General features: G+C 47.2%; 1 protein-coding gene and 2 long non-coding RNA genes across 3 annotated transcripts; 2 read left to right on the top strand and 1 right to left on the bottom strand.

The window, feature by feature from the left end:
- Positions 1–19,625: 19,625 nt before the first annotated feature.
- Positions 19,626–28,878, bottom strand: LOC140420639 (uncharacterized). The gene is made up of 3 exons (XR_011946487.1): positions 28,777–28,878; positions 28,010–28,294; positions 19,626–19,993 (listed from the first exon to the last, which is right to left on the bottom strand). It is a non-coding gene; the product is annotated as an uncharacterized lncRNA (long non-coding RNA).
- Positions 20,977–26,160, top strand: LOC140420628 (uncharacterized). The gene is made up of 2 exons (XM_072504623.1): positions 20,977–21,041; positions 23,514–26,160. The coding sequence occupies exon 2, from the start codon at positions 23,829–23,831 to the stop codon at positions 25,311–25,313; it is 1,485 nt and encodes a 494-aa protein (XP_072360724.1). The 5' UTR covers positions 20,977–21,041; positions 23,514–23,828; the 3' UTR covers positions 25,314–26,160.
- Positions 28,879–29,289: 411 nt separating the features above from the next.
- LOC140420644 (uncharacterized) lies at positions 29,290–52,067 on the top strand. The gene is made up of 3 exons (XR_011946492.1): positions 29,290–29,485; positions 29,568–29,751; positions 51,839–52,067. It is a non-coding gene; the product is annotated as an uncharacterized lncRNA (long non-coding RNA).
- The last annotated feature ends 11,802 nt before the right edge of the window (positions 52,068–63,869 follow it).

Here is a 63,869-nt window from a genome sequence, read left to right as displayed (position 1 = left end):
TGCACGTGAAACTAGACCTGGGCCCTCGGGAGGCCATATTCGGGGTGTCGGACCGGCCGGTGTTGGAAACGGGTGCGGAGGCAGATGTTGTATCCTTCGCCTCATTGATCGCCCGAAGGCGGATCCTGTTGGGCTGGAGAGCAACCTCTCCACCCTGTGCCCTGGTGTGGCAGGGGGACCTGTTGGAATTCTTGACTCTTGAGAAGGTTAAGTTTGAACTGAGGGGAAGGATAGAGTGGTTTTACAATTCATGGGCGTTATTCATTATGCACTTTCAAGAATTGTATAACATCGAACATTAGTTGGGGGGGGGAGGGTTGGGGGGAGGGGGACTGTGTGTGTTAATGGTGACCATGGGTGATTCCTGATTTCCTTTGTTATTTGCTTATGTTAACATGCGGGCAGTTTGGACCCAGATTTAAGGACTGGGTAAAGCTATTATATAAGGAGCCGAGGGCCAGTGTCCGCACAAATAACATCAGCTGAGAATACTTTCCTCTTGACCGTGGGACTTGGCAGGGATGTCCTATGTCACTCATGCTGTTTGCACTCGCGATTGAGCCATTGGCCATCGCATTAAGAAGTTTGGGAGTATGGAAAGAGATAGTGCGGGGGGGGATAGAGCATAGGGTGTCTTTATATGGCTATGACTTGCTGTTATATGTGTCGGAACCAAGTGTGTCAATAGGGGGAATACTGGAGCTGCTTCGGGTGTTTAGGTCTTTCTCGGGTTACAAATCAAATCTAGACAAGAGTGAATATTTTGTGGTGTCTCGTCCGGGGGTGGCGGCAGGGCTGTTATTCAGTAGGGTAGGGACTCACTTTAGATACCTGGGGGTGGAGGTTGCTCGGGATTGTGGGGGGGGAGGGGGGGGCTCCGTAGGTACAACATTTCTAATTTGGTGGGGAGAGTAAAAGCTGATCTGGAAGGTGGGATGGTCTCCCTCTGTCGCTGGCAGGTCGGGTACAGGCAGCTAAAATGAATGTGCTGCCGCGATTCCTGTTTATTTTTCAATGCCTGCCGATTTTCCTGATGACCTCATTCATATGGGGAGGGAAGGTGGCCAGAATTAAAAAGGTGCTACCACAGAGAGGAAGGCAGGCAGGGGGTTTGAGTCTTCTGAACCTGATGTATTATTACTGGGTGCTGAATGTGGAGAAGGTACGGAGCTGGGTCAGAGGGATTGACTCCCAATGGGTCAGAATGGAGGAGAGTTTGGGTAGGGGGTCGGAATTGAAGGCGCTAGCGACAGCGCCACTCCCGACGGCCCTGGAGAGATACACAGGGAGTCCGGTAGTAATAGCTTTGTTGAGAATTTGGAGACAGTTTCGACAGTACTTCAGGTTGGGGGCAAGGTCAATGGAAATGCCGATTCGGGGGAACCATCGATTTGAGCCAGGGAAGTGGGATGGAAATTTTCGGAGATGGGAGGAGAAAGGAATTAGGATACTAAAAGATTTATTTCTTGGGGGTCGTTTTACGGGATCGAAGGAGCTGGGAGTGAAGTATGGGATGGAGCAGGGGGAAATATTTAGATACATGCAGGTTCGAGACTTTGCCAGCAAGGAGATTCAGAACTTCCCAGCAGAGCTGGCTTCCACATTGCTGGAGGAGGTGCTGACGACAGGGGGACTGGAGAAGGGGATAGTATTGTCGGTTTACGGGGCTATTTTGGAGGAGGAGAAGGCGCCGCTAGAAGGGATCAAGGCAAAGTGGGAGGAAGAGTTGGGTGAGGGTATGGAGGAGGGGCTCTGGTGTGAGGTGTTCCGGAGGGTGAACGCCTCCACCTTGTGTGCGAGGTTGGGGTTGATACAGCTGAAGGTGGTGTATAGAGCGCACCTTAAAGGGTGAGGATGAGCCAGCTTTTTGAGGGGGTAGATGTGTGTGAACGTTGCGGGGTGGCCCCGCAAACCACGTTCATATGGTTTGGTCCTATCCAAAGCTGGAGGATTACTGGAAGGTGTTTAGGCTAATCTCTAAACTGTTGCAAGTGAAACTGGACCGGGGCCCTCGGGAGGCCATATTCGGGTGTCGGACCAGCCGGGGTTGGAAACGGGTGCGGAGGCAGATGTTGTAGCCTTCGCCTCATTGATCGCCCGAAGGTGGATTCTGTTAGGGTGGAGATCAACCTCTCCACCCTGTACCCAGGCGTGGCAAGGGGGGGGGGGGGGGGGGACCTGCTGGAATTCTTGACGCTTGCAAAGGTCAAATTTGAACTGAGGGGAAGGATGGAGGGGGTCTACAATTCATGGGCATCATTCATTGTGCACTTTCGAGAATTGGATCACATCGAACATCAGTGGGGTTGGGGGCTGGGAGGGTTGGGGGAGGGGGGCTGTGTGTGTTATTGGTGACTATGGGTGATTCCTGATTCCTTTTTGTCATTTGTTATGTGTTAACATGCGGGCTAATGTCTGGGGTTTGGTGGGAGGATGGGATCGTTGTTATTGATATGGGGATTGATATTTCATTCGTTACTGATTATTGTTTATTGTTGGGTGTAAATTTGGGAGAAAATGTGAAAAAGGAGAATAAAAAATATTTTAAAAAAGAAATCTACAAGTTGTGAATCTTTGGAATTCTCTACCCCAGAGGGCTGTGAGAGCTCAGTCATTGAGTGTGTTTAAAGCAGAGACTGACAGATTTCTAAATACCAATAACACAAAGGGATATGGGGATAGTGTGGGGAAAAAGGCATTGAAGTGGATGATCAGCCATGATCGTATTGAATGGTGGAGCAGGCTCGATGGGCTGAATGGCCAACTCCTGCTCCTATGTTCCAATGATACAAAGATAGGTAGGAAAGTAAATTGTGAAGAGGACATAAGGAGGTTAAAAAGGTACATGTTAAATGAGTGGGACAAAATCTGGCAAATTGAGAATAATGTGGGAAAATGTGTAATTGTCCACTTTGTCAGGAAGAACAAAAAGGCTTATTACCTAAATGGTGAGAGATTGCAGAGCTCTGAGATTCAGAGGGATCTGGGTGTCTAAGAGCATGAATCACAAAAGGCGAGTATACAGGTACAGCAAGTAATTAGGATAGCTAATAGAATGTTATCGTTTATTGTGAGGGGAATTGAATACAAAAGTAGGGAGGTTATGCTTCAGTTATACAGGACATTGGTGAGACCACATCTGGAGCACTGTGTACAGTATTGCTCTCATTTAAGGAATGGTGTCAATGTGTTGGAAGCAGTTCAGAGAAGGTTTACTGGACTCATAACTGGAATTGGAGGCTGGTCTTATGAGGAATGATTGGACAGGCTGGGCTTGTGTCCGATGGAGTTTAGGTGACGTGATTGAACAGTAGAAGATGCTGAGGAGCCTTGACAGGGTGGATGTGGAAAGGATGTTTTCTCTTGTGGGAGAATCTAGAAATTGGAGTCACTTCAAAAGCAATAACTTGTCCATTTAAGGCAGAGGAGAACTTCTTTCTCAGGGGGTTGGGAGTCTTTGGAACTCTCTTCCTCGAAGGGCAGTGGAAGCAGAGTCTGTGAATGTTTTTAAGGCAGAGCTGGATAGATTCTTGAAAATCAAGGGGGTGAAAGTTTATCAGGGGTAGGTGGGAATAAGACCAGAGGAAATAGGAACAGGAGTAGGCCATTCGGCCTTTCCAGCCTGCAACACCTTACAATTGGATCATGGCTGAAACCAACATTTCTCACGTTCACTTTCCTGCCCTTTCCCTGTAATCCTAGGTTCCCTCACTGATCAAAAATCTATCTCAGCCTGAAATATACACAAGGACTCTGTCCCCACAACTCTCTCAGGTCCAAAGACTCTCCAAAGAATTTCATAGAACATGGAACATTACAGCGCAGTACAGGCCCTTCGGTCCTCGATGTTGCGCCGACCTGTGAAACCACTCTAAAGCCCATCTACACTATTCCCTTATCGTCCATATGTCTATCCAATGACCATTTGAATGTCCTTAGTGTTGGCGAGTCCACTACTGTTGCAGGCAGGGCATTCCATGCCCTTACTACTGAGTAAAGAACCCTCTGACATCTGTCCTATATCTACCTCCCCTCAATTTAAAGCTATGTCCCCTCGTGCTAGACATCACCATCCGAGGAAAAAGGCTCTCACTGTCCACCCTATCCAATCCTCTGATCATCTTGTATGCCTCAATTAAGTCACCTCTTAACCTTCTTCTCTCTAACGAAAACAGCCTCAAGTCCCTCAGCCTTTCCTCATAAGATCTTCCCTCCATACCAGGCAACATTCTGGTAAATCTCCTCTGCACCCTTTCCAATGCTTCCACATCCTTCCTATAATGCGGCGACCAGAATTGCACGCAATACACCAAATGCGGCCGCACCAGAGTTTTGTACAGCTGCAACATGACCTCATGGCTCCGAAACTCAATACCTCTACCAATAAAAGCTAACACACCATACGCCTTCTTAACAACCCTCTCAACCTGGGTGGCAACTTTCAGGGATCTATGTACATGGACACCAAGATCTCTCTGCTCATCCACACTGCCAAGAATCTTACCAATAGCCCAGTGCTCTGTCTTCCTGTTATTCCTTCCAAAATGAATCACCTCACACTTTTCTGCATTAAACTCCATTTGCACCTCTCAGCCCAGCACTGCAGCTTATCTATGTCCCTCTGTAACTTGTAACATCCTTCTGCACTGTCCACAACTCCACCGACTTTAGTGTCATCTGCAAATTTACTCACCCATCCTTCTACGCCCTCCTCCAGGTCATTTATAAAAATGACAAACAGCAGTGGCCCCAAAACAGATCCTTGTGGTTCACCACTAGTAACTAGACTCCAGCCTGAACATTTCCCATCAACCACCACCCTTTGTCTTCTTCCAGCGAGCCAATTTCGGATCCAAACTGCTAAATCATCCTGAATCCCATGCCTCCGTATTTTCTGCAGTAGCCTACCGTGGGAAACCTTATCAAACACTTTACTGAAATCCAGATACACCACATCAACTGCTTTACCCTCAGCCACCTGTTTGGTCACCTTCTCAAAGAACTCAATAAGGTTTGTGAGGCACGACCCACCCTTCACAAAACCGTGTTGACTATCTCTAATCAAATTATTCCTTTCCAGATGAATATACATCCTATCTCTTATAAATCTTTCTAAGATTTTGCCCACAACAGAAGTAAGGCTCACTGATCTATAGTTACCAGGGTTGTCCCTCCTCCCCTTCTTGAACAAGGGGACAAAATTTGCTATCCTCCAGTCTTCTGGCACTATTCCTGTAGACAAAGATGACTTAAAGATCAAAGCCAAAGGCTCAGCAATCTCCTCCCTAGCTCCCCAGAGAATCCTAGGACAAATCCCATCCGGCCCAGGGGACTTATCTATTTTCGCACTTTCCAGAATTGCTAACACCTCCTCCTTATGAACCTCAAGCCCTTCTAGTCTAGTAGCCTGAATCTCAGATTTCTCCTCGACAACATTGTCTTTTTCCTGTGTGAATACTGACGAAAAATATTCATTTAGCACCTCTGCTATCTCCTCGGACTCCACGCACAACTTCCCACTACTGTCCTTGACTGGCCCTACTCTTACCCTAGTCATTCTTTTATTCCTGACATATCTATAGAAAGCTTTAGGGTTATCCTTGATCCTACCTGCCAAAGACTTCTCATGTTCCCTCCTGGCTCTTCTTAGCTCTCTCTTTAGGTCCTTCCGAGCAAATTTGTAACTCTCGAGCGCCCAAACTGAACCTTCACGTCTCATCTTTACATCAGCCTCCTTCTTCCTCTTGGCAAGTGTTTCGACTGCTTTAGTAAACCACGGTTCCCTTGCGCGACCACTTCCTCCCTGCCTGACAGGTACATACTTATCAAGGACACGCAGTAGCTGTTCCTTGAACAAGCTCCACATTTCCATTGTCCATCCCCTGCAGTTTTCCTCTCCATCCTAAGTCTTGCCTCATAGCATCATAATTGCCTTACACCAGATATAACTCTTGCCCTGCGGTATATACCTATCCCTTTTGATCACTAAAGTAAACGTAATCGAATTGTGGTCACTATCACCAAAGTGCTCACTTACCTCCAAATCTAACACCTGTCCTGGTTCATTACCCAGTACCAAATCCAATATGGCCTCTCTTCTCGTTGGCCTATCTACTGTTGCTCATTTTAGCCTTAGTTTACTTATTCTTATTCTGTCACCTTTGCTCATGAGTCGCCAGGTATCTTTCTGATACCGCCACGTGGTTCAAGTCCGAGTAATGATTAATAATCCAACACACCGCTTAGTAAGAGTTAAATCAACGCTCATTTATTATATACAGCAATTAATACTTATACATTAAATCTACGGCTAAACTACTTCCTACAACTAACAGGCCAATACGTAACTTTGGAAATGGCCCACCAGGTCAGGGAAACGAATGGTCTTTTGAATGGGTTCTGAGCCTGCGGGAATCAAAAGCTGGTACAGGTCGATAGTCAGGAGTGTCTATCTGGTAGCGATCGCTGGAGTAAAACTTACGTTATCTTGCAGAAGGGTTTCGAAGGGTCGAGTTGAACTTGGCCCCTATTCTTATAGTCCCCAGGGGCTTCCCGCCTCTTGGGGCAGATCTTGTACCTGGTTCCAAGTGATTGGACTTGGTCCCAATCACTTGGTTCGACGTTCTCCAATACTGGAGCGATTCCTTGATCGAGGGGTGGATGTTTACCTTCCTTTGTGTCAGCTCCTGCTGGCGCCGAAAGGTCTGGGTCGGCTTTGTGTTGCTAATTTGTAGCAATTGTTCCTGGGGATGGCTGATTAATATGCAGATGGCTGGGTTGTTGTGATGTTGATGGTTGCAGGTATCGATTCGGTCTGGCTTCCCCAGAGGCGAATACACTGTTTTACCTGCAGCTGTCTGTTTGAGTCCTGTTGGCTGATTTTCCCATCAGCCTCTTCCGTTCGCCATTTTAAATCGGGGTTTGGCCATTCTAATCGGGAGTTAGCCATTTTAAGTGGCTACATTCTCTCCTTGTGATCCTAACGCGAAGCGTGAAGGATCACATCATTTTTTTCTTTCCATTCCCTGACCGGGGGGTGGGGGGACACCTCCTACATCGCCTCTGCTCTGACCATAGCTATGCACAAAAAATTTTAACTAACAATTCTAAGGGCGCTATGTCAGACAGGGGCATGCATTACAAAATAACAAACTTGGAACCTCTAACTTATCCTTAGTACACTACACTCGCTAAACATTTCATTATCCTACCTTCCTCAGGCATACAACAAAATCACATCATTCCATATAATCTTTCCTGGCTTGGCAGTCAAGCTCAGGATCATACAATTGTTTTGCTTATGAAAAAGTTTGTACATTTCTTTATTTATTACAACAATAAACGCAAGTGAATGCACTTTATTATTGCATTCGCGGGGGTCGGGGGTCTGGTCGTAACCGAACATAGGGGATCTGATCCTATATACCGGGGTTCGAGCGCGGTAGGCTCTCCTTCTCCATTTACGTAGGCGCATAGTCTGCACTACACAGCAGAGTATCGCCAACGCCAACAGTTCTTCGATCACATAGGACAGGGAGTACCAGGTTATGAACCTGGCACACCAGGATGATGCAGTGTCGCTGGTGACTGGGCTCTGGGTACTGCGTGGCAGTGAAACATTAACGGCTGGGAGGTTTGAAGTCATGGGGTTCGCGGTCACGCGCAACCAAATGTCGAAAAGTAGTGTGTTGATCACGATGAAGGAAGTCCTCATGGCTGTTCTCTTTTCCTTTTCTTTCTTCTCTTTTTATTTTCTCCGATCCTGGAGCTTCTGGAGTTCTGTAGGAACAAGCATAGTACCTGTAACTATCTTTGTTTAATATATGGGATGCTAGTGTGTCTGTCCTTTGGTGTCAATTATTCCCTTATAATTGGTCACTATGTGTGACTCCCTTATTTTTTTTTCAAAACAAGTTTTAGGACACGGCACACTTCCCAATCATGAACCAGTGCTGAGTTACCATCCAAATGTTCCAGGATGTAAATAGCATATGGCGGCAACCTAAAGGTTATCTAAAACAAATAAAAAACTTTTTGAAATGAAAGATGTCAAATGAGGTGCGTATGGGCCGCGACGGGTAAGAGATGGATGGAGTCCCCGGGTAGGACGGCTACCAATGCCGTATCTCTCCTACCCGAGCGTAGTTGACCAGCGGGGGGGGGTCCCCAGGCAGGGCGGGTCTCACGCCGTTTCTCCACTGCCTGAGCAACCGACAAGAACGGGCAAAAATGTAGTCATCGTGGTGGGGCTGCCATAGTGGTTCTATCGTTCGAACCAGAAGGGCAGTTACAATCGGGCGTCTGATACCCGAACAAATATCAGCTGAAAAGCTAGTTCCTCTGAACGAGCGTGTGGTCTCTTGACCAGTATCTGCAGATAAGCTAGTTCCGCTGAACAAGCGTGTGGAAAAAAAATTCTCCTGTCGGACAAACAACATTGAACAAACTTACTAACAACATAAAACATTCTGCAGGTTCCATCAGAAAGAACAACACTTTTCCCAAGCGGTTCCTTTAAAACGTCATCTGGACACCTCAGTTCTCGGTTGCGAACAGGGTCGCAAAGGGGTTGGCGGTTTGGGAGTCAGACCCGAGGTCGTCACCTTCTCCCGGGTGCCAAACTCTGGAGTGGATTAGGGCTGAAAGGGCTGCCTGGTGTGAGTTGGGGTCGCTCTCGTCATTGCGGACGAGGCGGTATGTGTTGTCACGGTTCCAGTAATTGGTGTCTAGTTGGGTGGGGACAAAATCGGGGTTGTCAGTGTGGTTCGGTGGTCGGTGGTGGGGTTTGTTCAGAAAAGTGATCAGGATGGGATCGCTTGGATCGTAGTCGGAGTCACTGGGCGTGGGTCCGTTTGCATGGGGATAGTAGGGAGGAGTGCTGTGGCTCTCGCCCGAGTCCCAGTCGCTGTCTCTGCTGCTGCAGTCTGTGGGCGTTCCGGGGCGGAGTGTATATTTCGGGGGTCGAGTCTGTGGCTGGGCTGGATGTCGTGGGGGTTGGTCGGGTTATGTTGGCTGTGGGCGGGGTGTGGTCTGCTGCGTCAAGCATGACGTGGTGTGCGTGGTTCGACTGTGCTCCATAAGCCTTTAACTGGTTGATATGAAACCACGCAGTCTTACAATTGGGGTACTTTATTTTGTAAACGGATGGGCTTACTTTGTCCGCAATGGAATATGGACCCGAGTATTTTGGTGCCAGGAATGTGCTGGGGTTATACACAGACAGCATCACTTGCTGTCCGATATCGTACTCCGTTGCATGCACTGTCTTGTCGAAACAAGCCTTGCTCTGTTTCTTCTTGGTGCCCAATTTTACCGCGGCTGCTAGCTGAGCCGTTTTAACATTAGCAACTAATTGCTCCACGGCTTTCTCGTATGTGAGGGCCGTTACTTCGGGGCTGGTCAGGTCTAAACCTAACAAGTATTCTGTCCCTTTCATGGGGCGTCCGGTCATGGGTGTGTGTGGGGACACCATTTTAAAAAGTGTAAATCTGGAGATGATAGTTGACTGTGCCAACATTTTTGTGAATGTAAGAAAAACTTGTTAAAAGAAAAATTGTTAAGATAAAGAATTAATTAAGTTGTAAATGTTATACAAGTTTGTGTTAAGCAAATCGTAAATTTAGTTCTGAGTTGAGATCAGAGCTAAGCTTGCAAGTTGCAGTAATTCAATTTGAATTTTCAAACATTTTTAAGTTTAAAAAAAAAACACTGTTAGAACCTTTTCAATCGCTTTGCCAAAAAACCCCCAAAAAAACGCGCAAGTAGAGACAGGAAAGACGCGGGTCAAACAAGAGATGAGCTACGTAGTTCAATGGCTGGCCTTGAATTGACAGAAAATAATTAATTCAATAATTTAGAAAATGTTCACTAAAAGTTCCGACTGCACCTGTAACATTGTCTGCACTAATTCCAGAACCAACAGAGTATAATAATTGATATCCAGTCACTGCTCCCAGATTCCAATTATGCCAGTAACTCAAGCCCTTTTGGGTGATAGTATGGGTCCTGATTTACCATCTTCACGATCAGTAGAGAAAGAGGAGCTCTGTTTCGCAAGCCCAGTTAGCTCTAGAACCAGATCTCGGACAGCGAGAGAAGGGCTTGATCTTCACCAGAAACAATTAAGTATACCACCTAAGTCCCTCCAAACTAAGGTGAAACCGCAAGGTTTGTAGAACAAAGGAAGCTGCAACAGATGATTTTGAAGAGAAAGAACTCCCTCTAGTGACAGGGAGAGATGTCGAAGAACCAGAGGAAATAGCTAGAGTGCCCCCTGGTGAGATTCGGAGACAGTTGCCGATTAGGAAGATACCAAACCCACCCAAAGGGACCCTCAGCTCCTTTTTATGGCCCACCGTATGCATCAACAGCTTTACAACCGCCGCCCCCTCTGAGGGGCCATTGGTCTACTGGGAGACGAGGACGGGGCAGATATAGAGGGAGCAATGCATGTTATAATTGCGGCCGTGCAGATCACTGGCAACAGGAATGCCCCTTTAAAAGACAGGCAGGAGAAGGAGATTACCCGACCCAAAGGAGGGGGTACCCACCAAGGGGAGGACAGGTGAGATACACTGACTTCTTCCAGGAAAACCCTTTCCCAACACAGGATTGACTAGCTAATTTAGTCATAAGGACTCTCCAATCGGACAGGGAACCTATTATCTCTCTGCAGATAGGAGATCAACATCACTCATTTGTAATCGACACTGGAGCAGCCATGTCTTCTGTGCAATCAGAACTTCGACTACCACTATCCGACCACACGCAGCAATTGTCGGGGTTCCAAGGACAGGTGTGTCCTATTTCTGAACCTGTGACAGTCACTTACGAGAATAAGTCTGCAGATCATCAGTTTGTAGTGACTACTGGATTGGACTGTAACTTGTTGGCCCGAGATTTACTGTGTATCTTCCAGCTACAGCTAGAGTGCGGAGACGAGGGGGTAACGGTTAAATCATGGAGGATGAGACAACAGTGCTATATTTCTATCACCCCCAGTGGTGGACGTTAGACATTGAACATTCACTGCATCACGTTACCCTGGCCTATGACAGAACTGGACAAAACAGGGAGTTGGAGGACAAATACCGGCCATTAATTGGGACCGAATGGCCACTCAAGGTTACAGCCACAGTCACGGGAAAAGAAGGTACAGCCGATTTTGTTACAATACCACCACATTTATGGCCACAGTCAGCTTCGGTAAGCCCTCATATTACACGTCAGGTCCACGACCAGTACCATGCCAGGGATCTGGGGCAAATGGTAAGGAGGGCAGTGGATCATTTGGATCCAACAGAAGTACGCACTTCAAGTCATGCCGGACGGCACTACCATAAAATATTTTGAGGTCCCTGAAACAACGAACACTCGACTGCAGCATCACTGGGGACATGATGTGTTGGAATATGTCAATCCACAGGTCTGGGCGGAATACCCATCACAAGTGGGAAAGACAAATGTTACACCTATAAAGGTAATGATTAAGGATCATGTAAAGCTACCTTCCATTCGGCAATACCCCCTGAAATCCCAAGCTGCTCTGTCAATAGACAAATTAATTCAAGAGCTGTTGCAACAGGGTATTGTGGTCCCTTGCCAATCAGAATGTAACACCCCCATACTTGCTATGCCTAAACCAGCCAAACCAGACCAGTACCGATTAGTACAGGATTTACGTTCAATCAATGCCATCGCATAGCCGTTACATGCTCTCACCCTCCAACAGGATATTACGGTGTATAGCTCCCACTCGGTCATCGCACTATTGGGGCAACTGCAGACTCAGCATCTTACCGCAGCTCGTCAGAATAGGTATGAGGTATACCTTTTGAACAATCCACGTCTGACATTTAACCACTGTACCACTATCAATCCAGCCTGTTTTCTTCGTGGTCCCCCTGTCCATGAAGACGCACCTGGCCACGACTGTTTAGCCTTGATTCAGGAAACTACCACAATAAGGGGCGATTTGAGTGACATTTCGTCAGAACAACCTGACATGATTATGTGTGATCAAATATCCCACCGGGGTTTAGTTAATGACTTACTGCAGGCCCTCCTTATGCCCGCGCAGATTTCCGTTATTAAATGCGCTGCCCACACAAATGGTACAACCCCAGTTGACGTTGGTAATGAACGAGCAGATTGTGCAGCGCGGACAGCCACGCAAATTCAGCAAGTGATGGTGCCTAAAATGTTAAGTCAGACTAAACGATCTACTATTAATATGTCTGCTTCTGACAAGTCAATGCCAACCATCCAAGACGTCATAAGGTTACAGGAGGACGCTCCTGAGAGTGATAAACAAATATGGAAACGGTTAGGTTGTACATATGATTCTGTTTCCTCTTTATGGACCACGCCTGCACATCAGACTTGTATGTCTGATGTACTGGCTTTATGGGTCATTGAATGTGTACACTTTGCAACTCATTGTGGGGCTCGAGGGACTAGTGATTTTTTGCTGGACACTTGGTGCAGGGGTTGGCCCAGAGCATCAGTAATCGGTGTTTGATTTGTCAGCAATATAACACCGGAAAAGGTATCCCTTGTGGGATGGGGCAAACCCCGTTGCCCAGTGGTCCCTTTGAGACGCTCCAAATGGATTACATTGAGTTGGAAAGGTGTCAATGTTATAAATATGTTTTGGTCATTGTGGATGTGTTCAGCAGATGGGTCGAGGCGTATCCGACTATCGATAATAAAGCTGCTACTGTGGTTAAAGTCTTGATGCGGGAAATCATTCCCCGGTACAGTAGACCAGCTCAGTTGAGTTCTGATAACGGGCCTCATTTTCTTGGACAGATTAACCTGCCTCCCTTCTCCAGTGCTATTTTACAGGTGTGGAGCATGATGGGGTGGCTACGCACCGTCTGTGTGATATTTGGCCTCACCTCGCTTGGAGTGTTACTGGCGATGGACATGGAAAAGGGGAATATTATCTATGTTTGTAACCCCAACCAATCTACAAGGATACATCACCTATGCAAAGGTGATGTTCTTCGCTGCCCCCCTATACGAGGACATGGTATCGACTCATGGAAGGTCGTCAAAGTTAAGGAGAATGCAGGACTCATGAAGCAATTGCACCGGTCCCGGTGATGGGAAGGGAATATTATATGGACATTGCCTTGTTTTTGGAATACATGTAAATTTGATTTTGGATGTGTTAAGATTGGTGCAATAAAGCGTAGGAAGAGGCTATGAGAAAGAGAGAGGGACTAGAGAGAGGACGGGGCGTGTGAGAAGGGAAGTACAGCTAGAACGTAGGTTACCGGGAGATACACTTAAGTTAGTTAAAGGCCAAACTGAGGAAAACCCGGGTAGTATGAATCTCTTTTACCAGATTTACCACCGCTTGTATGGCCAGGGACGGGTTGTCTGCTACCCGAACCCCGCAGCGGTGTCTAGGTTATTTTCTGTTTCACCGCTTTGGGGCACTCCCCAAACGGTGGTTCATTGTCAGCATTCCGAGCCACTGTCTGAGCAAGTCACTCTTCCTTACGATCCGGGTTCAGCACCACCGGCTATTTGCCTTCCCCTTCCTCGGGATAATTCCCATTCACAGTATGATAGGCTGCAACGGTGGAGGGCGTACATACCTAGCCACTTCACTCCCAATAGGGATTCCCGGTCGTACGAGAATTGTTTCCGCAGTGAAGGATACGGCTGTTTGCTGGTAGAGGTGGAAACGAATATAACATGTCTGTTCCCCACCTGTACGGACAGGAGGTGCCATATCACCCAGGCGTCTGGCCAATGTATTTGTTACAACACCACTTGCGTTCCATTGAACGCCGGCCTCCAGCTCCTTTGTGGCTGGGCGAATGTCTCTCATATCACTGTTGGGACTAGGGCTTTCCGCATTGCTAGGCGGCCCAAATGGGCATTTCAAAGCTGGATAAACTGGGCTACTGGGGGATCCTTACGCAACCAATATACTGATTGTGATGCTAGCCTGCACACGGAGCAAGGATACTACTTTTTATTTAATGGCACAGCGACCAACGTTTTGTCACCCCCATTTCCCCGCCAAATTGCTATAGGGACTCTAGTCCCTACCACAGTCCCCTGCCCTTCGGCGTGGCAGCTGCATAATCAGTTAGCACGCCGGGCAGTCTCTGCTGAATTTTGCGAGAACTGGAAAAAACCTCAGGTTCTCGCACCCAACCGGGGCCACTCAGCCGGGTGGGGGATTCTGAGCGTCTTGACACTGGGAGGTGTGGGGGGTTCCTTGGCTGTCAGCGATAGGAATTATTTTATTTGTGGCCTTACCATCTTGGGAAATGAAACCTTGGGAGCCCTCGGGGCAATAACCAAGGAATTGTCTCAGCTACGGTTGTTTGCAATGCAGCACCGGTATGCTCTTGACTATCTTCTGGCCCATGAGGGTGGGGTATGCGCCATAGTGCAGGGCAAGTGTATCCTGGGAGTTCAGGACTTGACCGCTAACATCACTAAATTTATGGATCATATACGGGATCACCTGGACGGAATGCAGGATCCTGGCTCTTGGGGTAACTGGGGATTTGGAGGTTGGAAGGACTGGTTGATAAATATGGCCATGTATTTAGTGGTGGCTATCGTCTGCATCTTTGTGGGCCTAGCTATCCTTAAATGTGTGTTGGGTAGAATGCGGGGTGCACTGGAACAGATCAACGCCCCTAAAATCTTAACTGTTAAAATCCATGAGGGTGCAGCAGATGAGGGGGGGCTAAGCCAGGAATTGGAAATGCAGCGACGGATCTTTTTAGATGAGGAACCGTAGCTATGGATTGGGTAGTTCGGTTATCATGGAATGATAAAAGGAGGGAATGACGAATGTGATATAAAATAGTTACTTTAGAGATATTAATTAATGTAATGTAGAGGTAGGCCAGTCTAATTCTGGTGAGTTCACAGACAAAGGATTTCAGACCGCATGGAAAAGCAGGAAGAGGTGTGTCCACCAAAGCAGGAGAAAAGGATGCTGAGTAATAGGGGCCAGAGGAAGGGATTGGAAGTGAGCCAATCAGAATAGATCAAACAGGTCAGGAGGGATATAGGATGACCTATGGGCGTCGAGTATGTGAAACTTGATACCATTTGAATTGATTTGCAGAGATCCCTTTGTCTCTTTGTTCATTCGCTTTCCTGGATGTCAGGGAGACCCAGTATCCGAAGGTTCTTCCTTCGCGCTCTGTTTTCTAGGGCCTCAATCCTTTCAATGCACTTTTTGTGGAGCGCCTCGTGCGTCTGTGTTTTGACCGCCAGGCCCAGGATCTCGTCCTCGTTATCCGTCACCTTCTGCTCCACCACGCGGAGCTCTGTCTCCTGGGTCCTTTGTGCCTCCTTGAGCCCCTCAATTGCCTGTAGCATCGGGGTCAGCACCTCCCTCTTTAGTAGCTCCACACACCGTCTCAAGAATTCATCTTGCTCGGGCCCCCATGCCGCCTGGGCTTTCTCCGCCGCCATCTTGTGTCTCCTCCCTTTCTGTCCCTCTCATTGAGGATTCCTCGCGCTGCAGCCGCCGCCGCCGATATTTTCCTCTTTCGTTGGGGGGGACGACTCCCTATTCACTCACCCCACACCGGGTTTCGTCGCGCGAAAATTTCCCGTTGGGGCTCTTAAAAGAGCCTCAAGGTCCGTTGGAGCTGGAGCCGCTGAAACGTGCGGCTTAGCTAGTCATCGCCGCAACCGGCGGGGGACAACATTTGCTATCCTCCAGTCTTCTGGCACTATTCCTATTGACAAAGGTGACTTAAAGATCAAAGCCAAAGACTCAGCAATCTCCTCCCTAGCTTCCCAAAGAATCCTAGGATAAATCCCATCTGGCCCAGGGGACTTATCTATTTTCACCCTTTCCAGAATTGTTAACACCTCCTCCTTATGAACCTCAAGCCCTTCTAGTCTAGTAGCCTGAATCTCAGATTTTGGAAATATAAATCCCCTCTCCTTCTCCGCCTCTGTTCTCAATCTTTTCTCACTCTCCTCCCCCCACAGAGGCCTGAAACGTTTCTGGCCCAGACCTGTGGAAGGTTCCCTTCCCTGAACTACATCAGTGAATCAGTTGTTCTTTTGTGAACATCTAGCAGTTTTCAAGGTCACCTTTTCCTAGTGCCGGCCTCACAAATGACCAGATTTCAGCTCAATTTCACAATCCACCATTGTGTTTTTCTGGATTTTCTCTCACTCCTTTTTTCTGTCTAAACTGATTTCACAGGATATTGGAAGGGGAAGGTTTGCATTCGGGAAACATCACATCAGGATCTGACGGAGTCGCTTAAGTTATCCTTACTGAATATCAGCAGGTTTTGAACATAATATAAGAACATAAGAACTGGAAGCAGGAGTAGGCCATCTGGACCTTTGAGCCTGCTCTGCCATTCAATGAGATCATGGCTGATCTATTGTCGACTCAGCTCCACTTTCCCGCCAGAACACCATAACCCTTTATTCTTTTATTCTTCAAAAAACTATCTATCTTTATCTTGAAAACATTTAATGGAGAAGCCTCAACTGCTTCACTGGGCAGGGAATTCCATCGATTCACATGGAAGGAAAAAACACCATTCACAGTGGAGAGAAACCATAGATGTGTTGTGTGTGTGGACGAGGTTTCAGCCAATCTTCTGGCCTGTCAAGACACAAGCGCAATCACACTCGCGCGGAACCGTGGAAATGTGGGGAATGTGAGGCGGCATTTGGTTTACCGTCTGAGCTGGAAACTCATCGACGCACTCACACTGGGGAGAGACCATTCATCTGCTCCGTGTGTGGGAAGGGATCTACTTGGTCATCAAACTTGCTGACACAACAGCGGGTTCACACTGGGAGAACCTGTTCACCTGGTTTGTGTGTGGAAAAGGATTCATTGATTCATCCAAGCGACTGAAACAGCAGCGAGTTCACACCGGGGAGAGACCATCTGCCTGCACTGAGTGTGGGAAGGGATTCACTCAGAGATCCACCCTGCTGAGACACCAGCAAGTTCACACTGACAAAATACCTTTCAAATGTCTGCACTGTGTGAAGTGCTTTAAAAGCTCTGGAAAACGGATGTACCATCAACATGTTCACACTGATGGGAGACATTTTAAATGCCCAGATATGTGAAATGTTATGAAGGCTCCTGGGAGCTGATGTCCCATCAACACATTCACACTGATGAGAGACCGTTCAGGTTCTCTCGCTGTGGGACTGGGTTCAGGCGATCATCTCAACTCACTGTCCACCAGCGGATTCACACTGGGGAGAGGCCATTCATCTGATTGTGGGAAGGGATTCCTGCAGTCATCCGCCTTGCTGAAATACTAGTGGGATCATATTGGGGTGGTACAGTAGCACAGTGGTTAGCACTGTTGCTTCATAGCGCCAGGGTCCCAGGTTCGATTCCCGACTTGGGTCACTGTCTGTGCGGAGTCTGCATGTTCTCCCCGTGTCTGCGTGGGATTCCTCCGGGTGCTCCGGTTTCCTCCCATGAGTCCCGAAAGAGGTGAACATAGAACAATACAAGAGCAGCACGGTGGCGCAGTGGTAGCACTGCAGTCTCACGGCACCGAGGTCCCAGGTTCAATCCCAGCTCTGGGTCACTGTCCGTGTGGAGTTTGCACATTCGCCCCGTGTTTGCATGGATGTCACCCCCACAACGCAAAAGATGTGCAGGGTAGTTGGATTGAACATGCTAAATTGCCCCTTAATTGGAAAAGATGAATTGGGTACTCTAAATTTAAAAAGAACATAGAATGCAGCACAGGAACAGACCCTTCGGTCCTCCAAGCCTACGCCGACCATGATAACTGCCTAAACTAAAACCATCTGCACTTCTGAAGTCCATATCCTTCCACTCCCACCCTATTCATATATTTATCTAGATGTCCCTTAAATGCCGCTACCATACCTGCTCCCACCACCTCCCCAGGCAGCATGTTCCATATATTTCCCACCGTGTAAAAAACCTGCTTTGCACATCTGTTCTGAACTTTTCCCCGCACACTTTAAACCCATGTCCCCGAGTACTTGACTCTCCTACCCTAGGAAAGAGCACCTGACTATCCACTCTGTCCATACCACTCATAATCTTGTAAACCTCTATCAGCTCGCCTCTCAACCTCTGTTGTTCCAGTGAGAACTGACCGAGTCTATCTAACGAGCTGTTGGGTAATTTGGACATTCTGAATTCTCCCTCCGTGTACCCGAACAGACGGCAGAATGTGGCGACTCGGGGCTTTTCACTTCATTGCAATGTTAATGTGAGCTTACTTGAGACAACAGAGATGATTATTATTAAAGACAGACCTTTCAAATGTCTAAACTGTGGGAAATTCTATAAAACGTCCAGGGAACTGATATCCCATCAGCTTGTTCACACTGATGAGAGACCATTCAGGTGCTCTCACTGTGGGACGAGATTCATGCGATCGGAGCAACTCACTATACACCGGCGAATTCACACTGGGGACATCCAATATTTCCTCAAAGTTAAAATTCTCCATCCCTGGTAACATCATCATAAATCTCCTCTGCAACTGGCAGCATGAGGTCCCCAGGTTCGATCCCGACTCTGGGTCACTGTCCGTGTGGAGTTTGCACATTCTCCCCGTGTTTACGTGGGTTTCGCCCCCACAACACAAGGTTGTGCAGGGTAGGTTGATTGGCCACAATAAATTACCCCTTAATTGGAAAAAAGTAATTGGGTACTCTAAATTTAAATAAATAAATAAATAAATCTCCTCTGCAGTCTCTCTCGTGTGATCACATTCTTCCTGTAATATGGCTGTGGTCTAACTGGTGGTTGATGCAGTTCCAGCACATTCTCCCTGTTCTTATAATCTCAGCCCTCGGCTACCAAAGGAAACTATCCCACCTGCCTTCCTAAGCACCGAAGAGAGTGAGTGGCAGCTGAGAGAGACAGAGGGAGAGAGAGGAAGCAGAGGGAGTGAGAGACACCAGAGAGAGAGAGGAGCACCAGAGACTGAGAGGCAGGAGAGAGAGAGGGGAGAGAAGAGAGAGACAGTCGAGTCAGTAACATGAATAAGTAATGGAATTCAGTTCAGACACAGATCTGCATTAACTGACATCACTTTATTGACAGATTGGCAAGGTAGTCACTGTACTTGAATCAATGTTATTCACTTTTGGAATTGAATGAATAAAGGGTCAGATTAACTATATCACAATCACCCAGTATCAAATATGTCTGTTTAATACAGAACAGGATTAAACCCAGTGTCCAATATTAGAGGTCTCTGTGGCTGTTGGACGCCTAGTTTCGCTGACAAGTCCACAGCTTCAATGAACTTGTCTACCCAGGGTCTGTTTCTAAACCCTCATCACAACATATTACCTGGTTAGCTATTGTATCATGGTCGGACAGCTAACACAAAGTTCAACCAGAAACTATGGTTCTTCTTTCTACTGATTCCAGCTCCGACAAGCGGTCACAGCATCTCCAGCCTTCAGCTCTGTTACTGGGCTGTCATTGACATGAGCAACAGAGAGACAGCAAGTTGCCTGAGGCTTAAATGGGAAGTTGAAACTTGTGACTCAAGACCAACTGTGTAAGATGGTTGAAAAGATCAGGAATTTTGAAAGATAAATTCTAAACCCAGTGAACAAATAATGAGTCATAAGACAAAAACTTCAGGTTTTATGACTTTTACTGCAACAAACTAGAAGCAACAATGCCTAAACACTATTTTTATAGGGAGCGTATCCCTTAAACTACAAATAGAATGTTGCCCTTTTACTTTTAAGACAATCAAAAATCACACTCCATGGTTTTGTCGCTGAAGTTGTCACTCAATTCTCCTGGAACCAGCCCAATGTGATTCTTCGTTCCTGTGTTTACTTCCATTCTGTTCCTTTGCCTGATTGGCAATCCTTAACCCCAGAAGTGTATTTTGCAGTGATGGTTCTCCTGATGATATTCAGGTCCTGATAAACCAAGTGACTCTTCCAAATCCTGAAGTGGCGTTAGGTTTTTTTCTGCAAATCTTCATCTAATATCCTGTAAAAGGAATTTACAAATGGAAATTGAGATCAGGCAATTCTAGTTTCCATCCAACACACTCTCCCTCCATTCTCAGTCTGCTGTATGTAATATTCATCCTCCTAATTCTCTAAAGGTGCTGATTCAGGCTGACTGACAGATCCCTGCTTCCCGTTTTGGAGAGGCCTGAAAATCTCCATGCAGGCTGCCAGACAGAAATATGTCTATGTTACTGAACTCAAAATGTGTGCAACATACAGACTGGATTCACTTCCTTTCTCTTCAGCTGCTGCAAGTCACCACTGTCCCCTCAGAATGAGGAAAGAAATGGAAAGATAAAGTAGACTTGGAGCGGCTGCTGCCTCTTGTGGGGCATTCCAGAACGAGAGGTCATACATAGTCTTACGGTAAGCGGTAGCAAATTCAAAAGTTTTAATTTAAAAAAAATAAATACATTTAGAGTACCCAATTATTTTTTTTTCAATTAAGGGGTAATTTAGTGTGACCAATCCACCTACTCCGCACATCTTTGGGTTGTGGGGGTGATGTTGCCCAGAGGAGGAACTTTTAGTCTGAAAACCATTGATCAACCTCAACAGTGTGACATCACAAAGGGGCTCATCCTCTAAATCAGCCAATAGGAATCAATCCACTCCGCGGTGACGTCATTGCATGAGCGCGCACACGCCAGCGCGCGCACACGCGATCCCCCGCCCCCATCCTCTGTTCCCTCTTCCCCCAACACATTCTCGAGACGGTTTCCAGGGAACCGGCTGACAGTTCCGGCCGTCGGTGATTTCCCCTCCCCTGACCCGGTACTGCGCATGTCTCAGGGAGAGGGGACGCGGCGCATGCGCAGGGATGCTTACTTCCGCTGACCTGCCCGCTCAGGTGTTGACCAATGGGAAGACCTGGAGGACCGGAAAGATTCTGCCTCTCCACCAATCAGAGCTCTCCCATTGTCTCAATGCGGAAGCCGGACATGGAGGTTTTTGCCGAACAAAGCTGTTGCTCCTCCAACCCTGAATGAGCTGGAGCTTCACACAGACTCCTGTCACCAACATCTGTGAGTAAAACACTTTCTTTTCTCATTCTGACCGTCAATTGGTAACTTGCAGCAACTGAATGGAAAGGAAGTGAATCCAGGGAGGGTACAGACTCTGGAAAGGTTGGCCCAGGTCTCTCTCTCTCACTCTTAAAGACATTGACATCCTTTCCTCCCTCAGCTTGACACATTTATTTGTCTGGCTAAAAGGATGGTCTCTTTCCCAATGTTCACAATTAAAGGGCTGGTTTCTCCAGGAGATGGCTGACATTAAAGGGGCCAGTAAACAGGCCAAATCCAACCCAGCCAATTACTTCCCTGTCGGAATACTCTCCATCATCAGCATAGTGATGGAAGGAGTCATCAAATGTCCTATTAAGTGGCACTTATTCTACAATAACCTGCTCCTGGACGCTCAGTTTGGGTTCTGCCAGGGTCACTCAGCTCCTGACCTCATTACAGCCTTGGTTCAAACTTGGACGTAAGAGCTGAATGCCAGAAGTGAGGTGAGAGTGACTACCCTTGTCATGAAGGCAGCATTTGACTGAGTATAGCATCAAGGAGCCCCAGCTAAACTGGAGTCAATGGGATTCAGGGGATAACTCTCCACTGGTTGGAGTCATACCTGGCACAAAGGAAGATGGTTGCGGTGATTGGAGGTCAATCATCTCAGCTCCAGGACATCACTGCAGGAGTTCCTCAGGGCAGTATCCTAGGCCCAACCATCTTCAGCTGCTTCATTAATTATCTCCCATCATAAGATGAGAAGTGGTGATGTTTGCGGATGACTGCACAATGTTTAGCACCATTCTCAACTCCTCAGATAATGAAGCAGTCCATGTCCAAATTTAGTAAGACCTGGACAATATCCAGACTTGGGCAGATAAGTGGCAAGTTACATTCGTGCTACACAAGTGCAAGGCAATGACCATTTCCGACAAGAGAGGATCTAACCACCACCCCTTGACATTCAGTGGCATTCCCATCGCTGAAACCCGCCACAACCAACATCAAACCTTCCACATTCAAACCTTCCACCACCGACAAATATTAGCAGCCGTGTATACCATTTCCAAGATACACTGCGGTAACTCCTAAAGGTTCCTCAGACAGCACCTTCCAAATCCACAACCACTACCATCTAGAAGGACAAGAGCAGCAGATACCTGGGAACCTCACCACCTGGAGGTTCACTTCCAAGGAACACACCACCCTTACTTGGAAATATATTGCCATTCCTTCACTGTCCCTGGGGCAACATCTTGGAACTCCCTCCTTAACAACACAGGGGATGTAGGGCAGCATGGTGGAGCAGTGGTTAGCGCTGCTGCCTCACGGCGCCGAGGTCCCAGGTTCGATCCAGGCTCTGGGTCACTGTCCGTCTGTAGTTTGCACACTCTCCCCGTGTTTGCATGGGTTTCACCCCCACAACCCAAAGATGTGCAGGGTAGGTGGATTGGCCTCACTAAATTGCCCCTCAATTGGAAAAAATGAATTGGGTACTTTAAATTTATAAAAAACAAATTTAAAAAAAACAGCACGGGATGTATCAACACCTCAAGGACTGCAGCAGTTCAAGAAGGCAGCTCACCACTACTTCGGAAGGGCAACTGGGGATGGGCAATAAATGCTGGCCTGACCAGCATTGTCCACATCCTGTAAATTAATTTTTAAAAATTTACTATCAGACAGAGATATGTCTAGTGTTGTTATGTGGTATGTATTATATATATTATTGGTTCTGTAATAAAATACATGTATTATTATTTCTATTTTTGTAATATAGTACTGTACCTACATTATATATTTCCAGTCATACAGTCATTGCAGCACTGACAGAATCCATTTGGGAACTCAAGTCAATGCTGACTCTCTGTACAGCAATCCAGTCAGTCCCATTCCCCCTCGATATCCCTGTTCCCCTGCAAGTTTATTTTCTTCAAGTGACCATCCTATTTTATTTTAAATTATTGATCAACTGGACTTCCACAACCCTTGTGGGCAGTGAGTTCCCTGTCATGACCACTCCATGACTAAATAAAATTCTTCCTCAGAATTTCCCTATCTCTAATCAGTAAATGTAATTGTATGGAGATTCTCTACTCTTGTGCAGGTTTTAGTGAGTTTAGATTTGTTGATCAGCACCTTCAGGAAAATTGGGAGGGAAAGTAAGTGAATACAGTCTGTTTATTACACACATTTTTCATCCAGTAATATAGACATATATCTGTCTGACAGCCTGCATGAAGATTTTCAGGTCTCTGTGTCCAGGACAGGAAGCTCGGATCTGTGAATCAGCCTGAATCAGCGCCTTCAGGAGAATTGGGAGGGTGAATATTAGATACAGCAGAGTGAGAATGGAGGGAGAGTGTGTGGGATTGAAATTTAGAGCATTTCAGGGAAAGAGAGAGGAAAGAATGTTCGATATTATCTAGAATTGTCTGTTCTGAATTTCTATCCTGCACTGACAACGATTACTATTTCTGTTTGCAGGAAGTTAGAACGAGAGGAGTTTCAGGCCGATATCTCAAACTAAATATCATGTCAAGAACTGACTGAGTCACTCAATTCTTGGGAACTGAAGATCATCGGCCTTTGAATCTAGAAGGAGAAATGTTTGTCTATTCTGTCTGCTTCAAGATATTTTAAACATCAGTGTGTCTGGAAAAGCACTGAGACACACACACACACCCGTGTGAGACTATTACAGAGCACTGACTGTGGAAAGAGCTTTAACCAATGACACAGCCTGAAAAAATACTACACCGTTCACATCAGGGAGAGACTGTATAGGTGTTCTGTGTGTGGATGAGGCTTCAACTGATCGTCCAACGCGGTGAGATCACCCGGACCATGGAGAGACCATGGAAATGTGAGGATTGTGGGAAGGGATTCAAAGGCCCGTATGGGCTGGAAAGGCATCAATGCAGTCACACTGGAGAGAAGCCGTTCACCTGCTCTGACTGTGGGAAGGGATTCACTCAGTTATCCAGACTGCAGAGCCACCAGAGAGTTCACACTGGAGAAAGGTCTTTCACCTGCTCTCAGTGTGAAAAGAGATTCACTCAGATTGGCAACCTGCGGAGACACGAACGAGTTCACACTGGGGAGAGGCCGTTCACCTGCTCTGACTGTGGGAAGGGATTCACTCAGTTATCCAGACTGCAGAGCCACCAGAGTGTTCACACTGGAGAGAGGCCTTTCACCTGCTCTCAGTGTGAAAAGGGATTCACTGACATTAGCAACCTGCGGAGACATGAACGAGTTCACACTGGAGAGAGGCCTTTCACCTGCTCTCAGTGTGAAAAGGGATTCACTGATAGTGGCAGCCTGTGGAGACACGAACGCATTCACACTGGAGAGAGACCTTTCACCTGCTCTCAGTGTGAAAAGGGATTCACTGACATTGGCAGCCTGCGGAGACACGAACGAGTTCACACTGGGGAGAGGCCGTTCACCTGCTCTGACTGTGGGAAGGGATTCACTCGGTTATCCAGACTGCAGAGCCACCAGAGTGTTCACACTGGAGAGAGGCCTTTCACCTGCTCTCAGTGTGAAAAGGGATTCACTGACATTAGCAACCTGCGGAGACATGAACGAGTTCACACTGGAGAGAGGCCTTTCACCTGCTCTCAGTGTGAAAAGGGATTCACTGATAGTGGCAGCCTGCGGAGACACGAACGCATTCACACTGGAGAGAGACCTTTCACCTGCTCTCAGTGTGAAAAGGGATTCACTGACATTGGCAGCCTGCGGAGACACGAACGGGTTCACACTGGAGAGAGGCCTTTCACCTGCTCTCAGTGTGAAAAGGGATTCACTGACATTGGCATCCTTCGGAGACACGAACGAGTTCACACTGGAGAGAGACCGTTCACCTGCTCTCAGTGTGAAAAGGGATTCATTGACATTGGCATCCTTCGGAGACACGAACGAGTTCACACTGGCGAGAGGCCTTTCACCTGCTCTCAGTGTGAAAAGGGATTCACTGACATTGGCAACCTGCGGAGACACGAACGAGTTCACACCGGGGAGAGGCCATTCATCTGCACTGTGTGTGATATGGGTTTCACTCAATTATCCAGCCTGCTGAAACACCATGTCACTCACACCAAGAGCAGGCCCTTTAAATGCTCTGACTGCTGGAGGGGTTTCAAAAGCTCACAGCGACTGATGTCCCACCAGCGCGTTCACTCTGAGGAGAGACCGTTCAGCTGCTCTCACTGCACAAAGAGCTTTAGAACCTCATCCAACCTGATGAAACACGAGCGAGGCCACACCGGGGAGAGATAGTTCACCTCTCCGACTGGGAAAAGATTCACTCGGTCATCACTTGCTGAACCACAATGTCACTCACACCAATGAGAGACCCTTTAAATGCTCTGACTATGGGAGTGGGTTTAAAAGCTCTCGGGTACTGATGTCAGACCAGCGCATTCACACTGAGGAGAGACCGTTCAGCTGCTCTCCCTGCACAAAGAGGTTTCAAACATCATCCACATTGCGGAGACACCAGTGCGTTCACACTGGAAAGAAGCCATTCACCTCTCACTGTGGGGAGGGATTCACTCAGTCGTCCAACATGCTGAGACACCAAAGGGTTCACAAGTGATGATGGTTAGATTCTGCTGTTATTCCTGCTGTTAATCACATCCAGGACTGAACCTGGAATGGGTGGAGAGATTTGTCTTCTCATCAACTCCTCCTGCTGCTAGGATGTGGCGATCCTGGCGAACTACTGCTCCCCGGACCTGGAATACCCGACTGTGAAGTGCCATCCAAACTACCTTCCATGGAGTTCACTTCTACCATCATCACGGCGGTTTACATCCCACCCCAGGCGGAAGTGAAGAAGGCACATCAAATAAAACATCAAAACATAATAAAGAGAGTTAAACAAAAACATTAAAAAATATTAGGAAATGAATAGATGGTTCAGAATTTCTTAAAGCATGAAAACAGAACAAACTTTAGTCATGAAACTTTATTCTTAAAGAAATTCTTATCAATGGTCTAACCCCTTATTGGTTTCAAATTCTCAGCTGAGGCTTCCTAATTTATTCAATTCTAGAAACTGAATTTAAGAATTTTACTGCACCAATTCTTAAAGGTACCAATAAAGCAATAAATCTGTAATCTATCAATGAGCCTCTTCCTTTGACCTAATGGAATCTTTAATTTTTCTTGTTACTGAAGCCCACTGGAGGCAAAGTCATGAGACTGCCAAGTCCAGCAGAAAGAAACCCTCCAACCCTCCCTCTTCACCAAGTGTCAGAATGAACAAAATGCAGTCCTGGATGTAATTGAAGCAGAAACAATAACAGCAGAATCCAACCCCTGGAATCAATTGTGAACTTGTTGGTGTCTCAGCAGGTATGAGGAAACACTGAATCCGTTCCCACACTGAGAGCAGGTGAATGACTTCTCCTCAGTGTGAACTCATTGGTGTGACTTCAGGCTGGATGATTGAGTGAATCCCTTCCCACACTGAGAGCAGGTGAACGGTCTCTCCCCAGTGAGAACTCGCCGGTGGGACGTCAAGGTAGATAATTGATTGAATCCCTTCCCACACTCAGAGCAGCTGAATGTCTTCTCCCCAGTGTGAACTCCCTGGTGTCACCGCAGTGTGGATGATTCACAGAATCCCTTCCCACACTGAGAGCAGATGAACGGCCTCTCCCCAGTGTGAACCCACTTGTGCCTCTGCAGGCTGGATAATTGAGTGAATCCCTTCGCACACTGTGAAAAGTTCAATGGCCTCTCCCCAGTGTGAACCCTCTGGTGTGTTTGCAGGGTAAATGACTGACTGAATCCTTTCCCACACAGAGCAGCTGAATGGTGCCTCCCAGTGTGAATGCGCCAATGAGCTTCCAGTGCAGATGGTGCTTTGAATCCATTCCCACAGTCCCAGCATTTCCACTGTTTCTCCATGTTTTGGGTCTCCTTGTGTCTCCCTAGGTCAGACAATTGAAGCCTTACCCACACAGAGAACATTTGTACAGTCTTCCCCCGCCGCTGTGAATAGTGCGGTGTTTTTTCAGGCTGTGTAACTGATTAAAGCTCTTTCCATAGTCAGTGCACTGGAACATTCTCACTCGGGTGGGTGTTCTCCAAGGGATCAAGTGACTGTCAGATCAAGAGGTGATGTTTGAGATTTCTGTCTGTAATTACTCCTCTCCTAATATCCTGTAAAAACAATTTACAAAAGTTATCACTGTCTGTACAGGATAGAAACTCAGAACAGACAATTCTGGTTCCTATGGAACATTCTTTCCACTCATTCCCCACATGCCGTAAATCTGCATCCCACACACTCTCCCTCCATTCTCACTCGGCTGTATCTAATATTCACCCAATTCTCCTGAAGGTACTGATTCAGGCTGATTGACAGATTCATGTTCACGGTTTCCTGTCCTGGACACAGCGACCATAACAAATATGAGCTGCAGTCGGCCATTTGACCCACTGAACTTTGGCTCAACCCTGTATTGAGCCCAATCGCCGATTTAGCTCAGCACCATTTCCCCACATTATCCCCCATATCCCTTGGTGACTTCAACATCTCTCAACCTATCAATCTCAATCTGGAAAATATTTGATGACTGAGGCTCCACAGTCCTCTGGAGTAGAGAATTCCAAAGCTTCACCACATCCTCAAGTGAAGAATTCACTCCTCATCTTAACTTTTCAGTCCATTTTCCTACCTGTTCCCCGTGACCCTCAACTCTCTCATCAATCAGAAATCTATCTAGTTTCACAGCGCCGAGGACCCAGGTTCGATCTGTGTGGAGTTTACACAAAATCCCCGTGTCTGCGTGGGTCTTATTTCCACAACCCAAAGATGTGCAGGGTAAGTGGATTGGCCATACTAAATTGGCCCTTAATTGGAAAAAACATTATTTGGGTACTTTAAATTTAAAAAAAGATGTTTTGGTGAGGGGGGTGGGGGGGAGGTGTCACAATCAAAACCAATTACTAGCCACATGTACCTTGTCATGTTGGGGTCAATGTCCACCCCTTCACTTTTCATCCCAGTCCCAGGAGGTTGGAGACTGGGCTCTGGAGAAGTAATGGTGGCCGCAGCTCCCACAATTCCCCCGTGCTGAAGAAACTGCTCTATCCACCGCACGGGCGAGCGGATGACCGGAACTGCACATGTCCAAGAGAGAGAGGCCCTCAATTGAAAAAAAAAAAGACTGGGCACTTTAAATTCCAAAAAATATTTCTGTCCAATTTCCTTGAATATATTCAATGAACCCAGACTCCACTGGTTCCTGTGGGAAAATAATTCCAGAGATTAACAACACTCTGAGGGAAGAGATGACTGGAATTATATAACGTAGCTACAGATTACAAAACTAGAAATAATAATCAATGTACTTTACACAAACATAAATAATGTATCTAATCTGTACCATATAACACTGGACATTTCTTGATCTGATATTAATTTGCTGTTCCCTTAATGGTCAGCCATCTCTGGGAAACCAGCCCTTTAATTGTGAACGTGAGGAAAGAGACCATCCTTTTAGCCAGACAAATAAATGTGTGAAGCTGAGGGAGCAAAGGATGTCAATGTCTTTAAGAGAGAGAGAGAGAGACCTGGGCCAAGCTTTGCAGAGTCTGCACCCTCCCTGGATTCACTTCCTTTCCCTTCAGTTGTTGCAAGTGACCAATTGAAGGTGAGAATGAGAAAAGAAATGGAAAGGGGGAGAAAAGAAATGGAAAGGGGGAGAAAAGAAAGTGTTTTACTCACAGATGTTGGAGACAGCAGGCAGTTTCAGTCCGTGTGAAGCTCAATTGTCATTCACACAAAACCCGCGCTCTGATTGGCTTAAGGACCAGAGTCTTTCCGGTCCTCCCAGTTTCTCATTGGCGAACACCTGAGCAGGAAGGTCAGAGGGTGGGCTCTCCTCTGCGCTGCGCAGTTCCCTGTCTCCCTTGGACATGCGCAGGTGGAGATGGAGAACACCGAGCGGCTTCTCGCTCTGGCCGGAAGCGTCAGCCGGTTGCCTGGAAACCTTGTCTGCTGATGTGCAGGGGGTGGGGAAACAACGACTGGGGGCGGGGCTCGTCTGCGCCCGCCGGGCCTGCGCACTGGAACCCGGAAACGTCTCCGCGGAGCAGTGATTCAGGCAGGGCTCCGTGGGACGTCACAATGACTCAGATGGGCGTTCCCAGCACACAGTCTCCCATTGGGAGCAACATCCCTGGTCACAGAAACAAAATATTGCGGATTGGACAACAGCTCAGCGTAAGGAGGTCAAATCCCTGTCCGCCCCCTCATTGTCTCCATGAGTGACATTGGCCAATAGGAACTTGTGGAGGATTGGATTGGCGCTGATCCTCCATCCAATCAGAATTTGGGGCCTGTGTCACTGGCTGCACGGAGTTTCCTTCACTGTCTGCCCAGCAAACCTGCTGCTCCTCTCGCTTCACACAGACTGAAACCTCCTCTAAACCCTGTAAGTAAAACACTTTCTTTTCTCCCCATTACATTTATGTTCTCATTCTCACCTTCACATGGTGACTTGTTTAAATCCTCAGGCCCAGATGAGATGTTTCCCAGGCTGCTGTGGGCCGCAAGAGAGGAGATTGCAGAGGCTCTGAGAATAATTTTCAAATCTCTGGTCACAGGAGCGGTGCCAGAGGACTGGAGGACAGATAATGTGGTTCCATTATTCAAGAAGAGTAGGGAAAATCCAGGAGATTACAGACCAGTGAGTTTAACGTGAGTGTTAACACGTGGCTAAAGGAGTGGTGCGGGAAAGAGGGATTCCATTTCATGGGGCATTGGCATCAGTACTGGGGCAGGAGGGACCTGTACCGTTGGGACGGTCTTCACCTGAACCATTCTGGGACCAGTGTTCTAGCGAATAGGATAAATAGGTTGGTCACAAGGACTTTAAACTAGCAAGTTGGGGGGAAGGGAAGGGTAAAGCTATGGACAGTATAATGGAGTCTTACAACACCAGGTTAAAGTCCAACAGGTTTGTTTCGATATCACTAGCTTTCGGAGTGCTGCTCCTTCCTCAGGTGAATGAAGAGGTCTTCATTCACCTGAGGAAGGAGCAGCGCTCCGAAAGCTAGTGACATCGAAACAAACCTGTTGGACTTTAACCTGGTGTTGTAAGACTTCGTACTGTGCTCACCCCAGTCCAACGCCGGCATCTCCACATCATGACAGTATAATGGTTAATGGAGATCAAGGCAGCAGGTTACGTGACAGGTTATTATGTAGAGATATGGGTTCAAAGACGAGGAAAATTAGGAGAAAGGGTAAGAGGAAAAATAAATTGCGAAAAGTTACTGATCAAGGTGTTAGGATTCATAACAAAGACATAAAAAACAGCATAAGTGTACTTTACCTGAATGCTCGTAGTATACGAAATAAGGTAAATGAGTTGATGGCGCAAATCATCGTGAATGACTATGATTTAGTGGCCATTACTGAAACATGGTTAAAAGATGGTCACGACTGGGAGTTAAATATCCAAGGGTATCAGACTATACGAAAGGATAGAATGGACGGTAAGGGCGGTGGTGTAGCTTTGTTGTTTAAGGATGGCATCCGGGCAATAGTAAGGGATGATATTGGTGCCATGGAGGGCAAGGTTGAATCAATTTTGGTGGAAATCAGGAATAGTAAGGCGAAAAGGTCACTGAAAGGAGAAGTCTATAGGCCACCAAATAGTAACAGGATGGTAGGGCAGGCAATAAGCAAATAAATAACGGATGCATGTAGAAATGGTACAGCGGTTATCTTGGGAGATTTTAATCTGCATATCGATTGGTTTAACCAGGTTGGTAAAGGCAGCCTTGAGGAGGAGTTTATAGAATGTGCCCGGGATAATTTCCTGGAACAGTATGTAATGGAACCTACAAGGGAACAAGCGGTCCTAGATCTGGTCCTGTGTAATGAGGCAGGATTGATTAATGATCTCATAGTTCAGGATCCTCTTGGAAGGAGCGACCACAATATGGTGGAATTTGAAATACAGCTGGAGGATGACAAGGTAAAATCAAACACTAGTGTTTTGTGCTTAAACAAAGGCGATTACAATGGGATGAGAGAAGAACTAGCTAAGGTAGACTAGGAGCAAAGAGTTCATGGTGAAGCAGTTGAGGAACAGTGGAGAACCTTCCGAGCGATCTTTCACAGTGTTCAGAAAAGGTTCATACCGACAAAAAAGAAAGACGGTAGAAAGGGGAAAAATCGACCTTGGATATCGAAGGAGGTGAGGGAGAGTATCAAATTGAAGGAAAAAACATACAAAGTGGCAAAAATTAGTGGGAGACTAGTGGACTGGGAAGTTTTTAGGGGACAACAGAAAGCTACTAAAAAAGCCATAAAGAAGAGTAAGGTAGACTATGAAAGTAAACTGGCTCAGAACATAAAAGCAGATAGTAAAAGCTTCTACAAATGTATAAGACAAAAAAGAGTGGCTAAGGTAAATATTGGTCCTTTGGAAGATGAGAAGGGAGATTTAATAATAGGAGACGGGGAAATGGCTGAGGAGCTGAACAGGTTTTTTGGGTCAGTCTTCACAGTGGAGGACACAAATAACATGCCAGTGACTGATGGAAATAAGCATATGATAGGTGAGGACCTTGAAATGATTGTAATCACTAAGGAGGCAGTATTGGGCAAGCTAATGGGGCTAAAGGTAGACCAGTCTCCTGGCCCTGATGGGATGCATCCCAGAGTGTTAAAAGAGATGGCTAGGGAAATTGTAAACGCACTAGTGATAATTTATCAAAATTCACTAGACTCTGGGGTGGTCCCAGAGGATTGGAAAGTAGCAAACGTGACACCACTGTTTAAAAAAGGAGGTCGGCAGAAAGCGGGTAATTATAGGCCGGTAAGCCTAACTTCGGTTGGAGGGAAAATGCTAGAATCTATTATTAAGGAGGAAATAGCGGGGCACCTGGAGGGAAATTGTCCCATTGGGCAGACGCAGCATGGGTTCACAAAGGGTAGGTCGTGTCTGACTAATTTGGTAGAATTTTTTGAGGCCGTTACCAGTGCAGTAGGTAACGGGGAGCCAATAGATGTGGTATATCTGGATTTCCAGAAAGCTTTTGACAAGGTGCCACACAAAAGGTTGCTGCATAAACTAAAGATGCATGGCATTGAGGGTAAAGTGGTAGCATGGGTAGAGGATTGGTTAACTAACAGAAAGCAGAGAGTGGGGATATGGGTGTTTCTCTGGTTGGCAACCTGTAACTAGTGGGGTCCCTCAAGGATCAGTGTTGGGCCTGCAGTTGTTCACAATTTACATAGACGATTTGGAGTTGGGGACCAAGTGCAATGTGTCAAAGTTTGCAGACGACACTAAGATGAGTGGTAAAGCAAAAAGTGCAGAGGATACCTGAAGTCTGCAGAAGGATTTGGATAGGTTAGGTGAATGGGCTAGGGTCTGGCAGATCGAATTCAATGTTGCCAAGTGTGAGGCTATCCATTTTGGGAGGGATAACAGCAGAATGGATTATTATTTAAATGGTAAGATGTTAAAACATGCTGCTGTGCAGAGGGACCTGGGTGTGCTGGTGCACGAGTCACAAAAAGTTGGTGTGCAGGTGCAACAGGTGATTAAGAAGGCTAATCGAGTTTTGTCTTTCATTGCTAGAGGGATGGAGTTCAAGACTAGTGAGGTTATGCTGCAATTGTATAGGGTGTTGGTGAGGCCACATCTGGAGTATTGTGTTAGTTTTGGTCTCCTTACCTGAGAAAGGACATATTGGCACTGGAGGGAGTGCAGAGGAGATTCACTAGGTTGATCCCAGAGTTGAGGGGATAAGATTATGACGAGAGGTTGAGTAGACTGGGACTGTACTCATTGGAATTTAGAAGGATGCGGGGGGATCTTATTGAGACATATAAAATTATGAAGGGAATAGATAGGATAGATGCGGGCAGGTTGTTTCCACTGGTCGGGGAAAGCAGAACTAGGGGGCATAGCCTCAAAATAAGGGGAGGTAGATTTAGGACGGAGTGTAGGAGGAACTTCTTCACCCAAAGGGTTGTGAATCTCTGGAATTCCTTGCCCAGTGAAGCAGTTGAGCTCCTTCTTTAAACGTTTTTAAGAAAAAGATAGGTGCCTTTCTAAAGAATAAAGGGATTCGGGGATATGGTGTACGGGCCAGAGAGTGGAGCTGAGTCCACAAAGATCAGCCGTGATCTCATTAAATGGCGGAGCAGGCTCGAGGGGCCAGATGGCCTTCTCCTGTTCCTAATTCTTATGTTCTTATGAGTGGTCAGGAAATAAATATTCTGAGGGACAGAATTAATCTCTGTTGCTGAGGCAAGAATCAATCAAGGATAGTCAGCATGGCTTTGTCAAAGGGAGATTATGTCTTATAAAGACCGACCCAAACAAAGGCTGTAACAGGTTTCTGAGCAGCAATAGCAGTGCCTCTGGTTCTGCACCAGAACAAGGAGATGGAGCAGAGGCTGTGGACAGGGCACGTTCTGCACAATGTCCTCTGCCAATTTGGAGACTTGGAGTCAGACCTCTACATGCTGCTTGACAGTGAAGGGGACTGACTGTCTGTCAAGCCAGCCAATCCACTCAGCATCTCAATGTTCACCCTCATCCGTGCCTTTAAAATCCTCATCTGAGTCCACCCATAGCAGAACCCATCTCTGACCTCACCATCCAATGAACTGGCAAGCAAACTATATTTCACCCTGACCTGGATCCAGTTCCAGTGTTTCACCACAGCTGATCCCAACTCTATCGTGGCTGCTAAGTTTGTGCAGTGTCATATCTGAGCTGGTGGCAGAGAGGGACAGATCAAATGGCTATGTGTCTTCATGAAGTGCTAAGCTGTTGCACTCTCTTTTCATCTTTGACCTGCTGTGGCTGAACAGGCAGCATTTTCACGATGGGCCGAAGGGCATCTTTCTGTGCTGTAAAACTCTCTGATTCTTAAGTTTTGAGTCTCTGAAAGCAGGAAATGAGAAGGAGAAAGTTGGTTTGAAGGAAGACGGTGGAGGGTTGGAAAGGAAGAGATCTATGGTCTACATTGTGTGGTGTTTGCTCGTTCTTCCCGTGTCTGCGTGGGTTTCCTCCGGGTGCTCCAGTTTCCTCCCACAGTCCAACGATGTGCAGGATAGGTGGATTGGCCATGAACAATTGCCCCTTAGTGTCCAAAAGGTAGGTGGGTTAAAGGGGATAGAGAGGGGGAGTGGACCTGGGTAGCATGCTCTATCGGAGGGTCGGTGCAGAAGGATTCTCTGGATTCGATTTCATTTGCATTTTCCGAGGAGGTGACTAGGTGTGTAGTTGAGGGGAGTGCAGTTGATAATAATATCTTTTGTCACAAGTAGGCTTACATTAACACTGCAATGAAGTTACTGTGAAAATCCCCCAGTCGCCGCATTCCGGTGCCTGTTTGGGTACATGAAAATGAAAATCGCTTATTGTCACAAGTAGGCTTCAAATGAAGTTACTGTGAAAAGCCCCTGGTCGCCACAATCCGGCGCCTGTTCGGGGAGGCTGGTACGGGAATTGAACCGTGCTGCTGGCCTTCCTTGGTCTGCTTTAAAAGTCAGCTCTTTAGCCCTGTGATCAGCCAGCCCCTGTATGTACATGGAGGGAGAATTCAGAATGTCCAATTCACCTAAGAAGCACGTCTTTCGGGACTTGTGGGAGGAACCCAGAGCACCCGGAAGAAACCCACACAGACACGGAGAGAACGTGCAGACTCCACACAGACAGTGACCCAAGTCGGGAATCGAACCTGGAATCATGGAACTATGGAGCAACAGTGCTACCCACTGTGCCGCCCACATGTAGCCCATATCGACTTCAGTAAGGTTTGTGACCAGGTCTGACATGGGGGACTGGTCAAGATGGGATCCAGGGCAAATTGATACCAAAATTGGCTTCCTGGCAGCAGGCAGAGGGTGATGGTCAAAGATTGTCTTTGTGACTGGAAGCCTGTGTCCAGTGGTGTTCCACTGCGATCGGTGTTGGGTTCCATGTTGTTCGGAGCGTACATCAAGATCTGGATGTGAATGTTGGAGATCTGATAAGTTAGCAGATGACACAAAAATTGGGGGTGTGGGAAATGGTGAGGAACGCCTCAGATTACAGGATAATATGGACGGGCTGGTTAGATGGCAGAACAGTGGCAAATTGAATTTAATCCTGAAAAGTGCAACAGGTCAAATTTGAGTAATCTCTCCTAACTCAGCAACTGGAGCTGTGTATATAGTTAATGTTAAATAAAATAAGTTTTGTTTTCTCTACAACTCGGTGTTATACTCTTCATTGTCCCGTATTAAATACCCATATCCCTGCACTCTCCTGCCACTCAACCAATTTCCTAACCGTGTCAATAATTTGCCCTCAACTCCGAGGGCTTCCACCTTAGCCAACAGTCTCTTGTGTGGGACTTTATCAAATGCCTTCTGGGAGTCCGTATAAATGACATCCATAAACATTCCCCTGTCCTCTACCCTAGTCACCTCCTCAAAAAATTCAGTAAAATAAGCTGTCCCTGATCGAACAAAGTTTTTAAAAGTGTTCAGTTACCCCATCCCTAATTATACACTGCAGCAGTTTCCCCATCATAGATTTTCATAATAATCTTTATTAGTGTCACAAGTAGGCTTACATTAACACTGAGGGAGAAGACAGACTGTCCGATTCACCTATAAGGACGTCTTTTGGGACTTGTGGGAGGACCAAGATAAAACCTACGCAGACACAGGGAGAACGTGCAGACTCCACACAGACAGTGACCTAAGCCGGGAATCGAACCTGGGTCCCTGGTGCTGTGTAGCAACAGTGCTAACCATTGTGCTACCATGCCGTGTTCGGTTCGTGGTCTGTAATTCCCTGTTTTTCCCCTTTCACCCATCTTAAAAAATGAATCCCTTCCCACACTAAGAGCAGGTGAATGGCCTCTCCCCAGTGTGAACTCGCTGGTGTATCCGCACTTCAAAAAGTGCAATTCTCCAATCCAGAGGGACTACTCCTGAATCTAGGGAACTCTGGACGATTATCGTTGGGGCATCTACAATGTGCTCCCCGACTTCCTTTAACACCCTCGGATGGAAACCGTCAGGTCCTGGGGATTTGTCACTCTTTAGTTCCATTAGTTTCCTAGTTAGTGATGGTATAGTTATGTTAATTGTATTAAGTACCTGTCCTCTATCGACTATTAATTTTTTGGGGACTTCTGGCAAGTTATCCTCCTTTTCAACTGTAAATACTGAGGCAAAGTAATTGTTCAACGTGTCTGCCATTCCCCCATTATCACTGACAATATCTCCATTTCCAGCTTTTACTGGGCCTACATTGCTCTTCACCACCCGCTTTCCCGTTACATAACTAAACATTTCTTCTCATTGATATTGATGTCGCTTGCAAGTTTCCTTTCATAATCCCTTTTAGTTGCGCTTACAAGCTGCTTTATGACCCTTTGCTGGTCCTTGTACCTATCCCATTCACCCGGATCTGTACTATGTCTTGTACATTTGTGCGCCCTTTCTTTTAGTTTTAAGCTGTCCCTAATCTCTTTATTTGTCTGTGGCTGTTTTCTTTTTGTGAAGTGGAAACTTTTCCTCTCAGGGGTATATACTTGCTCTGTATATTGTTAAATGTTTCTTTAAACATTCTCCACTGATCTTCAGTTGTTTGACCCATTAACAGATCTCCCCAGTTTACCGAGGACAGTCTCTGTCTCATCCCGTTAACGTCAGCCTTACCCAAGCCTAAAACTCTACTGTCTGTAACTTGCTTTTCACTTTAAAACACTACACTGAATTCAATCATGTTGTGATCACTATTTGATAAATGTTCATGCACAGTTAGGCTACTCATTAAATTGGGCTCATTACTCATAATTAAATCTAATATTGCCTGTCGCCTTGTTACATCTGGAACATATTGCAGCAGGAAACTATCTCGGACACATTCCAGAAATTCACTCCCTTTCTGACAGTTGCTTGTCTGCCTCTCCCAATCTGTGTCAGTTATAATCCCCCATTAATACTACTCTGCCTTTGCTACACACTTGCCTAATTTCTGCCTTTATACAATCTAGCGCCTCAGAACTGCCACCAGGGGGTCGATACACAACACCCATTACAGTTTTAGATTTTTTTGTTCCTCAGTTCCACCCATATGGGGCGGGATTCTCCATCCCGTCGGCCAATGGGGTTTCCCATTGTGGGCACCCCCATGTCGTCGGGAAGTCCGCGGGCGTGAGTGCACTGCTGGTGAAGCAGAGGATCCCGACGACGGAGAATCCAGCCCATGGTCTCCGCTGGATACTTCCCCCTCATTATCCTCCTTCACCATTAAGGTGATAGTATTTCTAATCAGTAAGGCTACTTCACCCCCTCTGCCATATTCTCTGTCCCTCCTGTAAACTTTATAACCGGTATATTTTGTACCCAGTCCAGACCGTCCTGATACTTGTTTTTGGAACTGTATTGAGTTCTCCTGAGGCCTTCCCCTCCCCCTCCATTTATTAGTTTAAAGTCGTTCTGACCTCCCTATTTATCCTTTCCACGTGGACACTGGTTCCAGATCGGTTCAGGTGGAGACCGTCCCAACGGTACAGATCCCTCCTGTCCCAATACTGATGCCAGTGCTCCATGAAATGGAACCCCTCGTTCCCGCACCACTCCTTTAGCCACGTCTTTACTTCCCTAATTTTCCTCATTCCTACACCAAATTACACGTGGCTCGGCAAATAATCCAGAGATTATAAGCCTTGAGGACCTGTTCTTTAATTTTGTTCCTAGTTCCTGATATTCCCCAAACAGGTCCTCTTTCCGAGTCTTGCTGATGTTGTTTGTCCCAACGTGGACCCCAACAACTGGATCCTCCCCTCCCTCTCCAATATCCTTTCAAGCCGGTTAGAGATGCCCCTCACCCTGGCACCGGGCAGGCAACATACCATGTGGGACTCTCGGTCCTGCTTCCAAAGGATGTTCTCAGTTCCCGTAATTATAGAATCCCCGACAACTACCACTTCTTCCCCCCTCTTGGATGGCCTCCTGTACCAGGGTGCAGTGGTTAGCCAGCTCATCCTTCCTACAGTCACTGCTCCGATACCCTGCCCCTCCGAGTCCACTCCCTGGAGACTCGGCAGTGAATCCCTGAGGTAAGGTTTTTGTCCTCACAGCTCCGAAACTCCATCCCTCCGAGTCCGCTCCCTGGAGAGTAGGTCTGGGGAATAGGTATTGGAGACAGGTATTGGGGAATGAGAGGTAGGAATGTTCCATAGAAACTAGAATTCTCTGTTCTGAATTTCTATCCTGTACTGAGTGTTGACTTATGTAAACTTCTTTTACAGATATTGCAAGAGGAGGAATTACAGACAGAAATCTCAATTGTCACATCTTGGTCTTACAGAGTCACCTTGGGACCTGAATATCATCGGCCCTTGAATCTAGAAGGAGAAATGTTTGCCCAATCTGTCGGCATGAAAAGATGTTAAACATCAGTGTGACTGGAAAAGCACCGAGACACACACACCCGAGTGAGAGTGTTCCAGAGCACTGACTGTGGAAAGAGCTTTAACCAGTTACACAGCCTGAAAAAGACATCACACCATTCACAGTGGGGAGAGACCGTACACGTGTTCTGTGTGGAGTGGACGAGGCTTCAACTGATTGTCCAACCTGGAGAGACACGAGGAGACCCAAAACATGGAGAAACCGTGGAAATGTGGGGACTGTGGGAAAGGATACAGATTCCCATCTCAGCTGGAGACTCATCGACGAATTCATACTGGGGAGAGGCCATTCACCTGCCCTGTGTGTGAGAAGGGATTCACTCTGTTCTCCAGCCTTAAGACACACCAGCAAATTCACACTGGGGGGTGGCCATTCACCTGCTCTCAGTGTGGGAAAGGATTCACTCAGTTACCCAATTTGCAGGCACATCAGCGAGTTCACACTGGGGAGAGGCCATTCACCTGCTCTCTGTGCAGGAAGGGATTCACTCAGTTATCCAACCTGCAGAGTCACCAGCGAGTTCACTCTGGGGAGAGACTGTTCATCTGCTCCCAGTGTGGGAAGGGATTCAGTAAATCATCCAACTTGCGGACACATCAGCGAGTTCACGCTGGGGAGAGGCCGTTCACCTGCTCTCTGTGTGGGAAGGGTTTCACTCAGTTATCCCACCTGCAGAGTCACCAGCAAGTTCACTCTGGGGAGAGACCTTTCATCTGCTCCCAGTGTGGGAAGGGATTCACTCAGTTCTCCAACCTGCGGACACACCAGCGAGTTCATACTGGGGAGAGGCCATTCACCTGCTCTCAGTGTGGGAATCGATTCACTCAGTTATCCAGCCTACAGAATCACCAGCGAATTCACACTGGGGAAAGACCATTCACCTGCTCCCAGTGTGGGAAGGGATTCAGTGATTCATCCAACCTGCGGACACATCTGCGGGTTCATAGTGGAGAGAAGGCAATCACGTTCTCTGAGTAAGGGAAGGCAATTAGTGTTCCATCCCGCCTGCAGACAGACCAGTGAGTTCACCCCGGGGAGTGAGCATTCACCTGCACTCAATGTGGGAGGGAATGTGGTGTTTCCTTGTACCTGCCGAGACACCAACAAGTTCAAAGTGATTACAGGGGCTATTGCTGTTATTGTTTCTGCTCTCGGTTACATCCGGGACTGCATTTTGTTCATTCTGTCAGTTGGTCACTGGGGAGGGTCGGAGGGTTTTGTTCTGCTCGACTTGGCAGTCCCATGGCTTTGCCTCCAGAGGGCTGACGCTCTTTGAGCCTTGTTGCGACTACCTTGGTTCAAATTTCACAAGGATCACAGAGTGAAGGGGTGTTTGGAAGTGAGAAGATATTCAGTTTGCATTTCTGTTTGGATCCCTCTAAATCCTGCCACATTACCATGAAGATGGGCCTTGGTGGTTCCATGTTTTTGTTTAATTTATCTGGGTGAACATCCAATCAGGGTATGAGGGGCAAGTTGTCTGAGGTAGACTGGGAAACTGCATTAAATGGTATGGTGGGAGACAGGCAATAGCTAATATTTTAAGGCATTATTATTCATCTACGGGGGGTGGGGGGGGGGGTGGGGTCAGTTAGCTCAGTTGGCTGGTTCATGATGCGGAGTGACTCCATTAGCTGGGGTGCAACTGTCGTACTGGCTGAGGTTATCCATGAAGGGTCCACCTTCTCAACATTGCCCCTCGCCTGAGTTGTGGTGACCCTCAGATTAAACCACCAGTCATCTCGCTCTCGCTCCCTCTCTCTCTGATATCTTCAGTCTGGATAGGCCCAGTGGACCCGGCTATTCTGGGTCTGGATATTTTATTCTAATTGAATTCTCCCTTAAGCTTTGAAAATGGGACAGTAACATGGCCAATCAGAACCATCAGGAAAGATCAGCTTTATGACCATCCAATGTGGCAAAAGATAAGAATGATTGTCGCCAATTACAGATGGAACCAGCATCATTCACTGGTAATGTTCCACCGTGTACCAAACAATACCCATCAACCCGTCCCCAACCAAAGGGATTTTACCCACAGTAGAGCAACTGGAGGAAAGAGGAGTGTTAATTAAAACACGCAGTTCGTCAAATAGTCCAGTTTGGCAAATGGTACAGGGTGCCTGACCTTTGACGACTGAAAGGCAAACCTATATCAATCTGGGATCCACCTGTGTTCCAGTGAAAGTCTGGAATGTTTATATGGGATGAATAAGTTGATCACTTTCTCCTGGAAATATTTACATCCTGGCCCATGAATTTTGTTTCAAAGAAATCCACATTTGAAAGCCCGGCCAAGACATGAAATATCAACACCATAACAGGGCAGATAAGAAAGACAGATACTCACTTTCATCTTCAGAGCATCTGAGAGTTAAGAAAATGTGACATGATTTTGGGATACCGGTGTGGGTGTGCAGATGTGATTTGTTACATGTGAAAAATAACAAGCCTAAATTCACGGTGAAATGGACTGAAGACCGAGTCCCAAACACACACAGCTACTGGAGACACAGCAGGAGATGAAATGGTTAATGTGGCCAGGGGATTGAGACACCATTGTGACATCATCAAGATATTGACACACTCCAGAGAGAAACTGACTTTAAAACAATCAGAATAGAATTAAACACACTGGACATGGGCAAAGTGGGAGTGAAATTAAAGCGATAATGGGACAATGAAGGGCTTGGGAGAAATAATACTGAGTAAGAACTGTCCACAAGTTGGATGGGGGTAAAGGGGGAGTTGAAGAATCTTATACATCCATGCTTGATCTGTTGCTTGAAGCATCTGTCCTTATGTACCAGTAACCTAGAATTCGCCGCACAAGAAGAAAATATGGAGTAGATGTTACCCCAGGCGGGGCCAGAACTGGACAATAAAGGAGTGAAATTGAGTGAGGATTTGTGGAGAGAGTTTTGTAAATTCTTAATGGAATGCAGGAGTTGCTGGACCAGAATTTATTGCCCTTGAACTGAGTAGCTTGCTCGGACATGTCAGATTTTAACCGGGTCTCCCCGATTTCTAGTCTCTGCCACAAGGGGAAACATCCTCAGCACCGTGGGCTGCATGGTAGCACAGTGGTTAGCACAGTTGCTTCGCAGCTCCAGACTCCCAGGTTCGATTCCCGGCTTGGGTCATTGTCTATGCGGAGGCTGCACGTTCTCCCCGTGTCGATGAGGTTTCCTCCGGGTGCTCCGGTTTCCTCCCACAAGTCCAAAGATGTGCGGGCTAGGTGGATGGGCCATGCTAAATTGCCCTTAGTGTCCAAAAAAGGTTAGGTGGGGTTACGGGGATAGGGTGAGGTATGGGCTTGAGTAGGGTGCTCTTTCCAAGGGCCGGTGCAGACCTGATTGGGCCAAATGGCCTCCTTCTGCGCTGTAAATTCAATGAATCTCTCTGTCAATTCCACTCAGGATCTCATGTGTTTCAATAAGATCATCTCTCATTCTTCTCAACTGCACTGGATACAGTCCCAACCTGTCAAACCTTTCCTCAGAGGATAACCCCCTCGTTCCAGAATCTGGGAGTCAACCTCCTCTGAACTGCTTCTGATGCAATTATCTCATTTCTGAAATAAGGAGACCCAAACTGTACACAGTGCTCTAAATATGGGGTGGGATTCTCCATCCTGTGGCGCATCCCTGCCAGCAGCGGGATTCTCCATCCTGCAGCGCCCCCACCTGGAATGGCCAATGGGGTTTCCCATTGTTGCCAGCTCCACGTCGTCTGGAAGTCCCCAGGCGTGGGTGCGCTGCCGGCGCAATGGAGAATATACAGTGGAGAATCCAGCCCATGGTCTCACCCAGGCCCTGTACAACTGCAGCAAAACACCCCAACTTTTATATTCCACTCCCTTTGCAATAAACAACAATATTCCATTCACCTTCCTAATCACTTGCTGTACCGGCTGTAAGGGCCCTTCCTTTTCATAACCTTATTTCCCCTTTCTTTTATTGTTGCCGTTACATTTTGTCCATGGATGCTTAATGGACATGTCACTTTAAGGCAAGCAGCCTGTATCTTTAATTCAAGCAGAAGAATCCAGGCGTCTGTACTGGTTTAAACTGGAGCTGAAGATCTTTAGGCACCAGTGTGAGAATTGGGGTTGGGACTCGGTTTGATTGATTGGTTGGTGGCCAATGAATTGGCCCAGAAGGCTGTGCTCCAAGGTAACAGGCGGTGATTGGATCCTATCCCGCTGGGATGTTTTTCAGAATCCCAAGCTTTTAGTTTGATTCTAGCAGCACAAAAGGCAGAACTGACTAACTCTCTCCAGAAGGCAGCTGTGAGTGCTATCTCTCTTCCCAGATAGCCTGTGGGTGCTGTCGTCCTGAAACCATGGAGACCTGAACACAAACTGAAATGTTTGAACAGAGATGAGGTGCCTCGCCAGAAAAGTGTGAGTACTGCATTTCTAAACTCCAGAGAACCTGAACAAATTAATCTACAGAGAAGATCACTACAGGCTGTAAACTAAAGACTTTAATCTGCAAGCTTGCTGTGAAGAAAAGTGCCAAAAACCATCATCTGAAAAAAAGAATTTCTTTAACTTCTGATTTTATCCCTTTCCACCCCTCTGTGTTTGTCTGTCTATGTGTGTGTGTAGAGGCTGGGGGCAGGTTAAAGTGGGAATTAGGAATTGGCTTATAGTTAACCAGTTGTGTTTGCTGCATATTTTATTGTTGTTCTTGTAATAAATAAACAGTAATTGTGTTTACATTTGCAACTATGGTGACTGATTGTTGGGCAGCCGAGGACCAAAGACATAGGGGGCTGGATTCTCCGTCCCACAGTGCCAGATTTCTGGTTCAGTGTGCTGTCAGGTTTCGCCAGCTGATCAATGGGGTTTCCCATTGTGGGCCAGCAGTCCAACGCTGTCGGGAAACCCCCGGGCTGCCGGCAAAACGGAGCATCCCGGCGGCGGAGCATCCAGCCCAGGGTATTTTCATAAGAATTATTGATTAATTCACTTGTGCTGTGACTCTGGGGCACGTGGGGCTGGAATTGACCGCGCACTAGCCCAGGGTGTCGTAACACAGCAAACTAACTTGTGATTCCTGTACCAGGACACCCAGATCCCTCTGTGCCTCAGAGTTCTGTAATCTCTCTCCCATTTAAATAATGTTGTTTTATTTAATCCTTCCTGCCAAAGTGGGCACGTTTACATTTTCCCAGGTTATGCTCCATCTGTCAATTTGTTCTCACTCAGTTCATCTATTTGTTGTCCTTTGCATTCTCCTGAAGTCCACTTGGCAAATTAATTTCCAATTCCTCTTTGTGTCATCAGCAAATTTAACCCCATCCAACTCATTAATATAGATTGTAAATAGTTGAGGGCCCAGCACTGATCCTTGTGATACTCCACTTGTCACATCCTACCAACCCAAACATGACCCATTTATATCCACTCTCTGCTTCCTGTGAGCTAACCAATCCTCTATCCCTGCTGATATGTTGCCCTCTAGTCTACACCATGACCTCTTATGTTGTGCAGTGACCTTTGATGTGGCACCTTGGGAAATACTTTCTATAAATCTAAATAAACCACATCTGCAGGTTCCCCTTTATTGACATCCCATGTTACTCCCTCAAGGAGCCTCAATAAATCAGAACCTGAACCCCATTTTGTGTGTTAAAAGAAAAGTCATAGGGGCAGCATGTGGCGCAATGGTTAGCACTGGGACTGCGGCGCTGAGGACCCGGGTTCAAATCCCGGCCCTGGGTCACTGTCCGTGTGGAGTTTGCACATGTCTGCGTGGATTTCACCCCCACAACCCAAAGATGTGATGGATTGGTCATGTTAAATTGCCCCTTAATTGGCAAAAGAAATAATTGGGTACTCTAAATTTGTTTTTAAAAAAAGAAAAATCAAATCTCCTCTCCCCCTCTGGTTCCTTTGCCAATCACCTTAGATTGACTCACTTTCTGTTAAAGAGCCTCTCAACCTCTCACCCACTTTCCCTGAACTACATCAATCTAATCACGAAAAATCCAGCAAAATCAAATATTTTCCTGTTAATTGTTTATTAATGAAACAACATGGTTAAAAAAACTAACAGAAAATTACTTGAGGATAAATAGCAAGCAGAGTAAAAGGATGTTTACAATGTTCAGAACCCAAATGGTTTCTCTTTGGTTTCTCTGTTCCCATGACTCCTCACTTTGGACACGGGCACTGAATACCGGGGGTCACGTCACTTACCCCAGTCACCCCCTCCTGTGTCCTAATTGGTTGGAGGTCCATTTCCCAGTCAGTCCTCCAGCACCTTCCGGTCTCTCTATTAGTGCGACGCCGATGGCAGTTTCCCAACTGGGGTGCAGGCTCCGTTATTCTCAGCTAAATCCAGCCCTCAGCTCCATCTCCTGGCTGTCATTGACACGAGAAGTGAGCCAGAAAGCTGCCTGAGGCTCAAATGGGAAGTCAAAACTTGTGGATTAGGATCTCTGTACAGATCAGTAACTTTAAAAAAAATCAATTCCAAGTCAACAGTTGAAAGGATCACACAACAGGCCTTACGGTTTTCTGGGTTTTACTGCAGCAAACAAACTAGAAGCAACATTTTGTTTCTAATTTTTCCAATTAAGGGGCAATTGAGTGCGGCCAATCCATCAATCCTGCACATCTTTGGGTTGTGGTGGTGTGACCCACGCAGACACAGGGAGAATGTGCAAACACCACATGGACAGTGACCCTGGGCCGGGATTGAACTCGGGTCCTCGGCGCCGTGAGGCAGCAGTGCTAACCACTGTGTGACCGTGATGCCTTAGTAGCAACATTGACTAAACACTACTTTTGCCAGAAACCTCCACCTTTATTTATAAAATAGAACTTGTCCTTTTACACAATCTAAAATTCCACTCCACGGTTATACTTTACTCTGCACCAGAAATCCAAACTGAAGTGTCTCAGAACGGTAGCATAGTGGTTAGCACAATTGCTTCACAGCTCCAGAGTCCCAGGTTCGATTCCCATCTTGGGTCACTGTCTGTGCGGAGTCTGCACATTCTCCCCGTGTTTGCGTGGGTTTCCTCCGGGTGCTCCGGTTTCCTCCCACAGTCCAAAGATGTGCGGGTTAGGTGGATTGGCCATGTTAAATTGCCCATAGTGTCCAAAATTGTACTTAGTGTTGGGTGGGGTTACTGGGTTATGGGGATAGGGTGTTGACCTTGGGTAGGATGCTCTTTCCAAGAGCCGGTGCAGACTCGATGGGCCAAATGGCCTCCTTCTGCACTGTAAATGCTATGATAATCTAGGAGTACAACAGTTGCACCCCTGCTATTGGAGTCACTCCACATCATGGTCAGACATCCAGCTAACTGACACCCCCCTCTGGCAGATATATAATAATTCCTTCACTATTAGCTATTGCCTGTCTCCCATCATACCATTTAATGTGGTTTCCCAGTCCACCCCAGACAACTTGCCCCATATACCCTGATAGTTTTCTTCTGTGAGAAACACCTAGATAAATTAAACAAAAAAAAACTTGTAACCACCTAGGGCCCATCTTCATGGCAATGTGGCATGATTTGGGGGGCATCCAAACAGAAATGCAAACTGAATATCTTCTCACTTCCAAACACCCCTTCACTCTGTGATCCTTGTGAAATTCAAAACCAGGTAGTCGCAACAAGGCTCGAAGAGCGTCAGCCCACTGGAGGCAAAGCCATGAGACCGGCAGTCCAGCAGAAAGAAACCCATCCCATTGACCAACTATCAGAATGAACAAAATGCAGTCCTTGATGTAACTGAGAGCAGAAACAATAACAGCAGAATCCAACCCCTGTAATCAATTGTGAACTTGTTGGTGTCTCAGCAGGTGGGATGAATCATGGATTCCCTTCCCACACTGAGAGGTGAACGGTCTCTCCCCAGTGTGAACTCGCCGGTGTCTCAGCAGGTGGGATGGTTCACTAATTTCCTTCCCCTACTCAGAACACGTGATTGCCTTCTCCCTAGTGTGAACTCGCTGATGTGTCTGCAGGTTGAATTCCTTTCCACACTGGGAGCAGGTGAACGGCCTCCCCAGTGTGAATTCGCTGGTGACTCTGCAGGTGGGATAACTGAGTGAATCTCTTCCCACACTGAGAGCAGGGGAATGGCTTCTCCCCAGTGTGAATTCGCTGGTGTTTCTTCAGGTCCGGTAACCGAGGGAATCCCTTCCCACACTGAGGGCAGGTGTATGGCCTCTCCCCAGTGTGAACTCGCTTATGTGTCCGCAGGGCGGATGAATGTCTGAATCCCTTCCCACACTGAGGGCAGGTGAATGGCTTCTCCCCTGTGTGAACTCGCTGGTGTGTCTGCAGGTTTGATAACTGAGTGAATCCCTTCCCACACTGAGAGCAGGTGAACGGCTTCTCCCCTGTGTGAACTTGCTGGTGTGACTTCAGACTGGATAAGCGAGGGAATTCCTTCCCACACTGAGAGCAGATGAACGGTCTCTCCCCAGTGTGAACTCGCTGGTGTGACTTCAGACTAGATACCTGAGTGAATCCTTTCCCACACTGAGAGCAGGTGAACGGCCTCTCCCCAGTGTGAACTCGCTGATGTTTCTTCAGACTGGACAACAGAGTGAATCCCTTCTCACACTGCGGACAGGTGAACGGCCTCTCCCCAGTGTGAACGCGTCGATGAATCTCCAGCAGAGATGGGAATCTGTATGCCTTCCCACATTTCCACGGTTTCCTCATGTTTTGGGTGTCCTCATGTCTCTCCCTGTTGGACAATCAGTTGAAGCCTCATCCACACAGAACACATGTACGGTCTCTACCCGCTGTGAATGGTGTGATTTGTTTTCAGGCTGTGTAACTGGTTAAAGCTCTTTCCACAGTCAGTGCCCTGGAACACTCTCACTCGGGTGTGTCTGTCTCAGTGCTTTTCCAGTCACACTGATGTTGAAAGTGGGCAAACAATTCTCCTCCGAGATTCAAAGGCTGATGATACTCAGATTCCAAAGTATCGAGTGACTCTGTAAGACTGAGACGTGTCAATTGAGATTTGTCTGTAATTCCTCCTCTTGTAATATCTGTAAAAGGAGTTTACAAAAGTCAACACTCAGTCCAGGATAGAAATTCAGAACAGATAATTCTAATTTCTCTGGAACATTCTTTCCTCTCATTCCCCAATACCTCAGCTCCACTACCACAAGACCATAAGACATAGGAGCAGAATTAGGCCACTCGGCCCATCGAGTCTGCTCCGCCATTCAATCATGGCTGATATTTTTCTCATCCCCATTCTACTGCCTTCTCCCCATAACCCTTGACTCCCTTATTAATCAAGAACCTATCTATCTCTGTCTTGAAGATACTCAGTGATTTGGCCTCCACAGGCTTCTGCGGCAAAGAGTTCCACAGATTCACCACCCTCGGGCTGAAGAAATTCCTCCTCATCTCTGCTTTAAAGGATTGTTCCTTTAGTCTGAGATGGTGTCTTCTGGTTCTAGTTTTTCCTACAAGTGGAAACATCCTCTCCACGTCCACTCTATCCAGGCCTCGCAGTATCCTGTGAGTTTCAATAAAATCCCCCCTCATCCTTCTAAACTCCAATGTAAACAGATCCAGAGTCCTCAACCGTTTCTCATACGACAAGCTCTTCATTCCAGGGATCCTTCTTGTGAACCTCCTCTGGACCCTTTCCAAGGTCAGCACATCCTTCTTTAGATACGGGTCCCCAAACTGCTCACAATACTCCAAATGGGGTCTGACCAGAGCCTGATACACCTATTGCCCATACCTAGTCTCCAGGGAGCGGACTCGGAGGGGCAGGGTATCGGAGCAGTGACTGTAGGAAGGATGAGCTAGCTGACCACTGCACCCTGGTACAGGAGGCCATTCAATTGGGGGGAGGAAGTGGTAGTTGTCGGGGATTCTATAATTAGGGGAACTGATAACATCCTTTGGAAGCAGGACCGAGAGTCCCACATGGTATGTTGCCTGCCCGGTGCCAGGGTGAGGGGCATCTCTAACCGGCTTGAAAGGACATTGGAGAGGGAGGATCCAGTTGTTGGGGTCCACATTGGGACAAACAACATCAGCAAGACTCTGAAAGAGGACCTGTTTGGGGAATATCACGAACTAGGAACAAAATTAAAGAACAGGTTCCCAAGGGTTATAATCTCTGGATTATTCCCTGAACCACTTGCAAATTGGCCCAGGATGAGAAAATTAGGTAAGTAAACACGTGGCTAAAGGAGTGGTGCGGGAAAGAGGGGTTCAATTTCATGGGGCACTGGCATCAGTATTGGGACTGGAAGGATCTGTACCATTGGGACGGTCTCCACCTGAACCGATCTGGGACCAGTATCCTCGTGGAAAGGATAAATAGGGAGGTAGTCAGGAACCTAACGTCAGGAACTGCAGCTAATGACAAAGCAAGTAGCATCCTGGTTAACGCAAAAGTGAAAAGTAACAAAGAAGCAAATAACAAAGAAGCAGTGCTGAGGGAGCGGTCAGGGGGAACAGCCCGATTAAGAGTTCTGTAGACAAATGCACGGAGTGTAAGCAATAAACTAGACGAGCTGCAGGCGCCAATGCAAGTTGAAGATTATGATGTTGTCGCTATTACAGAGACTTAGCTGCAGGATGGTCAGGACTGGGAACTAAATATACCGGTTATAAAGTTTACAGGAGGGACAGAGAATATGGCAGAGGGGGTGGATCAGCTTTACTGATCAGAAATACTATCACCTCAATGGTGAGGGAGGGAACAATGAGGGAAAAGCATCCAGTGGAGACAACAGGAGTGGAACTGAGGAAGAAAACAATCTCAAACTGTAATGGGTGTTGTGTATCGACCCCCTGGTGGCAGTTCAGAGGTGCTAGATTGTATAAAGGCAGAAATTTAGCAAGTGTGTAGCAAAGGCAGAGGAGTATTAATGGGGGGATTATAACTGACACACAGATTGGGAGAGGCAGACAAGCACCTGGCAGAAAGGGAGTGAATTTCTGGAATGTGTCCGGGATAGTTTCCTGCAGCAATATGTTCCAGATGTAACAAGGGGACAGGCAATATTAGATTTAGTTGTTAGTAAGGGCCAGCACAGTGGTGCAGCGGTTAGCACTGCTGCCTTACAAAGCCGAGGACCTGGGTTCGATCCTGCCCCAGGTCACTGACCGTGTGAAGTTTGCACATTCTCCCTGTTTCTGCCTGGGTCTCACCCCCACAACCCAAAAAGATGTGCAGGGCAGGTCAATTGGCCACGCTAAATTGCCCCTTAATTGGGGGGGAAAAAAGAATTGGGTTACTCTAAATGTATTTGAAAAAAGATTTAATTATGAGTAATAACCCAAATTTAGTTGGTAGCCTAACTGTGCGCAAACATTTATCAAATAGTGATCACAACATGAATGAATTCAGTGTAGTGTTTTAAAGTGAAAAGCACGTTCCAGACAGTAGAATTTTAGACTTGGGTAAGGCTGACGTTAACGGGATGAGACAGAGACTGTCCACGGTAAACTGGGGAGATCTGTTAAAGGGTCAAACAACTGAGGATCAGTGGAGAATATTTAAAGAAACATTTAACGAGATACAGAGCAAGTATATACCCCCGAGAGGAAAAGGCTCCACTTCACAAAAAAAAAGCAGCCATGGACAAATAAGAGGTGAGGGACAGCTTAAAACTAAAAGAAAGGGCGCACAAAAATACAAGACATAGTACAGATCCGGACGAATAGGAAAGGTACAAGGACCAGCAAAGGGTCACAAAGCAGCTTGTAAGAGCGACTAAAAGGGATTATGAAAGGAAACTTGCAAGGGACATCAATATCAATGAGAAGAATGTTTAGTTATATAAAGGGAAAGCGGGTGGTGAAGAGCAATGTAGGCCCAGTAAAAGCTGAAAATGGAGATGTTGTCAGTGATAATGGGGGAATGGCAGACACATTGAACAATTACTTTGCCTCAGTATTTACAGTTGAAAAGGAGGATAACTTTTCAGAAGTCACAAAATAATTAATAGTCGATAGAGGACAGGGACTTAATACAATTTATGTAAATATAGATTAGATTTATATTTATTGTCACGTGTACCGAGGTACAGTGAAAAGGATTGCTCTGCGTACAGTCCAGGCAGATCCTTCCATTTATGAAGAAACATAGGACGTATAATAAATACACAATGTAAAGACATAGACATAGTGTGAAGCATACAGAGTATAGTGCGAACAACAGGAGGGAAGATACAGAGAGAGATCAGTTCAGTCCATAAGAGGGTCATTCAGGAGTCTGGTAACAGCGGGGAAGAAGCTGTTTTTGAATCTGTTAGTGCGTGTTCTCAAACTTTTGTATCTTCTGCCCAATGGAAGAGGTTGGAAGAGAGAATAACCCAGGTGGGAGGGGTCTTTGATTATGCTGCCCGCTTTCCCAAGGCAGCTATAGTATCACTCACAAGGAAATTAATGGAACCAAAGATTGACAGATCCCCAGGACCTGACGGTTTCCATCCGAGGGTGTTAAAGGAAGTTGGGGATGTTAAGAAAAATGCGAAAGATGTAATTTGAAACGAGAAGGTCTGATGATAAAACCCAAGGAACATGAGAAAAAGCAAAGTAACAGAAAAGATCCTAGAAATGTAAATGTAATGAAATGCTAAAAAATGATATAGCAGAAGGCCCTCGAAGGGTCAACTGCAGACAAATATTCTTTGGAATGCAGACGGCCATTATCACACAGGCCTCGAGATAACCAAGCAGCTCATGCTGTAACCTGATATCTTTAGTTCAAGTCGGAGAAAGTTTTATAAAAGTTAAGTTTTAAGTTACATAAAGGGAATGAGTTTAATACCCTTCAATAGAAGTTAATTAGTTTAGCAAGCAATTGATTGGAATTGCCAAAATCTTAAGTTTGAATTACTTGAAATAACATTTATTTGTGAATGATAGAAACGTAATGACACCAGTTAAAAGTGGAAATCTGGAGAGAAGAGTTGATTTTAATACCGGACAATTCACCGCAGCTCACTGCTTCTTTTCAAAAAAGCAATCAATAGCTTGTTGTAAAATTGTAAAAAGGGAAGAATATAACTTGAAACATTTAGGAATACAAGAAAATACAATGCTTAAAAAAGATAAGGGATTGAAAGGCTGGAATGCCACAGAATAATTAGCAGGACGCCTCCCTGCCAGTGAGCTGACAAACCAAGGTCAAGCTTAACATGAAGGCACTCTCATGTTCGACATTACGGAAACTAGATGTGGAATCATATGGACAGAAAGGGTATTGCGTTAAGGAGCAGAAGAAAATACTTTAAAATAATGTCATGTAATCAGCAAGGCTGTTGGAAGGGTGATATATATCCTGAATAGCTCTCAGCCAGGCACTCACTCTCAGCTTGCAGGGTGATTTCGGTACATGGGACTGACAGAATACGAAAGCCGAGCAGAACCGCAAAATAACCGGGAGAAAACCAACAGATAAAGAAGAGAGATTGTCAAGGAGGCCCAGGAAGGTCTGATCAGCCAACCAGGAGAATCCAGAAGCAAGATCTTTTTACTTTTCTGTAAAGACAGTGATTTTATCTTGTAAAAGAAAAAATAATAATAAAATAATTTAAAGTTTTAACCTGAAACAGTGGTTATTACAAAGTCTACTTTACTTACTTAGCAACGCGGGACCAAGATCGATGCTACTAAGTGGTAAGTCGATAAAATTCTTCTCTAAAGATATGGGTTATGCCGGGGGATAACTTGAAACACTAGTTTGACCCGAATAGCACCCACCTAAGTCTGCAGAGGAGTCAGGGAGTGAGAATCCCTGTTCACCATTAAGAATATCTTGACCCTTTTTTGGTACAGGGGGAATTCTAAGAATACTGGTGAGTTTTTTACTTCAGGGAGCACATTGTAGATGCCCTAACAAGAATCTCCCAGAGTTCCCTAGATTCAGGAGTAGTCCCTCTGGATTGGAAAACTGCACTTGTCACTTTTTAATGAGGGGGAAACCCGGGAATTACAGACCAGTTCGCCGAACATCTGGGGTGGGGAAATTGCTGGAGTTTATAATCAGGGATGGGGGTAACTGAACACCTTAAAACATTTCAGTCCATCAGGGAGAGCCAGCAGGGATTTGTGAAGGGAAGATCATGCCTGATAATCTGACTGAATTCTTTGCAGAGGTGACAAAGGTAGTGGACAGGGGAATGTCTATGGATGTCATGGACTTCCCCATTGGGTGGGTAAATTGGGATAGGTTTGGACGGGAGAGCGGTGATGGGGAGTGTGCCCTTTGTTTCTCTTTGTTTGTTGCTGGTCTGGAGGGTTGAGGGGAAGGGACAGACTGGAAGGGTGAGAAGAAGTCAGAGGCCTTGGGCAGGGACCGCCATGCGAGCTGGGCAGGCTAGTTAATGGGAGTGAAGTTGGGGGTTGCCAGGAGGAAGGCATGGGGGAGGGGTGGAGAGATATTGGGTTGGTTCTTTGTTTGCTTGTGAGAGTGGGGAAGGGGGGTGGTTGGTGTGGCAAAGGGAGAGATGACGGTGAACATCTGAGGGCGGGCCTGAAGGGGCGCATGCTGGGGGCTGGCTTAAATGGGGATCTGGCTGTTCGGCAGGGGAGGGGAGCGGGGCCCCCCTCCCTGGCCAGCTGGTCATGTGGAACGTGCGAGGGTTGAATGGGCCGGTTAAACGATCGCGTGTTTTTGCTCATTAGAGGAGCCTGAAGGCAGACGTTGTGCTCTTGCAGCAGATGCAGCTGAAGTTTGGGGATCAGACGAATGGGTGGGGCAGGGATTCCACTCGGGGTTAGACATGAAGACGAGGGGTGGCAGTGTTGGTTTATAAGAGAGTGGCTTTTGAGGTGGGGGAGCATTGTGGCCGATCCGAGGGATGGGGGGTAGCTCTGTGATGGTCAGTGGGAAGCTGGAGGAGATGCCAATGGTGCTGGTGAATGTTTAAGCCCCGAATTGGGACAACGTGGATGTTAGAGAGGATCCCAGACCTGGACACGCATCGGCTGATTATGGGGGTGATTTCAATACAGTCCTAGATCCAAGTGTGGATCGGATGCGTCCTAAGTCGTTGAGGGTGTTGGTGGTGGCGATAGAGTTCAGGGGTTCATGGGCGCATTGTTTGCAGGAGGGGGGGGGATACCCATGGAGGTTTGGGAGGCCGAGGGCGAAGGACGTCTTGTACTTCACCCACATACCCATATGCACGGGGCGTATTCGCGGATCAACAGTTTTGTTATGGACAAGGTGCTGCTGCCGGAGATATTGGGTTGGTTCTTGGTTTGGTTGTGAGAGTGGGGAAGGGGGGGTCGGAGGTGGCCGACTCGGAGTACTCGGGCATTGTGTTTTTCGACCACGCGCCCCATTGGGTGGATTTGAGGGTGGGGGGCCTAACAGCTGCAGTTGGGGGGTTGGATGTGGGGCTACTGGCGGATGGGTGAGTGGGTAATGGCTGCTATGTCGAGTTGAACGATATGGAGGAGGTCCCAGCCACCACGCTGTGGGATGCACTTAAGGCTATAGTTAGGGAGGAATCCGGGAGGATAGGGAGAGGGTTCCCACCTCTCCCTCCCTTTCAGTCATTGAGTTCCAGATTCCAACAAACCTCTGGGGAAAAGCTTTTCCTCACATCTCCTCTGAACCTCCTGCTCATTACCTTAAATCTGTGTCCCTAGTTATTGATCCCTCTACTAAGGGAAAGAGCAGCTTCGTAGCCACACTATCTATGTCTCTCAGAATTTTATACACCTCAATCAGGTCCCCTGTCAGCCTTCTCTGCTCCAGGGAAAACAATCCCAGTCTCTCTTCATAGCTGAAACACTCCAGCCCAGGCAACGTCCGAGTGAATCTCCTCTGCAACCTCACCAGTGTAAACACTTCCTTCCTATAGTGTGGCGAGCAGAACTGCACAGTACTCCAGCTGGGGTTTAACCAGCATTTTATACAGCTCCAGCATAACCTCCCTGCTCTGATATTCAATGCCTCGGTTAATAAAGGCAATATTCCTATTGGCCTTAACCAGCTTATCCACCTGTCCTGCTGCCTTCAGAGATCTGTGGATATGCACACCAAATCACTTTGCTCTTCTGTACTTCACAGGGTCCGACCATTCATTGTATATTCCCTTGCCTCGTTAGTCCAACCAAAATGCACAACGTCACACTTTTCTTGCTTAAATTCCATTTGCCACTCTTCTGTACATCTTTTTAAAAATAAATTTAGAGTACCCAATTATTCTTTTTACAATTAAGGGGCAATTAAGCGTGGCCAATCCAGCTACCCTGCACATCTTTTGGGTTGTGAGGGTGAGACCCACGCAGACACGGGGAGAAAGTTAAAACTCTACACGGACAGTGACCCGGGCCGGGATTGAACCTGGGTCCTCAGCGTCGGGAGGTGCCAGTGCTAACCATTGCACCATCCTGCTGCCCCCTCTTCTGCCCATCTAGCCAGCCTATCCATATTGTCCTGTAATCTAAGGCCTTGTTCCTCACCATTTACCACACCACCAATTTTTGTGTCATCTGTGAACTTCCTAATCTACCTCCTACATTCACATCCAGATCATTAATGTGTACAACAAAGAAGTGCCCCAGCACTGATCCCTGCAGAATACCACTGGACACAGGCTTCCAGGCACAAAAACAACCTTCAAACATCACCCTCTGCCTCCTGTCACTAAGCCAGTTTTGGATCCAGTTTGCCAAATTGCCCTGGATCCCATGGACTCTTACCTTCTGCATCAGCCTTCCACGTGAGTTTGTCTAAAGCCTTACTAAAGTCCATGTAGACTACATGAACCACACTACCTACATCTACACACCTAGTCACTTTCTCAAAAAATTCAATCACATTTGTGAGACATGCTCTCCCTTGTTTAATCCTTGCCCCTCCAAGTGGAGATTAATTCTGTCCCTCAGAATGTTTTTCAGTAGTTTCCCTGGCAGTGAAGTTAGACTCACTGGCTTGTAATTTCCTGGTTTGTCCCTACTTGCCTTCTTGAATAATGGCACCACATTAGCTGTCTTCCAGTCCTCAGGCACCTCTCCTGTGGCCAGAGAAGATTTGAAAATGTTTGTCAGAGCCTCTGCAATCTCCTTCTTTGCCTTCCACAGTAGCCTGGGATACATCTCATGTGGCTCTGGGTATTTATCCACTTTCAGACCTGGTGAAACTGTTCATACCTTCTCCCTCTCAATGTCAAGTTGTTCAAGCAAATCACCATGTGCCTCCGTGATTTCTATACCTACATCATCCTTCTCCGTAGTGAAAACAGATATGAAGTATACATTTAAAACCTCACCTGTATCTTCCACTTCCATGCACACATTGACTCATTGGTCCGTACTCTTACCCTGGTCAACCTCCTGCCCCAAATATACTTAGAAAACATTGTTGGATTTTCCTTTATTTTACCCGACAGTGCTTTTCCAAGCTCCCTCTTTGCTCTCCTAATTCCTTTCTTAAGTAATCCTTTGCACTTTCCATGTTCCTCTAAGACTTCCACTTTGAACCCTCGGTATCTGTGATAAGACTCACCTTTAATTCTTTATCCAACCCTAGATATCCCTTACATCCAGGGTTCCCTGGACTTATTGCTCCCACCCTTCCCTATCATGGGAACATAGAATTTACATTGCAGGAGGCCATTTGGCACATCGAGTCTGCAACATCCCTTGGAAAGAGCACTCCACTGAGGCCCACACCTCCCCCCTATCCACATCAACCCCACCTAACCTTTTTGGACACTAAGAGCAATTTAGCATGGCCAATCCACCTAACCTGCACATCTTTGGACTGTGGGAGGAAACACGAGCACCTGGAGGACACCTACGCAGACACAGGGAGAACGTGCAAACTCCACACAGACAGTGACCCAAGCCGGGAATATAACCTGGGACCCTGGAGCTGTGAAACAACAGTGCCAACCACTGTGCTACCGTGTCGCCATGTGCATTGTCTATTTCCTTTTTGGCTGAATCCCACTGCTCTGATGTTGATTTTTCTACAAGTGGCTGCTCTCCGGTAATTTTGTACAGCTAATAATGTCTTATTTTTTTTAAATTTGCCCTCCCCATTCTGTAACGTATGAGACCCCAACCTCAAATTCAGAAGTTTCAATTTTATTGTAAGAAGTCTTACAACACAAGGATTGTTTTGAATCAGCTTGCAAAATCCTATCAACTGTCCTGGCTTGAGACAATTCACACCTCTTTAACCTGTGATTATCCCTCTCTCCAGTTGCTCTGTTTGGACCTGTGAAGACTTAATTACCTGCAAAGACTCGCATTCAAAGTACCGTCTTGCATCGTTGACTTTGTCGATATATATGTTTCTGGATAAAAGCAACTAACTGCGGATGCTGGAATCTGAAACAAAAGAGAAAATGCTGGATAATCTCAGCATGTCTGGCAGCATTTGTGGGGAGAGAAAAGAACTAACGTATTGAGTCCAATGACTCTTCGTCAAAGCTTTTCTCTCCCAACAGATGGTGCCAGACCTGCTGAGATTTTTCAGCATTTTCTCTTTCGTTATATGTTTCTGGAACCTACCTCTGCATTCACCCGAGGAAGGAGCAGTGCTCCGAAAGCTAGTGATTTGAAACAAACCTGTTGGATTTTAACCTGGTGTTGTAAGGCTTCTTACTGTGCTCACCCCAGTCCAACGCCGGCATCTCCACATCAAATTTATTGGCTTGATCCTCCTGGGCTTTCCATGAACAAATTCAATTTATCCATTTCAAGTTGACTATGTTGTTAGTCAGTTTGCCAATACTTTGGGGTGTGTGAGCTGCATTGTTATCCTCCTGTTTTTATAGAATCTAACCCTCTTTCCCCACTCACTGTGTGAACATGGTGACTGGTGGTTGAATTGCTGACATTTGATCTGGAGGCTGTGCTCCCTCAGATATCCTGTTCTGAATGAATTCTCAATGTCTGGTTGTATTTCTGCGGCAATATCTCTTGTTCTCTGGGCCCATTTCCCGCCAGTTTTTCTGCTGCTTTCAGTGTTTGAAAAATGGTGAAAAGAAAAGTAATAAAAATATTGACATTTGCGGGTGTCTGGCGGGAGGTGCGCGGCTTCCCTTCCGACAGGGAGTCAGGGAGCCGCTTCAAGTCTTTCCGTGCAGCCTGGTCAAGCTGCCGAGAGCCTCGGGACTCCCTGCTCGGTGTCGCCGGTCCGTGCTGCGGGTCTGACGGGGGAGCAACCCAGTCAGTGACCGGCCCGGCCCGGGAATGCGCATGTGCGGAGGGCCCACCCCCTGACCTTCCTGCTGACGTATGAACCAATGAAAAGATTTGGAGGACCGGAAGGGCTTTGGTCCTCCAGCCAATCAGATCGCGGACTTTGGGCAAATGAAGATTGCGCTTCACACAGACTGAAACCTACTCCTGACTCCAACTGGGAGTAAAACACTTTCTTTTCTCCCCTTCCCATTTCTTTTCTCATTCTCACCTTCAATTGGTCACTTGCAGCAACTGAAGGGAAAGGAAGTGAATCCAGGGAGGGTGCAGACTCTGGAAAGATTGGCCATGATCTCTCTCTCTCTCTCTCTTAAAGACATTGACATCCTTTGCTCCCTCAGCTTGACACGGGGAGAAAGTGCAGACGCCGCACAGACAGTGGGACCAGGCTTTTGGGCCGAACCCCTGGGTGGTTCCAATGTGCTTGGCCCGGCGGTCGCCTGAAAGGTCTCCTGTCCCCGACCCACACTTGGGCTGATGTGTTTATGTCACAAAGGCCCCTGGATTAAGGGGGTAGCTCTGCCTCCCTCATCCAGGTAGATTGTACGAGGGTCAGGCCTGAGGGAATGAGTTGCAGATCTATTGGCCTCCTGTAGGGTTAGAACCTGGGAAAACGATGCTGAGGTAGAGGGGCCAATTATCTCATCGAATGGTTGAGCAGGCTTGATGGGCCAAATGCAGCTCCTATTTGTTCTGTCTTCAAGCGCATGATAGCATAGTAATTAGCACTGTTGCTTCACAGCTCCAGAGTCCCAGGTTTGATTCCCACTTGCGTCACTGGCTGTGCGGAGTCTGCACATTCTCCCTGTGTCTGCGTGGGTTTCCTCCAGGTGCTCCGGTTTCCTCCCACAAGTCCTGAAAGACATGCTGTTAGGTGAAATGAAAAATGAAATGAAAATTGCTTGTCACAAGTAGGCTTCAAATTAAGTTACTGTGAAAAGCACCTAGTCGCCACATTCCAGCACCTGTTCAGAGAGGCTGGTATGGGAATTGAACCCGCGCTGCTGGCCTTATTCGGCTTGACAAGCCAGCTCTTTAGCCCACTGTGCTAAACCAGCCCCTCAGTAATTTGGACATTCTGAATTCTCTCTCTGTCTATCCGAACAGGCGCCGGAATGTGGCGACTCAGGGCTTTTCACAGTTATTTCATTGCAATGTTAATGTAAGCCTACTTGTGGCAATAAAGATTATTATTATAAAGCAATGAGCATGGATCTGTCAAACAGCCTGAATCAGCACCTTCAGGAGAATTGGGAGGGTGAATATTAGATACAGTGAATGGAGGGAGAGTGTGTGGGATGGAGATTTAAGGCTTTTGGGGAATGAGAGAGGAAAGAATGTTCCATGGAAACTAGAACTGTCTGTTCTGAGTTTCTATCCTGCACTGACAAGTGATGTATTTTGTAAATTGTTTTTCCAGGATATTAGAAAAGGAGGGATTACAGACAGAAATCCCAAACATCATATCTTGATCTGACAGTCACTTGATTCTTTGGGTCACACACACCCGAGTGAGAGTGTTCCAGAGCACTGATTGTGGAAAAAGCTTCAACCAGTTACAGAGCTTCACAGCGGGGAGGGACTGTACACATGTTCTCTGTACGAGTAAGGCTTCAATTGTCTAACCTGGAGAAACCCAAGGAGACCCGAAACATGGAGAAACAGTGGAAATGCCGGGGCTGTGGGAAGGGATTCAAAGCCCCATCTGCACTGGAAGCTCATCGGCGCATTCACACTGGGAGAGGCCATTCAGCTGCTCTTTGTGGGGGAAGTTTCAGTCAATCATTCACCCTGCAGACACACCAGAGGGTTCACACTGGGGAGAGGCCATTGAACTGCTCTCAGTGTGGGAAGAGATTCAATCAATCAGCCAGCTTGACGTTCCACCGGCGAGTTCACACGGAGGAGAAGCCGTTCACCTGCTCTGAGTGTGGGAAGGGATTCAGACATTTATCCACCCTGCGGAGACATCAGCCAGTTCACCCCGGGGAGTGAGCATTCACCTGCACTCAATGTGGGAAGGGATTCTGTGTTTCCTTGTACCTGCTGAGACACCAACAAGGTCACAAGTGATTACAGGGGTTGGATTCTGCTGTTATTGTTGCTACTCTCAATTACACCCAGAACAGCAGTGTGTTCATTCTGTCAGTTGGTCAATGGGGAGGGTCGGAGGTTTCGTTCTGCTGGACTGGCCGGTCTCACGACTTTGCCTCCAGTGGGCTGATGCTCTTGAGCCTTGTGGCAAATACTTGGCTTCAAATTTCACAAGGATCACAGAGTGAAAGGGTGTTTGGAAGGTAGATGACAGATAGTTCCTGTTTCTGTTTGGAACCCCAAAGAATGCAGGTTTAGATGAAGATAGGCTTTGGTGGTTACATGGTTCTGTCTCAGAAGGAAACTGTCAAGCGATGAGGGGCAAGTTGTCTGCAGTTGATTAGGAACTTACAATAAAATGTGTAATGATACAATCGCATTTAAGGAATTATCACATATTTACATAAAATATAGATTCCTTTAAGAAACAAAAATCCAAGAGGAAAAGTGACGCAACCGTGGCTAACAAGAAAAATTAAAGGTTCCATTAGGTCAAAGGAAGAGGCTCATTAATCGATTACAAATTTATTGCTTCACTGATTTATTGGTACCTTGAAGAATCAATGCAGTATAATTCTTTAAATTCAGTATACATACAGACAGAAAATGGAATATCCACAAGGCAAAGTCATTGTTTCAGATAAAAATATGAGAATTGGTCTTCCGGGTGCGGCGATGACCAGCTAAGTCGCACGTTTCGGCAGCTCCCGGTGGAACGGACTTTTGGGCTCTTAATAGGAGCCCCAACGGCAATTTTACCGGCTAAAAACACTGTGCGGTAAACCAGAAGGGAATCCCCCCTGGACACGGATGGAAAAAGGAGAGGAAAGTGGCCGGATTGTGGTGGATCCTCTAGAGCAGTGGCCAGGAAGGCAGGCACAAAGCAAGATGGCGTCGGAAGGAGGCAGTTTAATATGGGGCCCTGACCAACAAGAGTTCCTGCGGCGTTGCGTGGAAGAACTTAAAAAGGAGATGAAGAAGGAGCTGTTGGCCCCGATATTACAGGCGATTGAAGGGCTAAAGGAGGAGCAAAAGACCCAGGAGCAGGAGCTTCGGGTCGTGAAGGCAAAGGCTGCTGAGAATGAGGACGAAATACAGGGCCTGGTGGTGAAGACAGAGATGCACGAGGCACAACACAAAAGGTGTGTGGAAAGGCTGGAGGTGCTGGAGAATAATGCGAGGAGGAAGAATTTAAGGATTCTTGGTCTTCCCGAAGGTGCAGAAGGGGCGGACGTCGGGGCATACGTGAGCACGTTGCTGCACTCGTTAATTGGATCGGAGGCCCCGACGGGCCCGTTGGAGGTGGAGGGAGCCTATCGGGTTATGGCGTGAAGACCGAGGGCTGGAGAAATTCCTCGAGCCATAGTGGTGAGATTTTTCCAATATAAGGACAGAGAGATGGTCCTCAGATGGGGAAAGAAAACTCGGAGCAGTAGGTGGGAGAACGCGGTGATCCGCGTATATCAAGATTGGAGTGCGGAGGTGGAGAGAAGGTGGGCAAGCTTTAATCGGGCCAAGGCGGTGCTGCACAAAAGGAAGGTTAAATTTGGAATGCTGCAGCCGGCAAGACTGTGGGTCACACATCAAGGGAAACACCACAACTTTGAAACGGCAGAAGAGGCGTGGACATTTATTGTCGAGGTGAAACTGGAATAAGCGGGCTAGAAAAAGAACGTTTGGGGTGATTATGTGGGATGAAGGGGGGAAAAAGGGGGAAGAGATGATTTCCCAAGTTGTTAATCCTGCGACCCTGTAACTTTTCCCTCTTCCCCATGTCGTGGGGGAGGGGGGGGAGGGAGGATGAGGAGTTGGGGAGGGAGGATGAGGAGCTGGGGGCGCCGGCCATTGGGGGCGGGGCCAAATGGGAAGTGCGGGCTTTGTTCCCGCGCTATGGTAATCATGGCGGGAACAGGGAAGCAGGAAGGAGGGGGCCTCGCACAGTGGGTGCCGAGGTCACGGAGGGAAGCCGAGGTCGGCCAGAGTTTGCTGACTTCTGGGAGCAACATGGGGGGTGCAATTACGCTAGTGAGGGATCTAGCGGGGGGGGGGGGGTAACTGGGTTGCTGCTGCTGGGGAGAAGGGGGAGCTGGTATGGGGTGGGGTGGTCGGGGCGGGTGGGCGCCGTTGGGGGGAGATACGGCTACGTGGGAACCGGGTGAGGAGCTGGATTGAAAAAGGAGATGGCTAGTGGTCAAAGGGGGAGGGGGTAAAGAGCCCCCCAACCCGGCTGATCACGTGGAATGTGAGAGGGCTGAACGGGCCGATAAAGAGGGCACGGGTACTCGCACACCTAAAGAAACTTAAGGCAGATGTGGTTATGCTGCAGGAGACTCATCTGAAACTGATAGACCAGGTCAGACTACGCAAAGGATGGGTGGGACAGGTGTTTCATTCGGGGCTAGACGCAAAAAACAGGGAGGTGGCTATATTAGTGGGGAAGCGGGTAATGTTTGAGGCAAAGACCATAGTGGCGGATAGTGGGGGCAGATACGTGATGGTGAGTGGCAAATTGCAAGGGGAGGCGGTGGTCTTAGTGAACGTATATGCCCCGAACTGGGATGATGCCAACTTTATGAGGCGTATGTTAGGACGTATCCCGGACCTAGAGGTGGGGAAGTTGGTAATGGGTGGAGATTTTAATACGGTGCTGGACCGAGGGCTGGACAGATCGAGGTCCAGGACCGGAAGGAGGCCGGCTGCAGCTAGGGTGCTCAAGGACTTTATGGAGCAGATGGGAGGAGTAGACCCCTGGAGATTTAGTAGACCTAGGAGTAAGGAGTTTTCGTTTTTCTCCTATGTCCACAAAGTTTATTCACAGATAGACTTTTTTGTTTTGGGAAGGGCACTGATCCCGAAGGTGACGGGGACGGAGTACACGGCTATAGCTATCTCGGATCACGCTCCACATTGGGTGGACCTGGAGATAAGGGAGGAAAAAGAACAGCATCCACCCTGGAGAATGGACATGGGATTATTGGCAGACGAGGGTGTGTGTTTAAGGGTGAGGGGGTGTATTGAAAGGTACTTGGAACTCAATGATAATGGGGAGGTTCAGGTGGGAATGGTCTGGGAGGCTCTGAAGGCAGTGGTTAGAGGGGAACTGATATCTATTAGGGCACATAAAGGAAAGCAGGAGGGTAGGGAAAGGGAGCGGTTGTTGGATGAACTGCTGAGGGTGGACAGACAATACGCGGAGGCACCGGAGGAGGGACTATACAGGGAAAGGCAAAGGCTACATGTAGAATTTGACTTGTTGACTACGGGTAATGCAGAGGCACAATGGAGGAAGGCACAGGGTGTACAGTACGAATATGGGGAGAAGGCGAGCAGGTTGCTGGCCCACCAACTGAGGAAAAGGGGAGCAGCGAGGGAGATAGGGGGGGGGTGAGAGATGAGGAGGGAGAGATGGAGCGGGGAGCGGAGAGAGTGAATGGAGTGTTCAAGGCATTTTATGAAAGATTATATGAAGCTCAGCCCCCGGATGGGAAGGAGAAAATGATGTGCTTTCTGGATCAGCTGGAATTTCCAAAGGTGGAGGAGCAGGAGAGGGCAGGACTGGGAGCACAGATTGAGACGGAGGAAGTAGTGAAAGGGATTGGGAGCATGCAGGCAGGGAAGGCCCCGGGACCAGACGGATTCCCTGTGGAATTCTATTGGAAATATATGGACTTGCTGGCCCCGCTACTGATGAGAACCTTTAATGAGGCTAGGGAAAGGGGGCAGCTGCCCCCGACTATGTCAGAGGCAACGATATCGCTCCTCCTAAAGAAGGAAAAAGACCCGCTGCAATGCGGGTCCTATAGGCCCATGTCCCTCCTTAATGTGGACGCTAAGATTCTGCCCAAGGTAATGACAACGAGGATAGAGGATTGTGTCCCGGGGGTGGTTCATGAGGACCAAACTGGGTTTGTGAAGGGGAGACAGCTGAATACAAATATACGGAGGCTGCTAGGGGTAATGATGATGCCCCCACCAGAGGGGGAAGCGGAGATAATGGTGGCGATGGATGCTGAGAAAGCATTTGATAGAGTGGAGTGGGATTATTTGTGGGAGGTGCTGAGGAGATTTGGCTTTGGAGATGG

This window comes from Scyliorhinus torazame, chromosome 5 (genome assembly GCF_047496885.1).
Source record: "Scyliorhinus torazame isolate Kashiwa2021f chromosome 5, sScyTor2.1, whole genome shotgun sequence".
Classification (NCBI taxonomy): domain Eukaryota; kingdom Metazoa; phylum Chordata; class Chondrichthyes; order Carcharhiniformes; family Scyliorhinidae; genus Scyliorhinus; species Scyliorhinus torazame.
This window is presented reverse-complemented; position numbering and strand designations above follow the sequence as displayed.

Excerpts from the sequence above, each read along its gene's own strand:
- LOC140420628 (XM_072504623.1), top strand. The coding sequence starts at position 23,829 with ATGAGGCTTCAACTGATCGTCCAACGCGGTGAGATCACCCGGACCATG.